Raw genomic sequence first — 72,089 nt, 5'->3', positions numbered from 1 at the left:
AAAAATTTATGTAAAACAACCTTCAGGTTTTGAAAATGAATCATTTTCAGATCATGTATTCAAATTAAATCATGCTTTATATGGTTTATAACAAGCACCTCGTGCTTGGTATGATCGTCTTAAAACTTTTTTGTTAAAAAACAGATTTTCAACTGAAAAAGCATATTCAACTCTTTTTTTCAAAATAGTGAGTGCTCATACCTTAATTGTTCAAATATATGTGGACGATATCATTTTTGGATCTACTAATGGTAGTCTTTGTCAAGATTTCTCTAAGTATGTGCAGAAAGAGTTTGAGATGAGCATGATGGGGGAACTCACCTTCACATAAAGCAAACTAAGGATGAAGTGTTCATTAATCAAACAAAGTATGCAAATGAGCTTTAAAAGAGGTTCAAAATGGACTTATCGTCATCAAAGAACACACCTATTAGTACATCTACTACACTGGACAAGGATGAAGATGGTAAGATTGTAGATACAAAATTGTAAAAAGGTATGATTGGATCACTTCTATATTTAACTGTTAGCCGTCCAGATATCATGTTTAGTGTAAGTTTGTGTGCTAGATTTCAATCTGATCCTAAAGAATAACATCTAAAAGTTGTTAAGAGAATTATGAGATACTTAAAAGGAATAGTTGATTTTGGATTATTTTATTCAAAATCAGAAATTTTGACTTAATATTTTACAGTGATGTTGATTTTGCTAATAGTAAATCTGACAGAAAGAGTACAAGTGAAACCTGTCATTTGTTAGGACATTTTGTAGTCTCTTGGTTCAACAAGAAACAAAACTGTGTTTCTCTGTCAACTACTGAAATAGAAAATATTGCAGCAAGTCTTGCCTGCACTCAAGTTATTTGGATGAAGCAAACTTTAAATGATTTTGGATTAAAATACGAAAATACTATTATATTGTGTGATAATACAAGTGCAATAAATCTTTCAAAAAATCCTATATTGCACTCTCGTACCAAGCATATCTAAATTAGACATCATTTTCTACGTGATCAAGTTCTTAATAATGTAATTAAACTTGAATTTGTGCCTAAAAACCATCAATTAGCAGATATTTTTACTAAACCTCTTAAAAATGAGGATTTTATACGGATTAGACGTGAATTAGGCATTTGTAAATTAAATGATTTATAAATCTTCATTAATATTTTTTTAACTTGATCTATCTTTTTGTCAAAATGAAATTTTTTTGTCAAATCATCTTTCATGATTTTATGTTCTTGTCTCATATGGACTCTCTCTCTTAATATTGAAATATACTTCTTTATATTACTGATTTGATTTGATGTGTTCTCTGTTCTGGTGGATGTCCAAACAACACAAGATCTTCTCATGCAGAATCAAACATCTCTGCAGTCAGTGTTTCAATCCTTAAAGAGTGGTCAAGATGATATTCTCCAACATATGCATTCGTCATCTCACTCAAAATGACTTTTTCTTATGATGATACTCTTATCTTCTTTTTGTTGATGACAAAGGGGGAGAAAAACTTAAACTTATGTACACGTGATATGTACACAATAAACTCTAAACTCATGTGTGTTTTGATATGTCAGATTTTCACTTTTTCATGAATTATTTCTTACTTATGCATATTGCTATTATCTTAATGATCTTGATGTGTATGACATATTGATAGGGAGAGTTTATATTGTCATCATCAAAAAGGGAAAGAATGTTGAGAAACAATATTTTGATGATGAATATGTGATATGAGATAATATGATATGCTTATCATTAACATGATGATATGTGAAATGTTATATTATGACTTGATATGATATGATTTGTTGTGTATCTAACGTATATTCGATGCAAGGTTCTTTCACTAAAGAATAGTGAAGACTATGCGATCACGTGCAATATTTGAAGCAATCATACTCGGATATCTGAAGGAAAGCATGATTGGTTCAATCTTCATAAAATCTCTTTTCAACATGGAGATGATCGGCCACCTCATGAATGTCATTTTTTCTTCTTAGAGTCATATGTAACAGGACCTTCAAAAAGCATGCATAATTCATATTTCTATATATATTTCAAAAATCACACGTTAACGTATGAGTAACATCATTTCAAAAAGACAATTTTTAATATAGCCGTTGAGTAGGTTTTTTGAATTATTTCAAAAAGGTTAAATCAAACCTTGTTGAACAATCATTGTACTTCCTACAAGCATTTATATAAAAGACAATTATTGATAAGATATAATGACTCATGATTTCAAAAGCATTTATGTAAAAGAAAACTATTGAAAAGATATAATAGCTCATGATATAAGAACATTAACTCAAAAAATGATGATTTGTAAAATAATCATTATTTTAAATACTCAAACATTAATTATACTTCAAAGCATTTATTCAAAAAATGATGATTTATAAAATAATCATTATTTTAAATGCTCAAGCATTTATTGTACTTCAAATTATTTAATTAAGAAATGATTATTTGTAGTAAAAGCATTATTTTTAGAATACACAAACATTTATTGTTTAAACAAAGCATTTATTCAAGAAATGACAACTTATGAAAAAGTGAAGTGGTACACAAATTATTATAGTCTAAAGTACAAAACTTTTTCATAAAAGAAAGGATGACTTGAAGAGACAAGGTGTCTCATATCAAAAAGTACACTCATTTGAAATAGTGTTTAAAAAAGACATGTCTTTTTGTAAACCTATATATACAAACAAAAAGGTGTCAAAAGAAAAGAGACAGTGAGCTTATTGACAAAAACACGAATTTGTAGTGAGAAAAATCAAAAAGAAAATTTTGTTCTCTTGAGGGATTATTCTTTCTACTTTTGAAAAGAGAACAATCTGAGAGAATCTTCAAAACTTGAGATATTCTAAAAGTGTCTGTTGCGTATTGTTTTGAAGGTTTTATAGGGAAAGTGTGTAATCTTTCAGTTTCTCAATATTGATCCTTCTCGGAATTAAGAAGAATACCTCTATAGGGTTGTCTGTTTGAGAGTGTTGTAGTATTGATCCTTCTCGGAATTAAGAAGAGGACCTCTACAGAGTTGTCTGTAAGAGGGTGTTGTAATATTTATCCTTGTTGGGTTTGACAAGGAGGAAATAGTAAAATACAAGTGGTAAGACTTGAGGATTGGATGTAGGTCAGGTGTTTGACCGAACCAGTATAAATCATGTGTTCTCTGTGGGTTAACTATAATTATTTTGTATTCTTGATCTGTAATCAAATCCACTATTCACCCCCCTCTAGTGGAATTTCTGTAGAGACGTGGACCGAGATGTTACAAGTTATGGAGGCCAAATTTGTACCCCTCAATTATGCTCAACAAGCTTATCGGCGATGTCTTTTGCTTCGGTAGGGTTTGAAGTTCATAGCCGAATACACTGTAGAGTTTCATTGCCTAAACCTTTGTAGGCGACTTCAGAAGATTGAGGATTAACAAGTTACTAAGTACATCACGGACTTCGTTCTGCTATTTATGATCAGATGATTTGCCTTGTAGTGTCAAATGGAGATTAAGCAACCCAACATGGCATGTCTATTGAGGAGAAACTCTAGTCAATGAATGATTTATGAGCATCATGCTCGTAGTCCAAGGATGCTTTCCCAATCCGAAAAGAGAGTTCAGACCAACATGATACTAAGGCCTCCAATCAGAAGGACTCCAAGCAGCCAGCGATGTGAGGATTTAGAGCCTACACACAACACCAGGTTGTGTGCTCAGGCCTTTAAGAGCAGACTAAGGTGTTTTCGTTGTGATGGAATTGGACACCTAGCAGCCCAATGCCCAACGGTTTACAAGCAGGTTCAGATGGCTGAACATGAAGAGAATGATGAACCATATTCAGATATTGTGGATGAGGGTCAAGACTCAAAGCAAGATGAAAAGACCATTATTTTTTATGGTGCAACCCTTTTACGCGGGCCCATGTTTGGAGATGTGGATGTCACTACCAATGATTCGCTGGAGATGAATCCTTTCCAACCAGGGGAGGATGAAGCAGTTGTGGATCCAAAGTTAAGTCCAACTCCAGTGAAAGACAGGAAGAAGAAAAAGCAGAAGAAAGGGTGATTGGATCTAATGGATCCAATAATAGGGAATCTAATGGGATTCGTAGTTGCATTTTAGATTTGGATTTTTTTTGTTTGTTTGGATATTCGGATTCCATCCAACATCCAACATCGTGTAAGGTCTTTGTTTTTTCTATAAATAATTGTTATGGGGTTCCTAGGAGAGTTCAGACTGGATGAATGAAATTATTATTATTATTTTGTTTATTCATTGCTTTTTTTTATTTCCCATTATTCTTGCTTTCCTAGCATAATTTTGGTAGGAGTAGAGCAACTTAGAGTTTGTTTTGCGAATCGAGGATTTGATTTGCATCAGGTTGCAATTGGGTTAGATCTTTACCTAATTGAAGATAGAATGAACAGATACATGTAAAGAAATTTGTTCTGTTTTGAAAAATGATCGAATCCAGAACCTCTAATTCTTGGTTTAATTGGATCTGAACTAAAACTAGATACAAAATAATTAAAGGTAGGTCCTACCCAACCCAAACCCACCCCACCCTTCTCATGCACGATTATACCTTTGTTTCACGCATCACTTTCATGTTAAAGGCATATTTCATATAAAAGTGGTGCTCTTTCTTTCATGTGTTGAAACAAACACCAAGTTGGAAAGTCTGTGTGAGACCCACACATTTTCAACCCAAGGTCAAACGAACTTCCTCCCTTGATCGTCTTCAACAGAGACAAGAGGAGCGTCAAGATCTGCGTGTGTGCGTCACCTGCCGGGCGAACTCCGGCAGGGGCAGCTCCGGCGAGCAGCAGAGCAGCGTCAGAGAGGGAGAAGCCACACACCGTAGGAGAGAGAGAGAGAGAGAGAGATGGGGGTTTTCAAGTGGGGGGAACGAAAAAAAAATTTGTGGGTTTTCGTGAATTTTAGGGAGGGAAAGAAAAGGCGGATCCTACCCGCGAAAATAATTTTTACTGACGCATAATGGACTGCGCCAGAGAAAGTGTTTTTCTGGCGAAACTATTTTTTTGTAATGTTTTCCGTGGCGCTACTTATTAAAGCGCCAGTAAAATTCCTATTTCTTGTGGTACTATTCCCAAACAGCGACATATCATGGAAACCGCAGTGCACCTCCAACTTAAGGCTCCCAAAGTTTTTAAAAAAACATTCTACCTGTGCAACAACCATTACAATCAACGTTTTTTTATAGCTGATATTTTTGAGTTACTAAAACATGTATTTACTTATTTCTCATTTTGATTTTTTTTATTTTCATGAACCTACAACGGCTGAGCTGAGTACAGCAAGCCATGTTCAGACTCGCTTGAGAACCATAGCAAGCTAAAATTTCTAGCTGTTTTTCAACACACCAAACTTATTTATTAAGGAAAGTTGCTTGCTAATGGCTTATTTATCAGCTCTACCCACATAAATATTAGTTCTTTACTAAGAATATTCTGTTGGAAAGCATAGTGGGTTGGGATATTAAAATAACCTATGGAAATCACAGAATAAGAATAAAGTGAGCTCGAATTGCAAATCTAGAGCCATGAGTCAAGTGGTCTCCAGATTTGTGTTTATTCTAAGATGCTATTTGGATGAAAACCTAGTCTTAGGTAAAAAAAACAAGTTTAGAAGATAAAACTAGGTCTGACATTTATTTGGATGACACACTTAGCTTTGAAGAACTTGGTTTTGCTGCAAAATTGGGCTTTGGAAACTCACACTACAGTGGGGTTTTCACATCATGGCTACCCCATCACTCAAACTCCACCCCTCATTGGCCAAACAACTTCCTATGGTCCTATCATTTTCCAGCTGGAGTATGATTAGAAAATTTTTTATTTTTTTATTTGCAAAAATAATTTTTTTCAGTCATTACCCGCCAATCAGTCTAAAAACTGATCGGACTGTTACCATTCCTGCCTGTGGTACCAGCCTAGCCAATTTTCTGCCAGCCACAACAATTTTAGACTGCTAGTTGGCAAGAAAATGAACGATTTCTTCTTTGGTCAGTAACTGGTTGGTCATATTTCTTTTTCTTTTCTTTTTTTTGCCTTGTGAAAAACATGGATTTTTCATGTTTGCCATCTAAACGCCCTAAAAACAAGGTTTGTGGTAAGCTCATTTTTCTCTGAAACTCGGTTTTAAAGCAAAACCTACGTTTTTGAAACCCAGGTTTGCCTTGTGTCGCTAAAACAAGGCCTAAGGCACAAACCAAATAGAAAGAATTAAGATTGCTTCTTAACTAAAACAGTATGCACTAGGCAGCTCTAGAATAAGAATAAAGCGAACTTAAATTGCAAATCTTGAATCACGAGTAAAAGTTCATGAGCCGGAAATTTGTGCTTATTCTAAGTTCAGGAGCAAAACAAATAAAAAAAATGATCGTACTGTCCTTGAAATTGTGCATTTTCCCAAAATACCTACCAATTTGACAAGACACGCCATTTTGCAGAACAATGTGTTTCTCAAAATACCTAAAAAAAATGGGAATTAAAATTTTGAATGTGCAGAATATTTTGTCAAATTGCTAGGTATTTTGAAAAAACGTGCTATTTTGCAAGGACAATAGGATCATTTTTCACAAAACAAATAGGGTGAATTAAGCTTGCCTCTTGGTTAAAAGAATATGCACCAAGCAACTCTGACCATTGTATCTAGAGTTTGGCAATTCATGACTCTAATTCTGATGAAAAATGCATCAAGAATATTTCACTTTACTGGGGAAAAGTGAGTAGAAAGAATGATAGGTCTACTACAAGCATCTAACTATCAGTGTCACGTCTTCATAAAATCATTAGTGGCTTTTGCAATAATGCTGAATGTCGGTCTATGTCATCCTACCAAATAAAAGAAAAAAGATTCACCACAGCATAATTCAAACTCATTCAACATAGTACCCCTAAATTTGTGAGATAGATATCAAATTATGTTGCATCTGAAGTTCTAAGGGATGGTTAATCATCTTAATTTCCTCCTCTACAAAAAAAAATTTATTTTAATTTCCTGAAATATCTCTATTTCTCAAGGAGAAAATGACAGTTGATTCACAGGTGAGTTTGAAAAAAAGTCATAAGAAAAATCTGCTAGGATCACCAATATCTCTCCCTTTTTTTATTTTTTATAGCTCTCCAAACATACCCTTGATAAAACTGTAGGCACCACAATGATTAAATTTAAGGCAGCATTGGTTGTATTCTGTTTGAACCTATTACTTCCACTTCTAAAATTCCACATGGCTATGAACATTTTTTTTTTTTTGAAAAGCAAGCTGTGGTTAGGCAGACTCCTACCAGTTATACAATGATACCATTGGGATTTGATCTTGGAACGTCCCAATACAAGGTGACGTGCACTAGCTGATCCTACCAGACAAGCGGATCAGCCCCCATCGGTAGCTATGAACATATGTCTGCTGCACATGATGGTTAGAATTTTGCAATTTCCCTGGGATCGAACTAGGGATGTGAATGGGTCGGACTCGATCAGGATCTACACATTACCAGTCTGACTTAATCGGATTCAAAGTCAGACAGGGATCAGTTAAAACTGGATCTGACTGTCTTAAAAACCGACATTTACAAGTACTCGGATTTGGATTTACTCGGCTTCATATTTTACTGACTCAAAATTAAGTCAGATTCGGGTGCAAAAGTCGGTACCAAGTTCGGATAAGATCCAACTTTGGCTACCCAATCCAACTAATTGGATTCAGATTTGGTTAGATATCTGGCCTCAATCCGAACCATTTACATCCCTAGGCCAAACCATCCATCTGAAAATAGAAAATCATGATCGTATAGTATTTTGTATGTTAATCCCATCTCAACATGTGTCGAGTACAGTGAATGGGGAACCATTTGACATTTGTAAGCGGGGCCATATAAAAAAGCAAGACTATAGTAATAAGACTATCAACGGGTCATCAGATCTAATCGAGTCCTGATCTGACTTTGAGGTGCTAATACTGGGTCTACTTCCAACCGTGTTTTGTTTAAGCAAGACAAGATCCAAGTCCATTTTCAAATAGCTAAAACTGGACCTTGGAACTAGGATCAAACCCAAGGCTGCAGGTTCAAAGATTTATAAACCAGACCTGGATCCATCTGCTACAATTGGATCATGCAGATCTAACAAACTAAGGTCTTAATCAAAATTATCCTACTTGAGCTTGCATATATATGCTCATCAAGCTTGTTTGGGTCGGCCGGGTGGCCGTGAACGTGTTGAGTTGAAGACCTCGCACGGGTGTGTCCATAGCTTTCAGAGACGGGCCAAGTAAGGCAGGGTGGTCGTAGGGCCCCACGTGGGGTTTTTCCCCACTTGGGTGAGGGTAGGGGTGGCAATCGGGTCGGGTTGGCGGGTCAGCATACCTCAACCCAAACCCGACCCGTTTATTAAACAGGTAACCCGACACGACCCGCCAACCCGCTTAATAAACTGGTTGGGTCGGGTAAACGGGTTGGCAGGTTAGTGGGTCAGGTTGGCGGGTTGGGGGGTTGGGTTGGCGGGTTGACCTGCCCGCCTAACCGATTTATTAAATGGGTCAGCCGGGTTGGCGGGTTGGCATACCCCTAACACGAACCCGGCCCGTTTAATAAACGGGTTAGGTGAGTCGACCCGTTTGTTAAACGGGTTCATTTTTGCCCAACCCGAACCCGCCTAAGAGGCGGGTTGGCAGGTCGTGTCAGGTTTTACCACCCCTAGCTGAGGGTTCCTCATCATCAAAAAAGAAAAAATAACTGAACATTGGCCGAGCTGTGAGCGACCCATCTTTTTTCCGAGCCCTATTGTTACTATGGCAAAAAAACAGGAATAAATGATGCCCGGATATAGAGCATAATGAGGCACCTAGTTCAATGGGTACTTATTGTTTTGTTTTGAAAACCAAGCTCGGGTTAGGCAGACCCCTGCCAGTTATACAAGGATACCATTGAGATTTGAACTTGCAACGTCCCAAAACAAGGTGACGTGCACTAGCTGCTCCTACCAGACAAACTGAGCCCCCCGTTGGTCAATGGATATATATTTGAATGCCCACAGCCATGAAAACAAAAACCCAAAAATGAGAATCTGTCATTGGCCATTCATTCTGTCACAATTGTGAGACAACTATTCTCGTTTACCCCATTTCTCTCATGCACGCAATCACAAAAAAAAGGGTTTTTTTTTACAAATCAGTCCTTGCCCTTTAGCCTATTTGTAAAATAACCGCTGCCTTATCTCATTTTGCAAATCGATCCCGGGCTTTTCATTAACCCTTGCAAATCAGTCATTGAGCTTGCTGATGGTAACCGGTAACTGTAAAGGACAGATAAATTGATGGTTCTGCCAAGACACCAATTTGTAAAATGTTAATAAGGTAGGGATTAATTTTCCTAAACTTAATACACTGACAACTATTTGATGAAGAGCAGGGTGGTCGTGGGAGCCCACCTGGCTTCACTGACGGTTCCTCATATATATATATATATATATATATATATATTTGATGAAGGCATTTTGGTAACTTGTCAAACTAACAGTCTAGAAAATGATTGTACTGTACGGTAAAAATGACATGTTTTCTTAAAACTTCATAATTTGCTAAATTTGTACGATGACCAAAACCACAAATACCCAACTTCATTTTTATCTTTTTACCCTTCATATATGTAAAACTCATGAAGTTTGTCGCTCCGCTCATCAGATATTGTAAACTCTCACTTAAAATGAGGTATGTATGTTTTTTCCTGACCTTATGAAGTGCACAAAATATTATGCTGTCTTTTCTATTAATTATAAAATCACAAATATCTTAGTAAAATTGCATATTCTATACCAAAGTCACTTTCTTCTCTCTTTAAACCTCACTTAAATGTAGATTCACACATTTTTTATGATCAAAATGCGCAAAAACAAGTTTTGTGAACCTCCTTTGGATCATAACTTTGCAAATACCTTAGTAAAATCACATATATCTAGTACCTATAAAATGTGATTTTCATGTTTGTAGTTTTTTGTAGTATAAAAAGTGATTATCTACACCTCAGGGCTATTTTCACGTTCTCTAGGATTTCTTTGTGGTCACCAACTTGCTTGATCTTTTGGTGACTATTTTTGGCCACTTTTTGCAACGATTCATCGGCGGCACTTCATCATTGTATTTCAACGAGTTGTGGCCCCAGTGAAGTCAATATGTGATTTTCATTCTAAACTTTTTTTTATAGAAATGAGCATCATTTAGGCCCATGTGTATTTGTATGTGGTTGTTTGTTTGACCTTTATTTTATTTAATTTTTGATGTTTCTGTGTTGGTGTAATGGGGCTAAGGTTAACTGTGTTGGTGTAATGCGTATTTGTTTTCTACGTAGGTAGTTAATGATATTTTATCTCGTGATGAAACTATACCAAGAAAGTTACAGCAAAAAGTTGTTCAAACACCCATCCCCAAGCAACAAAGCAATTGTGGTGCTCGAGATACTTGTAAAGGTTGGTAAGAAAAGTAAAAATGAGTCGAAAAAGTAAATTTTATGAAGATACTTTGATGGCAAGTGACGTAAGTGTTAAGTTTGCCTGTTTGCATGTTCGTTTATTTGTTCTTTTATTATGTTTGTATGTATACTCAAATGAATCTAATATTCATATACTACATATATAACATTTAGCAAAATTCATAGAAAGACTCAAAAAAGTTCACAATCGATACATAAAAAAAGAAGATAATTAGCCAATAAAATAATTACCCATTTTGTTGTTGAGGAATATCATCTATGGGACAAACTATCCAATCATTGCGAGCATTGAAGCCAAACTGTTATGTAAAAAATTATATCTGCAAACCAACTTTTTACAATTAATCGAGTACAAGAGAAAAATAATAATCTTATTGAATAAGTAATGCTATTGTACTAGATGTCTGATGTTCTTATCTACATTAGTAGTGGTGCTCATAGAGTTGTACAGCCTGAACTTCCTAACATTCATATATATTTATCAAATAACTCAGTGTTTGTTGCTTCAATTAATAGGAATTTGCATCTGCAACATAAATCTAGTTGAAGACATATGTACATAACATTTTCAATGTATTGTAAATGTAAATATACATTAGGCAATTGTGCAACAAATACCTTGTTATATTCTTTGAAAGGATACGACAATTTGCGAGTCTCCAAGAAGAACCCTATCACACACTGCTTTTGCTTTGACCATTTTGATGTAAACAGTTAATGATAAGCAGTTTGTTTCCATTAATCGATGTTAATGACTATCGCTTTATGTACTCACCGAGAAATAAAGGGTAAGACAAATGGTAGTTGACAGTTGTGTTCTATCTTAATATAATGTTTGTGGTATTGTTGTAGTCTTTCTATGAATCTATGTAGATGTTACACAATCAAAATATGTGATATATTTATGTTAGATTCATATGAGTCTACATACAAATGTAACAAAAAATAAATAAATGTGAAAACCTAACATGTACGTCATTGCCAAATATAGTTTCTATGTCAAAATCATGCTCATTACGCTATTCTTTTTTATGTTCATCTTTTTTGTTATCATTTGTTTTCATAATCAATTAAAAATAAATATAAACATATACATGTTAGCACCACTGGTTGTATACACATATAATTTGTTTCATTATACATCTTACCACAATTGAATCAATGATTTGGGTGGTGGGGGTTTCGTTCTCTTTCTACTGCTATATTTTCATTTACGTGTATACATCGCGAACTACTTAAGAGATACATAAAAGATATATGACATTGAAGCAGTTCATTAAAAAACTCTAAAAAAATATATAAAAGCAATTCATTCAACAACTCTTAACATATACACATTTTTTATCAAGAGGTACTCAAACATACTATTATTCATGCTTTTGCCTGTTGTGGTCAATCTTACTTTATACATTGCACTTGTATGATATAATAGCATTGTGTTTTATTTTTTCGTCTCTTCACCTTAAGTCACCCTAGTTTACGAACTACTTTTTATGGATAGACAGGAATAAGAGTTTGTGGAGCATTGTATGGAACATTATCCATCATTGAAATGAATGGATATATATGATATGCAACTCGATAAGATCGAAATATAAAGAACTTGTCATAGAAATCCTTTGGTAGTATTCCCTCATACAAAATGCATGTAATCGCATGTTCACATGGGATCCCACTGACTTGCAATTATTCACAAGAGCATAATTGTTTCTCAAGATCAACATTGTAACTGTGAGATCGATCGCAGGCTTCGCATCTACACTGGTTTCAATGAACTACTTGCATGTGTAGTTGTTGTGTCTTTCTCTTCAATTCCTCTAGTTTTTCTTTTACCTCAGACAACAAAACGTCTAACATTTGCTACCTGATTTTTTTTTTCTTAAAAAGTTTTATCAGCATGAGATAAAGTCTTTCAATAAGAAGCATTAGGGGCTTGTCACATATGGAGAGAATTCATGAATTGAATATCTTTTATATTACATGTTAGACACCTATATATTTTTGTTGAAAAGTGACTTCTAGCCGAATGGTTCATTTTAACACCTATGACAATGTAATTGCATGCAGTCAAATCTTGCTCACAGATTTTTTTTTTAAAAAAATATTGCACTATTGCACCCCACCAAAGTGCAATGAGTGGTGAATCAAATTTCTTAGCAAAGTTCTTAGTCAAATGTTTCATGTAATATCCAATATGATATAATGGCTATATGTGGAGAACGTCATACGTTAGCCCTATGTGCCTATTTGAGATAATTGTCAACTCTCTTCTCTCTTCAAATTCATTGATGTGTAAATTCTTTCTTCACAAACTTCAAAAACCACAATCATAAATCTTTTGACTCATTATCTACAATTGCAAGGGTTACCAAAAATATTTCACTACAAGGATTAATACTATGGGCCAACAATAATATACTCATGTATTTTTTTTTAGAAATGTCTTATTTATTATAATAACTGAAAGTCATCTTTTAAAAAACTCATTGTTGCATGGATGAAAGGAAAATAATAGGTACTTGAATCGATATCCCTTATTGGTCTTAATGTAGCCTAGTGTTCCTCGGTTTGCCTTCATCAAATGATCTAAATAAGCGAGAATCATGTTAAAGAATTGTTCAAATGAATCATATAGTTCTTTCTTCGTGTGTTTTCATCCACGATATGCTTGTTTGTAACTAATCTCCACACTTTCCTTGTGATTGATGTCAATCATGATTTTTTTTTTAGTCATCTTCGTGTTATTGTGCAAGCGTTTATGAATAAAACTTAAAATCTATTTTAAAGATACTTTTTCAATTAAAGGTTGCCCAATAATCCACCACATTTATGTTTTGTGTCATACTTCTTAACTGAAAAGAATATTGTTCCTCGCACCTTTGTGCAATGGATCTTTCAGAAGCAATCACTCATAGTTTGCAAGTCCTTTCTCGTGCATATGATGATGACTCTGTTACTGCAGCTCTTCATGAATTTTGTTTTATAATTATTCTTGATCACATGGTTTTTCAAAAACTTACGACATTGCTAAATATCATTAAACTTTTAGCCAACAACAATGTCTCAATCATTTGAGCATATTGTTAGCCACTGAAATGCTTCTTAATTATTAAGTCTTTTGTTACGCAACTCGTCCTATAACTGAGCTGACTTCGCTTCAATCATTCTTAATTACTCTTCATTATACGAGAATGCATTGAACAAGAATTTATTTAATGTCCCATTAGTATAAAAACATAAAACAGTTTTAATGCCCAATAAATGCTCATATAACTTATACAATATACTAAGAATTAGACTTCTTAATTGTCATTTATGCATCATTTTCATCCATCATTATCAGTCTCATGCTATCAGTGTCTTGGTCATCTCCTATCGTTTTAGAGTCATCCTCAGCCAATATGCTACAATCATCATTATCATCTGATCTTTCATTATCAATGTGATCACTGCTACCACTAATTGATTATTCGGATGCACAACTAAATCAAAATTCATCATATCTATCATTACATTTTCTTTCATGCATACAATATTTATGTATTTTTAGCTTTCAAGATTAACCATAAAAATAACACCTACATCATCACACATACATCTCAAGTATAAATTATAAAGTTCAATAAATTGTATATAGTTATGTCATTTGCTCTGAAAGGCTGGATGTCATCCAAATTATTGCAGTGAAGATCACTAGCATTGATTTGCCGACATTCATTCACATCCGCTATAGTGATCATTTTATCATATACAACATCAATTGTTCATGAAAGTAATTCATTGCCTTCATGTCCAACATCTATATCCCTAATTGATTGAGGCAACTGCATGTCCTCTGCGTGCATGTCAAAAAAATTAATATTGCCCACTGTTTGGGACAGTTGAATGTTCACCAAAGAAGTGAGCTCAATATATAGTGTACTTACTTCTTATTTAACTTTGTAAGTAACTAAATAAATATTACCATTAATTAACAGTGATTCTACATCATCATCATAAAAAACATATATTCATATTTGTTGATTATCTACGTTTGGAGAATGACTATACTAAAGGCTCAATAACTCTTCTACATATCTAGTTTTACAAGATATCAAAGCTACAAATTTTTTAAAGCTATTATTTTTTTATACCACTATAGATTTACAAGTAGGGTGATCAACAAGATGGTAGTGTATTTTAACCTTTTCTGAGATCATTATTAACTGCCTACACCAACTACACAACATATCATTCATCTAATGAAAATAGCATGTGAGAAAAAGATCATTTATATATCCTTCATTCAATTAATAAGAGATATGTGACAAACCACTCTGAAAACTAACTACTTATAATAATCATAACCTCTATTCCATGATTGTGCATAGTCAACCTCATCACACTAATTGCATGATTTTGCACAATCAACCCTAGCCGCATTACCCTGACACAAAACTACTGAATATTACATAAAAGACAAGCAAATAAATATAAATCATCTACAACACCAACATATATATATATATATATGAAAAAACATAAACATAGTAACCCCTAATCAATAAATTCGGTATCAAATATTAAATAAAACACAAAAAAACATACATAAAACGTCTACAATAACAATCAAACATATATAATGCAATGCTATTAAATGTTCATATCTACAAAAAAAAAGTTTAAAATAGAATAAAACATATGTATATATTTGTTTGGTTGTGGTAATCTCGTCGGAATGGAGCAAAAAGATTTCACGAGAGTCGCAACAAGGAGAAAGGAAAAAGGGTTCAAGTTCTTTTTAAAAAAAATCAAAAAATAAATAAAAATAACAAAAATAACTTTATATATGATTCATGTAGAAAATTTTACATGCTAAAAATTTGTGCATGTCAATGCATATTTACAGATCATATTAAATAGAATCTCATCTATGGAGATTCGCAAGTGCTCTCCATGAATGACATACATGTTTGCTAAAGTATCACTATATTTGTGATCTTCGGATAATAGTGTGAAGGTCAAGGATATTCTGGATGTTGTTGTATATTTACGGACCTCCTTCGGGATCAATTACTTAAAAGAGATATGCACCATATCTTTCAAATGTCGTACTATACATATGAATCTTGTAAAGTGTTTGCGAAGTTTAGTAGGTTTTAGTTAAAGAAGATTAACAAATTTGGTTGTGGTCTTTGTAAGGTCTGTAAATAGATCGTGCGAATGTACTTTTTAATGAGACGTTGACAGTGTACTACCATATTGCACAAACCTTAAGAGGTTGGCTCGTGTAAAGGGTAAACAGGTCCTATAAAAGTTGGACATTTGTTATTGTACACACCAGGCAGATTTCAAAAAAACGTATCACTTTTCAAGGATAGTACGGTCATCTACCGTACAATTTATTCACAACTCTTCCCCTCTCTCTCTCTCTCCAATCTCCTTTCCATTTTTTGCCCTGTTTAAAACTTTTAAAATACCACGTATTCCCTCTTCTCTGTTATTGCATGTTTCTCATTCCACAACCAAGATCAGAAGTTCAAGAAAAGGGTATGGAAGGAAATATCCGTACGTGAGCGGGTCTCTTTAAACCTCCATGATGCTTCTCAAATTGGGTGCTCAGATTTGGGTCAAAGTGGGATGCAAAAAAGATAAAACAGAATTGAATCTGACCTAATCGGATTCGGAGTCATGGAAAAAGATAAAACGGAATCTAAATCCAATTAGACTAAAACCCCATATTTACACTTAATAGGATTCAGGTTTTAATTGGATTAGGATTTAAATTTCTTCGCAAAATTAATACCAAATACAATTTTTAATCGAATCAAGATCTGGCTACCGAATCCAACTAATTGAATTCGGATTCGGGTCAAACATTGGGTTACATCAGACCAGTCGACATCCCTACATGAATTTTTTTGGCTGGGCAAGCTCCCACCCCAAGATGGTGACTTTGCGTTGAACCCAATATGGTGATTTGATCCCTAGAGACTAGATTGGTTGGACTTCCTAAACAAATGCAGAGAGAGAGAGAATAAAATATTTATATTTAGTAAAATTTTGATAAAGCAAAATTATTTGTATTCGGCTGTCAAAACATATTTATTGAGAATAAAATTGGTGTTTTTAAAATTTATTGATTATTATAACTTATTAAAAAGAGGTTGCAATAGGTATGAATTTGTATAACGAAACATAAAATATGAAATTTGAATTAAAAGTTTCTTTTGTATATGAATCTGAATTTAAAAAATAGAAAAGAAAAAATAGATAGTTTTTTTAAATAACCCCAAAAACAGTTAGTTAAATAAAGGCCAATTGGTACCGTATTTCAAGTCACACAAACAAAAATTCAATTCAAAACTTGAACACATCCCCGGATAAGTTTCTTCTCCCAATAGCTTTTCTCATGTTGTCGCTCTTGCAACAAAGCATGAGAAATCCAACTCTGAACAAAATGGGTGACAACTTTAATCATAGACCATCGCATTTTCACATTGGAATAGTTCACATTGGACATTCACATAGAAGAAGCCATGCCACACATCCACAAACTTTCAATTCCCTGTTTACCAGATTGGAATGGAGATACGGTGTGAAGCCAATTGCCATCAGGTTTTCAAACGCTAATTCATGGATCCAATAATTGCTGCTGCTAACGAACAGAACAATATATTAAAAGAGAACACCAATATTACCATGTATCTAAATTCAGAATTTCTCGCCAGTACACAGTTTTAAATAAAAGGAAAAATATTTTTCCATCCATAAAAAGAACCAGTTATAACTGAGTTTGCAAGATCCAATTACCAGACGTTCAATCCTCAGCACTGGCTGGAGAGCCACTGCGTCTTGCAGGAGAGCCACCGCGATCATCATCCAACGGGCTCCGGTCATCATCATGCATGGGTGAAGCGCTCCTGCCATTCCTCCCATTAGCCTCTGGGCTCCTGTACCTACCCCCAACTGGACTTTCTCTCTCTGGGATAACAGGGCTACTGCTGTTTCTTGGACTGCCACTGTAATCAGAACCACAGTGGCGACCTGTCTCCCTCCTCTCTCTTGGTGGTGGGCTCCTGTCACGTGGGCTGCTGCCACCTCGGCTCACACTCCTCCGCCTGTCAGGGGAAGGACTCTGCCTCCTCCCTTTGGCAGGAGGTGGACTTGCCTTTGGCTTGGGGCTCCTGCCAGGCCGAGGACTTCGTGATCTGTTCTCACGCACTGCTTTGCGTCCATCCCTCTGAGGGGACCGAGACCTGGACGGACTGCCACAATGAGACAGAAAAGTTTCAGCTTCTTTTTTGTGGAAAACAAGGGTATCACATGATAAACTGCAAAGCAATAAATCATCGCATAATAAATTTGTTCTACGTGATGAAGACAGATTTTAATTTTAAGGAAAGAAAAAAAGAAACTTTCAGTTATAATCGGAGAAGCGAGAATGTAAAGCCTCTCTGAACCCACATTTTTTGGCCCATTAGCACCATCCGAACCAAGGCTGCCACTAATATAGAAGGCAAGACCATTCGTTGTGATTGCTGAATATAGGTGTGATGCATTCCCATTCCTGTTGATGCATTCCCATTCCCAACAGGAATAATCCAAAAAATGTAATGAAATTCCTTCCATGATTACAGGAAATTAGGAAATTTCAATCGTATCCACACCTCTGTGCTTTGAGTAGATTGACTTTGTGAACATGGCACATTTTTATGGTAATGAGCACAAATAGATGACGTGCAAGGGAGTGATGAGAAATACACCCTTATTTTCTATTCCTAGCAACAAAAGAACAGAATTGATAAAAAATGGTTCATCAATGAAACTATTCAAAATTAAGACTGGAAAAGGCACAGAAGAATACCTGTAGCTATGGTTTCTGCTGTAGCTGCGACTACGGCTTCTACCACGGCGTGGAATTGGTGACCTAGAAGGGGAACGGGAATAGCTCCGGCCATGCCTACAATGTCATTCCCCATCAACCAGCTGAAGAACTTGTATAGCAAAGAACATAAAAAGCTGCAGATGTGAAATAGTTCTTAATACCTGAGTTTCTTTGGACTGTTCTGGCAATTCCTTTCTATGTGACCATTTTCACCACAGCGGTAACATTTGTTCTTCCAATCTCCAGCTTTGCAATCCCTAGCCCAGTGTCCATCAATGCCACAATTAAAGCAGCGACCAGACCCAGGAGGAGGGCCTTTACCTAAATACTCTCGAGAACCTCCTGGGCCACGAGGTCCCTACACAAAAAGCAATGGTTAATATTAGTAGACATTTACTCCAGAAAAGTTGGAAAAAGTAAATACTAGAAGGCAGTCCTCTTCGCTTTGGTATCAATTCCATTATCTACTGGTTGAGCTCCAAAGCAGTATCATGCTAAAACTCAAAGCCAATTACAAGAAATACAATTTTTACAGACGAACTTTCAGAGACATCAAAAGAGAACTTTTAAATTTAGTCATACAACATGACGTGTCTTCCTCGTGTACATCAAAGGTGTGTTTGATCGCGTGTTCAGCGCATCCGCAGAACGGTGATTCACCGTTCCACCCTCACCCCCACTGGTTACTGCAAGAACGGGACGGGGAAACACCACTTAAAAAAACTCGGGCAGAGGGGTCTCTCTCTCCCCTGTGCAACTGCCAGGCAGCGTGGCCAACAGCAAAAGGCCTGCTCTCTCTCTCTCTCTCTCTCTCTCTCTCTCTCATAGTTAATTTGACTAGGGCTTCTCTTGTATTTGATTAGGGTTGTTTTTCTTTGATTAGTGTTTGAATTAGGGCTTTTTATATTTAATAGTTTTATTTAGTTTTATTTAGTTTTTATTTTATAGTTTATTTTTTGTATAGTTTAGGGGTTTTTTGGTTTATTTATGATTTGTTTTCTTGTATTTTAGGATTTTATGATTTATTTTTTGAATTTGTATATAAAAAATATGAATTCTTATTTTTCTCAATTTACCCAAATTTTAAACTTTTTTTGTAATTGGATCTATTTTGAGATCCATATTTGGGGCTTATAAACTTTCATGATTAGATCCAATGTGACACCCATTAAAGCATTTATATATAAAAAAATATCAATTCTTATTTTTTTTCTCAAGTTACCTAAATTTTGAACATTTTTTGGTTTTTTTAGATCTAATCCAAGATCCATATCTGAAAATAAAATCTATAATAAACATGTTAAAACACTCTGGGTGGGTCAAGTAGTACAATCCAAAACAAAGTTATCAGACCCATTATCCATATGCATCCAAGCTGTCCGCACAGTGTAAAAATCATATGCTAGACACAAAGAACACAGCTTCTTCTTCACTAAACAAACACTGGACGTAGTGCAGTTGTTACGGAACAGACAGCATGTGTCATGTCTGTAATGTTCTGTTGTTGTGTTCAATCTTAAACAAGCAATCAAACACACACTAAGGGCATGTTTGTTTTTTATCACGGGTTATTCAGCTGTGAAAGTTTTGTCCATAAGAGTGATTTATATGATTCAAATTCTCAGGCATTAGCTTTCTCATGTTTGCTTTTAGGTTGTGAATTTGAGTTGTGTGAAAATCTATCATGTGAGAACATGTCAAGTCACTGCTTTATCACCTTCACAGCTAAGCATTTAATGCTTGTGAAAGTTTTACACAGGGTTGAACTTGTGTAACACAAGTTTTGAGGCTTCAACATTGACAGATGGAATCACATTCAGGGGTTGCATTTTTGCATTTTTGTATGTTTGCAATGCCCCTATGAAAGTTGTAAAATGTGATTTAGAATCACAAGAAACCTGTGAAAATTACAAAATCACAGGCATTACAAACACAAGGAAAGCTAATGACCATCAGTTAAAGGTCCTAGTTTGAGATACTTCAAAAGGCAATTGTGGGGGTATGAGATTTGGAAGGCCCTAACCAATTCATCCACCTCATTGTCCTAACCACTTAGAGAAAATCATCGTTGTAGCCTTGAAGGTATTTCTAGATTAATGTGAATCTGCAAATGTGTTTATTATTGTTTTTTTTCAAATAACATGCTATGAATTATGGATTGAACTAGTTTAACAAAAAAAACTTGACCTTTTTCCATTATAAAGTTCTAGTGCAACTAAAAACATATTTGAACATGAAAAATACTTGATCCACACGAGTAAGCTATAGAAAATATATATGCAATTCGGATCAAGTGAACACCTGTAACTGTTTTCTGAAACAGGTCAGGACAGTTGGAACTTGGAAGATTAAGTCTCTCTCTCTCTCTCTCTCTCTCTCTCTCTCTCTCTCTCTCTCTCTCTCTCTCTCCACCAAAAAAAACAATTTAGCATATATGGAGAGAGCAAGAGAGATGAAAACATGCTAAATTGGTCTTTTGGGGTATTGTTTTATTTTTTAAATTTTGACTCCACAGATGTGATCTACTTGCTTGACTTTATAGGGACTAGCTCTTGGAACGCTTGATTCCAACACATGGATAGGTTTTGAAAAGGTTTGAAAAATCAACAGTTCAGAATTCCTGTAAATTTTGAAGGTTCCAAGTATCTTTTTAATTTTCATCCAAAACACATGATCCAGGCGTCGATTACTGGTAAATTGACCATGCAAAACACATCTATGGGTCAAAATAGCAACAAAAAAAACTAAAAGCTCTGGAAAAACTATATATATATATATCACATGGATAGTTTTTTATAAGGTTTGAAAAATAAACAGTCTAGAATCCATGTAAATTTTGAAGGTTCCAATTATCTTTTTAATTTTCATCGAAACACATGATCCAGGTGTCAAAACTGGTAAATCGAAGATGCAAAACACATCTACGGCGTCAGAATAGCAAAAAAACACCTAAAATACCTGAAAAAACTATTTACAATGTTTCATTTAGCATGTTTTCTTTTATATATATATATATATATAGAGAGAGAGAGAGAGAGAGATATAGATATATATAAGTCACAGGGATTCTGCAAACCAGGTGCCGCAGCCGCATCGACACGAGTGCACGTGCAGGTCGGCACCTAGTGCGGTCAACCCAACCCTGGGTGTGGTCAACGCACCCAATGTCATTTTGGTCCAATTTTTGGTCTTAAAAAAAATTGCCCGATGAAATGGTCTGCGAAGAGAGGATTAGGGCAATTTTTTTTTCGCCCTAATCCTCTCCTCTCCCGCGCTCCTCTGCTCTCTTGCTTGCCTCCTCTCCTCACGACGTCTCTCAGGGGAGCCTGACGCCACCTCCTCCTCTCCTTCATTGCAGGCCGGTGGGGGCCGACGCCCCCTGCCGCCTGTATTTGACCTATCGGTAGGGGCTTTTTGCCCCTGTTCCTTGATTTTTCGGCAGTTCGACGAGGGCGACCCCCTGCCGCCTGCCTGCAACCTATCAACAAGAGCCTTTGCCCCTCCCTCATGTTATCCGACAGGGGGGTCGCCCTCTGATTTTAGGGGAGGAGTTGAGCCCCTCCCTGCTTCCTTGTTTTGGCAGGGGAGGGGGTGAGCTCCTCCCTGCTCCCTATTTTCCGAGGCCCCAACCCTTCCCCTCCTTCTCGTTTTCCCTAGACGGGCCGGGAGCTGGGCTCGACCTGACAGACCGAGCCTACCCCTCAACCCTCCTTTGTGAGCTGGGATTTGGGCTCGGTCTGACTGACCGAGTGCACTCATCGGCCTTCTTTTGCGAGCTATGGGCGAGCTCAGTCTGACAACCAAGCCCACCCTCCCTGCTCCCTCTGATTTCGGGGGAGGGGGTGAGCTCCTCCCTGCTCCCTGTTTTTTCTGGCCCTTCCCCCCCTCCTCGTTTTCCCTGGATGGGCCGGGAGCTGGGCTCAAACTAACAGACCGAGCCTACCCCTCAACCCTCCTTTGTGAGCCGCGAGCTGGGCTTGACCTAACTGACCGAGCGCACCCTCGACCTTCTTTTGTGAGCTAAGGTCGGGCTCAGTCTGACAACCGAACTCACCCTTGGCCTTTTGTTTGTCGATCTAGTTGGGTTTGGGTCCTCTTCGACTACGTACCTTTTGGTATTTATTTATACGTAGTACTATTATATTTTTTAAACTTATTGTATATGTTATTGACTTTGCACTCAATATTATAAATCTTGAATTTTGATTGTGTGCATAATTGATTTTAATATGATTTTTTTGTGTTTTTAAGATAAAAATGGCAGATAAAGGGAAAGGACTTGTGTCATCCTCATCCTCATCCCCACATGTGAGTTCTGTTGTTAGTTTTGTTGATAGTTGTAGTGGGATAGATGATGTAGGGTCATTATGGGTACATGTAGAAAAGCTTGCAAAAATAGGAGGAGGTGGTAGAAACAAGAGATTTCGATACAAGCTATGTGAAAGAGATTTTGTTGGGTCTTACACAAGATTCGAGGCTCATTTATTGAAAATACCAGGACATGGCATTTTAGGATGCAGAAAAGTTGATAAGGTAATGCGAAGACAATACAAGAAAATACAAGAATATGAGAAAAGAAAGACAATGAGTGATGTGTGTGCAATTAGTATACCATTTGAAAGCCACCAAGAAGATGCTGAAAAAAAAATCAATATAGGAGGTAGAGGAACGATACAAGCAACATTCAATACATATGGAAGGGAGGATATCGATAGAAAAGTAGGAAGGTATTTTTATTCTAGTTTACTCTCATTTAATGCGGCAAAAAATCTTTATCGAAAGGATTTAGTAACATCTTTGGCAAATTGTAATTTGAGTGGCTATGTGCCTCCAAGCTAAGAAAAACTACGAACCAGAAAAACTACGAACCACACTTCTTGCAGAAGAGAGGGCAAATGTGGAGAGGTTGCCGGAGATTAAAAAATATTCATGGGAGTAAAATGGAGTTTCTATTGTTTCTTATGGATGGACGGATATTCAAAGGCATCTACTGATCAATTTCATTGCTTGTTCGCTTAGTTGGTCAGTATTCTTAAAAGCAGTTGATGCATCTGGAGAATATAAAAATGTGGAGTATTTGAAGGGGTTATTTATAGAAGTCATAAAAGAATTGGGTGATAAGAAAGTAGTACAAATCATTACAGACAACGCTTCAGTTTGTAAAAGTGCAGCGTTGAGTTTGGAGACAGAGTACCCAAATATTTTTTTGAACTCTTTGTGTAAGACACAGCTTAAATCTGGCCCTAAAGAGCATCTGCAACCCTGAAGAAGAAGAAAAATCATAAGCATATGCTTTATGTTCATGGATTGAAGATTTTGAAAGAAATGTTAAAAGCATTAAAAATTTTGTTGTTAACCACCATCGTACTAATGTTATATTTAATTGGCATTCTAACCTAAAATTATTGAAGGTCACTGAAACACGTTTTGCGTCCATCGTTGTGATGGTGAAAAGGATTAAAAAGTAAATAATGAGTTGGTTAGCATGGGGACTGATAAAAATTGGGCATTATATCGTGCTGATGATGATGTCAAGACTCAAGAAATTAAGAAATTCATTGTTGATGAGTTTTGGGACAGAGTGGTATAATTCATTTAATTTACACAACCTATTTGGGAAATGTTGAGAGAAGTTGATAAGGATGAGCCCATGCTTCACAGAGTTTATGAAATGTGGAATAATATGATTGAAAAAATAAAAGTTATAGTTTTCAAGTATGAAGAAAAAAAAATCATGCATTGGATGATTCAGAATTTTTTAACCATATTCATTCAATTTTAATCAGAATATGGTGGCACATTCTCTTAATCCAAATTATTATGCAAAAAAAATGGCAAGCAGGTGGTATTGGTCGTGTCCCTCCAAATTGAGACCCATAGCTATCAAGACATAAAAATATATGTATGACGACTTTTTCCATAAACATATCTTCTAAATCAAGTCACACAAGAGTTAGGAAAATTTTCATCTTCGAGATTATATGAACCAGCATTAGTCGCGAGAGAGGAGGATAATATAGATCCTATCACATGTTGGTTAACATTTGGATCAGAAATACCTCTTCTCCAACTTCTTGCATTAAGATTATCATCGCAGCCTACTAGTTCATCTTGTTGTGAAAGAAATTAAAGCATATATTCTCAAATCCACAACATAAAGAGAAACAAACTCACCAACAAGTGTGCAAAGGATTTAGTATATGTTCATTCAAATTTTCGACTACTTTCACGAACCAATGATGAATACAGGTACTAATTTGCTTTCTTAGTTATTTGATTATTTCTTAGTTTTTCATTTAAATATACTTATATTGTGTTTAACATTTTCAAATTGGGTTTGTAACGCAGACAAGAAACATCCAAATTTTAGGATGTAAACCCAGAAGAGTGTGACTTCGAGGGAGAGCATGATTTCAACATGACAAACATGGATTTATCTGAGCTCAGTCTTCCTTCTAATGATGCATTTGATGATGAAGAAGAAAATTATTAAGATCCATTACTTCATCGTCATATACATTGTAGGATATACTTTTACTATGTAATTTAGTTCTTTTATGCTTTACTTATTTGATTGATATTTAGGTTGATTTAATTGCGGTGTTAGTTTTTGTGATATAGAATAAAATTGTAAAATTGTTAATTTGATATATTGCATGCATGATGAATGATATTATGACAATGTTAATTATTAAATTATGACAATGTTAACTATTAAAACTTCAAAATTATATATATATATATATATATATATAATTTTTTTACATTTTTGCCCTGTCGCACCCCCGCACCCAAGGTTTTTTAAAGTGTCGCACTCCCACCCCTGCCCCCACACCCATGTGACTTAAATATATATATATAGCACCCATGTGACTTAAATATATATATATATAATCACTAGAATATGAGAAGTGGAAATCTGAGCATTTACAACACTTTTTTTTTGCAAATCCAACCATGTGAATGGGGTTGGCATGGTGAATTTGCTAGGAATCAACCACTGGACCATGTATTTTCGATGAAAAAATGTGATTTTTTAATGCTTGAATATTTATGAAGATTATGAGCCATTGATTTTAAAGCCTTAAAAAGATCTAGCTTATGCATCAAATCTGCATGATTCAAGAGTGAATGGGGTTGGCATGGTGAATTTGCTAGGAATCAACCATTGGACCATGTATTTTCGATGAAAAAATGTGATTTTTTAATGCTTGAATATTTATGAAGATTATGAGCCATTGATTTTAAAGCCTTAAAAAGATCTAGCTTATGCATCAAATCTGCATGATTCAAGAGTGGGTTCTTATAAAACCAAGCATGTAGATCACATTTGTATGGTTAGATAAAACAAAAAAATCATGAAAATTGTGGTTCACACATTAGTTCTCATATTTACAGTTTTCATATTCTAGTGACTATATATATATGGTTTATCTTTGGTACAATCAATTGTACCTACAATCTAGTTTGAATCTCACCATGAGTGTTGTTTTGACACACTCTAGCATCATAGATGTCTTCAGCATGGTCAAGTTAGTGGGAATAGACTCTTGGATCATGTTTTCAAGACGAAAAAACATGTTTTTATGAGTCGGGAAAAATTGATGCCTTCATAGCCATTGATTTTTGGATTGCCAGAAAAAACTATATACAGGTCGGATACCTGCAATACAAAAACCAGATCCCTCTAAACAAAACATGTAGATCACATCCATGGTGTTATATGTCAGAAGAAAAACCAAAAAGGGGGAGTTCCACCCCATTTGCTAGGTTGATTGCACCAACAATAGACTGTAGCAAATCTTAACTCATATATATATATATATATAGGAAATGAAAACCTACAAAATGGTGCTAAATGATTATTGGAGAATTTGACTTCAATGCATGGATAGGTCAGAGTTTCCAGTCGAGGAAGCGGGAGCGGGAAGCGATACGGGAAGCGGGAGCGGGAAGCGAGGCACTTTAAAAAATTTAGGAAGCGGGGAAGCGTGGGACCACTTAGAAGAAAATTCCGAACCGTCTCGGAAACGACCTAGGAAGCGAACCGGAAGCGAGGGGAAGCGAAAAAAAATGAAAAAAAATGGGGAAGCGAGGGGGAAGCGTGGGGGAAGCGTGGGGGAAGCGTGGGGGAAGCGCGCTTCCCATTTATGGGAAGCGCGTTTCCCATAAAAGGGGGACGCGCTTCCCATAAAAGGGAAGCGCGCTTCCCAAAAAAGGGGACGCTTCCCCTCACGCTTCGGAAGCGCGACGTTTCGCGCTTCCCCTTTTGCCTAGGCGCTTCCGGTAACTCTGGGATAGGTTACAATTTTCATAAATTTTTGAGGCTCTAAATGCCATTTTTTCCATCCAAAATGCATGATGCAAGAATAGAAAATCAATCATGTTGAACACATCTATGGGATCAATTTCGAAAATACAAATACTGGAAATCCAATAGCATGTTTTATTTAGCACCGTGACCATTTTGTCCGTTATATATATATATATTATAGTCACTTGTATCATTCAAGGAGATTTCTAGAGGGTTTTTCTTGAAGATATTTTCAGAAAGTATTTTTTTCTCGACAAAATCTCGAAAGCTTTAAAATTGAAAAATATAAATAATAATAAGAAATATGGGGAAATAATGGGTTTTCTATTATTTTTCATGCAAAACATATAAAGAAGCAAGTTTTTAAAGTTTTTAAAATACAAAATAAATCAAATAACACAAAAATAGCATGATAATATTGCGATATTTTGAAAATAACATGATATTTTGCCAATATTATCTGCCTAGCTGAAAATGTAAAAAATATCGCAATATTTTCAATATTGCAAAAAAATTAAAAAGAATCTGCTAAGAAAGAAATAGAATGCAATACAAAAAAGAAATCAAATTTAAGCATTATGATTAATTAAACATAAATAAAAACTACTATAACATGCAAAAACAATACGTAAAGACTAACAAAACAAAATATTTAGTACTAAGAGCCATATTAAATAAAAAAAGATTCAATTTTACCTAAATTTATCAATTATGTCAAAAATGATAAAAAAATGGGTGTCATATGATATATCACCATATCCTACGACACGGCCCGATAATGATGAAGTATTGTATCAGTCTGCGCACCGGTACAGTGATATAGCATATCGTATCGTAAGAAACAAACAACACGATACTGATTACATGATACCAAGTTAAAATCCCACATGGTTTTATCCCTCAGCTTGCCTATTAAAAAAAGTAGTGACAATTATATGTCAAGTCATGTTCAGTTGGCAATAGCTGTAGATCTAACAGCAAACGTCAGCACAACATTATAAAGAGAAAGCAGACAGAAATTTGCCATAATTAGTTATAAGCAACAAAATAAAAGCATTCATAGGCTTAACCAGTGTTTTTAAAAACACACCTCAAGGCGCAAAAAGTGTGTCTCGCCTCAAGGCGAGGGCCTTTGTGCCTTGAGGCACAGGCATAAAACGTAAAACCATCGAGGCATACGCCTCATACGCTCTGAGGCATACGCCTCGAGGTGAGGCGTGCACGCCTCATGTTGCTGGTCAAATGAGGGTCAAAGCCCTCATTTGACCAAAATAAAAACGTTACCCCCAACCCTCAGGCCTAATTTATCTATCGCCCCTCTCTCTCGTCTCTGTCTCCCCCCCTCTCTCTCAAGCCCTCTCTCACAGTCTCTCCCTCTCTTGTCTCTCATAGTCTCTTCCTCTCTCTCTCTCTCAGTCTCTCCCTTCTCGACCTCCTCCTTTTTGTCGGAAGCAACCGTGACGCCGGCAGCCTTTGCCAGATCGAAGGTAACCCCGACCCCCTGCCTCCTTCTCTTCAATCTCTCCAACAGGCAAGGGCACGACCCCTGCCCTGCCTCCCTCTCGTCTCTCACACAAGGTATTATCTCTTTACTGTAGAGTGTACACTTTCTCAAAATGCCAACTTGTAGATTTCTTTACGAATTAAATTATATTTATTTTACATATTGCAGTAGTATAGAGGTATTTTAGCCATTTTTTTCTTATCATAGGTATTATTCTTTTTATTTTTATTGTAATTACATCCTTTCAAGAGAGTTTGTTTGTCTTTTGTAATATACTTACTGACCGTTGCATATGGTCATGGTCTTTTTTTATCTTATTCTGTTTTTAACTGTTGTAATGGATCTTATGAGTATGACCTGATCGTTCTATAAATTAATGAAACCATTTGGGGTTCGAACTTGCAATGTCCCAACACAACGCCGGCAGCCCTTGCCAGACCCCAGGTAACCCTGACTCCCTGCCTCCCTCTCTTCAATCTCTCCAGCAGGCAGGGGCACGACCCCTGCCGTGCGATTTATTTTGGCAGGCGTGTTTTAAGAAGGTTGTCAGTTTCTGTAAACGCCCATTGAGGTTGGGTTGTGTAATCACAATATCTACACATTTTTGCATTGTAACTATGTCTTTTATTTCGTAAAATTTGTTTATATTTGAATTGACCTTTTGTATTCACATTCATTGAGGTCGGAGTTGCAACTTCAATGCTTGCTACATCTGTAATCTGGTAGGGTTGACTTAGCTTTGCCCATGATATGTTATCATTCACATTGAATCTTTGCAATTACTTAGCTTTGCCCATGATCTGTTATCATTCACATTGAATACATTGTTAGTTTTTTCTATATTCTCCTTTTAGTGGCAAGTAATTCAAATTGGTTCCTAACTAAAAAAAAGTTAAACTAATAATTTTCTAGTTCCCACTGACTTCATGATTCTTATTGAATATGAATTTAATTTTTTGTGTTAATATATATTTTGTTATATGTATTTTTGCAGTTGAACAATGGAAAAAGATGTAGGATGGGATCATGGAGTTAAAGTTTCAAATCCCACTAAAGATCCCAAACTCGTAGGACATGTAATTTTCAATTACTGTCATAAACAGACTACAAGAGGCATCTATAGGTTAAAGCATCACTTAGTTGGCACAAAACATGGTGTAAGCATGTGCGAAGCAGTTCCACCTGATGTGAAAAGATTTTTTCAGAATCATCTGAAGGATCAAAAGTAAAAGAAACAAGAGGAAGAACAAAACAAGTTGGATATCGGGAAAAGTGTTTATTTTGGATCATCAATCGGCGATAATGTGAATGAAGAAACCAGATCATGTAGTGATGCAAAAACAAGCACAAGTGGTCATATGAACCTCTTTGTGAACAAAAAAGCACGACAAACCACAATAAACACTGCTTTCAAAAGGGATGAAAGAAAAAAATGCATGTCGTGTCATTGGTAGATTTTTTTATGCAAATGTCTTATCATTTAATCTTTGCAACAGTCTATATTTTGGTGCAGTGGTAGAAGTTATTGCAAATTATGTGTGAGGGTTCAAATTGCCTTCTTATCACAAGATCAGAATGTGGATTTTGAAGGATGAGGTAAATTGTATTTACGAAATTTTAAAAGAATTCAAAAAGGAATGGCCAAAGATTGGTTGCAGCATTATGGCAGATAGTTGGACAGATGGAAAAGAAAAAAACTTAATTAATTTTTTTGTGAACAATTCATTTGAAACAGTATTTTTGAAATCCATTGACATCAGCAACATGAAAAAAACGATGTAAATTTGTATAAGTTATTTGAAGAAGTTGTTAAAAAAGTTAGTGAAAGTAATGTGGTGCAATTCATTACAGATAATGCACTAAATTACGTGGCATCTGAGAATATGTTAACAGTAGGAAAAACATGTTTTTGGACATCATGTGCAGCACATTGTTGGGATCTTATGTTAGAAGATATTGGAAAGATATCAATTTTTAAAGATATAGTAGAAAAGGCAAAAAAATTTACAAGATACATTTATATGCATGGGTATTAAATTTAATGAGAAAGTTCGCAAAGAAGAAAGAACTTCTATGTCCAGCAGTTTTGGGCTGCCATATCATATGCAATTAAAGTTATATTTCTCGTGAAAGTGTTGTGATTAGTTGATGCAGATGAACCTCTTATGGGATTTTTGTATGAAGCAATGGATAGAGCAAAGGAAGAAATTGCTTCAAACCTTGACAACGTTAAAAGAAAATATAAACCTATTTGGGATATCATTGATAGACGATGGGACTTGCAACTTCATAAGCCTTTGCATGCAGCTGCCTATTATTTAAATACACATTTTCATTATGCCGACAACTTCAACCCGGATGGAGAAGTGATGAGTGGCTTTTATGATTGTGTTGAAAAATTGGTTTTTGATGCAAATATTCGGTTGAAAATTATAACATAAATCGATGCATTTAAAAAGGCAAAAGGGTTGTTTGATAGAGAGGCAGTTGTTACAACAAGAAAATTAAAATTAAAAAGTCATGCTAAGTTTGCAATTATGTTGTTATTTGTCAATACTTTTTTATGTTTTTGTTAATTATGACATTCTTAATGTTTTTATTAATTTTTTATTGTTTTATTTGAATGCAGCTGATTGGTGAAGTTCATTTGGGCACGAAAATCCTGAGTTGATGAATTTTTCAATTCGAATTTTAAGTTTGACGTGCAGTGCATCGGGCGCTGTGAGAGGAATTGAAGTACTTTTTCATTGATTTGTGACTTTGTATTTTATTTTTGAAAATATTTTTATAAGTTTAATTATCTTATAATTGATTATCAATGATTTGAAATTATAGGTACACACAAAACGAAAGAATAGACTTTAACAAGAGAAGATAATGTACAATATGAAATTAAGAGAGAGAAATTTGAGGAGGGCTACCAAAGATCATATATGTCTAGATCATATAGACTCAGACGATGAGTGGATTGTAGAGAAGGAAGATCCAATGTTGCCTAGTGATCCCAATTGGTTGGAGGATTCATGGTTGGATTTGAACTTCGACATAAATGTCATTGAGCATGTGCCTATTGAAAAAGTCACTTCACCTTATGATTCACAAAGTGGTTCTAGGCAAGCCAAGTCTTCAAGAGATCAAGGTAAAGCTATATTCCTTTTACCTTACTATGAATATAAATGTATTTTTTTAATTATATAACATAAGTATTTAATATATAATTTTTTATTAAAGAAAAAGAAGTTACCGAGGACATGGAGAAAGATGAAGAGACAGATAATGAAGATGAAGAAGAACCTATTTATATGGATTCCTCAGATGATGACATTGAAGACTTAGATATTTATGATGACGAGACGCAAGAAGAGCCTAGGCCCTAATTCATATCATAGAGCTATGGCCATTTATATGTTTTTTGGGTCTTTGAGTTGTAATTATGAATGTTAACACTTTCATTTTGAAGAGTTTTGGACAATTATATTAACATTTGGTTGTTAATGTTAACATGCATTTTCTAATTATGACATGATGTTGTTAGTGCTAATATGCATTTTGTTGTTAATGTTAATTTTTTATTGAATGAATGCTCATATTTTATTTGTTAGATATCAAGTTGTTGTATTAATGTTACTTTTACATGTTAATCTCATATCTTTTCCGTATTTATTTGAGATTTTTTATTTTTTGTTGGTTGTTGCTTCATCAATAAAGCATTTCTTATTTATTTATAATTTTAGATAATTTTTATAGTTTTTTTAAGTTTTAATAATAAAAAAATTTTGAGGCTTACGCGCGCCTCGCCTCATATTTTGGTGGAGTGCCTTGCTACGCCTCAACGCTTTTCACAACACTGAGCTTAACAATATGACAACCACAGGAATTTAGTCAAACAAATAAACTATGAACTAAATAAGTTTACGCATAAATCCTATTAATGGACAAACCATACATCAACAAGCATCTAGCGAAGACAAAATCTTCTTAAGCAAGAAGAAATATCAAAAACCTCATGCATCATAAAATTTCAAAAACAACCCAAACTATACGCAAATTTTGCCAGCAACACATGATCTATGTGCACTAGTAGGCGGCACAACAAAGATAGGCCTGATACAATTAACCGAAAAAATAATGTGAGTGTACAGCTGGGTTGTACTATTGTGTGCATATTTATATATATACTGCAAATGGAGAAAGTACAGAATATTTATAGATCAGAAAAGCATGACAAAATTGATTTTTTCAATCCGAAAACAATGACTACTTGGTATAATATTTCCTATATATCCTAATAGAAATGTATCATGCATGGCACCCAGAAGTCCAAGCGTCTACACAGCTGTGCTTGGCATTTTAAAGTTCATGCAGACACATTTCCTTTTCATTTGCAGAATCAGATGTGTTCATAGTCACAACACAGGGATTCTCGGAAATCATAAATGATTCGAGCTGTAAATCAATATTAATGAGAAGCCATCCGTTGATTTGAGTTAATCTTTGGTGGATAACTAACTAAAATTAAGCCCAATGACACAGCAATGTGAAAAACCAGAAACAGTCTCAAAACTAGGGGTGAGTGGGTAGCAGGCTGACAGAGCTAGGCATCAATCAGCCAGTTGAAGGGCCAGGCCTAGCCAAGTCAACAGGCTGGTCCACACCGGTCTGGGTGCCAAAACCATGGAATGTCATTTTTTGAAATGGAAAACAGATTGGGCTGGAATGGCCTGTTCTTACTTTTAACCAGGTTAACTGGCCATCAACAGGGAATAGGCTGCTTGGAGGATTAAAAGACCGGGCTAAGGCCCACAGGCAAAACAGGCCAATGCACTCCTAGTCAAAAGACAGCCAGGTAGAATACTCTCAAATCTGAATACACATAAACATGTCTACACTTCAGGAATAAAATGGAAACATACTTTGCAGAAAGAAGGAATCAGAAGTTTACCCCTCTTGCAAATTCTACAATGATTCTACTTCCATCAATTTCTCTTCCATTTAAGCTGTATCTAGCATCATCAGCATCTCGAGGATCACTAAATTCCTGGAAAATAGAAGGTGAACAAAAAATACACATACAGAGGCTCACATTTGGATTACCTTAATCAATGGGAAACTGGTATAAGGTTAGGAAGATACAGTCTGTGATGTGGATAACTCATTTTGCAGCATAAACAGAACTCATCCTATCAATATGATGAAAGAAACAAGAAAAATAACATGAGCAGCAGAAACACTTACAATGAAGGCGAAGTCATGCTTCAAATCCACATCTCGCACTCTGCGGAAACGTTTGCCAGAAATAGTAAGGCCATCATGACTTAAGTACCGGAGGGTATGATACTTCGCCCCTCAGAAGATGAACAAAACACCACTTTGTGACCGTTGCCACCATAAAAACACGCAATAACATCATTACAGAAAGAATGCGCCAAATCCTCCTATTAATTCTGCAAGAATAGCCACCAATTCCACCAAGGGCACCCTCTCACCATAGACCTCCAGGTTAGGCAAAAGCCCAGTAACCTTCAACAAGATCATTCAAGTTAAAAAACAAGACCACCTGAGGGTGCAACCTTCTCACATAGATAAGGATCATAAGGTAGCAGAGAGTAGAGAACCAAAACCCAAGCACAAAGGCTGGCTTGGTTTAAGGCCAAATGTCTTAAAAAGACATGATGAAGGTGCTAACCCCACCACCCACTAAGGTACATGATCAAGAAAATGACCACAGCTGGACAGAAATCAAGGATCCACATGTCTATAAGACACATTAGAGAAAAGAGAACAGAACACATAGTGGGCAAGACTGATAAAGTCAATCCAAAGACGAAAAGGCACATTGGTTCAATGTATGATGACCAAGGCCACACACAGAATGTGCGCAAATTATTTGCAGTGTTTCTTGCAGAAGACACTCAAGAATATGCCAAGACAGAGGCAAGACATAAACAAGATAAGAGGCTGAAACCCCAAAGATGGACACACAAGGTGTAAGATTATCAACAGACCTGTTGCAACAGGAGATGAACACCCCTCGATTTTGTAAGGCATAAAATTGAAAGGCACACAGAACAAAAAAACTTTAGAAAATATGACTAAACCAAATTTCCTCAAGAAGTAACCAAAACACCCTAAAGCAGGACCCAAACTGAAGGCATATGAAATGCTAGAAAAAACTTTAGAAAAGATGACTAAACCAAATTTCCTCAAGCAGTAACCAAAACACCCTAAAGCGAAACCCAAACTGAAGGCATAAGAAATGCTAGATGATCACAGATCACCCGATCATTGATAGCAGGACCTAGCTAAAGATATATGTGGAAGCAGAGGCTACCAATATAGATACTTGCACATGCTCAGCCGCAGTATTCTGACATACATTTTGTTGTGAAAATTAAGGACTTTTTTTTCAAACCATGTAAAACAAGCAAAGCTGCAAAACCAATCACATCTCAATATACACAATATTATATACCATTGAAAACTTAATTACCTGCCATATCTGCTAAAAGCATCTTCAAGATCACGTGAGCGTGTGCGGGAGGAAAGGCGACCAACATAAAGGCGTGTGTTACCATACCGGTCATCATTATAGCGAGGCATTGTCACACTGTACAAACATCAGAAAGCACTTTCAATGATGCCTTTAACTAATAAACAAAATAACTATGCAGCAAGTATCCCAGATATAGTAGACATGGTTTAAGCACAGTTTTTTACAGATCTTAGTCGCAATGATATGCTACAACATTTGGGGGAAAAAAAGCCAATCTATAAAGCCAACGCATTGTCCCCCATGAAAGTCACAGTCCTTTTGTAAAAGCACCAACAACATACTTCAAAGGGGAGAAAAAAGAAATAAAAAAAAATATTCAGACAAAAATTCAACCAGTGCACCTAAAAAAATGGAATACAGTTGAAATTTTCAACTCAAATGTGGTAAGGGCAACATATTCTACAAATCTATAATAGTGGGACCAAATAAGGGATCCAATCTTATAGATCTAACAATCTCAACCAGAAAATTTACACATCCCCAGGTTCATAAATAACCAGACAAAAAAATCAAACAGTTGTAACTGAAAAATATCAGGTTAGCATATGGACATCAAAATCTAGCCCAAAAAGTAGACAGTAAGACCTTCAAAAGTTGATTGAAAAAAGAGGTTTCCATATTCTCTGAAATTACTGACAAACCAGTATGCTTAGGTATGAACCAATGTCACCAATATCACCGGCATTCTGATAATATTGTGATAATATCGGGTCAGACGATATTGTGGGCAATATATTGCCTCGCCAAAACTTCAAATACCATTATAATGTTGTGATTATATCACAATATTTTTGAGAAACAAATTTATATTTTAACTTTTAAGCTTACATTTTCTATTTTTTTGTTTCTTTTATATTTCAAAACCTTTTAAATCAAGTTCCTTTATATTTTTCCGAGAAAAATCATGCAAGACTTATTATTTTGTTATCCATTTATTATTATGTATATGTTTCCAATTTTTAAACTCCCAAGATTTTCAAGAGAAAAACCAACTTTTGAAAATCTCACCAAGAAAAAACCTCAGCAAGAAACTACCTAGAACAATATAGGTGACTATGGTATAAGCCATGAAACATTAGTACTCAACACGTAGGGCATAACAATGTCAGCATATAAGAAACCTATGTCACATGGGTGCGTCAGAGGGGCTGACACATGCATGTCTAGTGCGTCAAAGGGGCTGACGCAGCTGGTCACACCAGGTGCAGGGTGGTCTGGGTCAGGTCTCAACCCAACCCAAAACCTTTTTCTTTAAGTTTCTTACGGGGGGTTTTTTTTGTGTTATTTCTTTCATTTCATTTATGGCATGTATCGGTGTCACCTATATTGGAGATATTTTGAAAATATCACTTTAATATCGATTATTTCAAGGTAACTGATAATATCGGGAATAGAACACGATATTTTCAAAACAATGCCAAAAGACAAAATATCGCAAAACTATCACAATAATATCATGATATTTTTGGAAAAAACTCTTTTTTATATTTTAAGTTTGCATTCTCTATTTTTTGTTTCTTTTACATTTTTAAAAACTTTTAAAACATACTACCTTATATTTTTGGAAGAAAAATAATGCAAAACTTATTAATTTCTTATCTTTTTGGTTATTATTTGTATTTTTTCAATTTTTCAAACTCCAGAGATTTTCCCAAGATACAAACTTTTGGAAATCTCTTCGAAAAAAACCCTCACCGAGAAATTGCCTTGAACAATATAGGTGATTATGGTATGTATTATTGCTAGGTTTTATACTTTCATTTGATTGAATTTCATACTTGCATTCCTAACCATTTTTATTGTTCATACACCGATGATTTACCTCTAAGTTTTATTTGAGTTTTTTAGCTTTTAGTTACCCTATATATATATATATATATATATATATATATATATATATATATATATATATATATATATATATATATATATATATCACCGATACTTTGAAAATATTGTGATATTATCAGCTATTTCAAGGTAGTCAACAATATTGGGAATATATCACAATATTTTCAAAATACCACCAGAAACAAAATAAGGTGATATTTTTTTAGAAAAAATCATTTTTTATTTTAAGTTTGTACTTTCTTTTTTTTTGTTTCTTATATATTTTAAAACCTTTACAACATGTTTTTTTATATTTTTGAAATAAAAATGATGCAAAACTTATTACTTTCTTAGCTTTTTTGTTGTTAGTTATATCTCAATTTTTTAAACACTAGAGATTTTCTCGAGATATTTCCAAAATTTATCAACTTTTGAAAATCTCTCTCAGAGAAATACCCTCGTCGAGAATTTACCTTTAACGATACAGGTGACTATGATATATATATATATATATATACATACATAACCATGTACACATTTTTTAAGTTTGTTGTGTCATAACTCCAAACCCGCAGCCCGGAACCATGTGACAGGAAGAAACGTGTAATGCAGCATAAATCTTAGAATTCTTGAACCAAATAAAAACACAGATACTGCCCATATGCTTGGTTCTGGTTGGAGAGTCGGCCCTTTCTGTTTGGTCCACAGCTATTTATAAGTTCTAATTTGGTGTGTCCACTACAAAAGCTATTAAAATCATATTTCTACCACAATAATAAATAATTTGACAAAATATTACTGAACAAAGAGGAGAGCAGTGCAGTGTGTGCCTGCACTGCTGTCCTCTTTCTAAATTTTCTGGCACTGATGTGATATATATATATATATATAAGTTGTTTATATTATATTATATAGCCATACCCTGTACCCACATTTTCTGAATTTGTCGCGTCTCCGAACCTGCACCCTGTACCCATGTGACATAGGAAGATATGTGTTGTGAAGCATAAATCTTAGAATTCCTGAACCAAATAAACACAGATACTGCCCATAGTTTCGGTACTGGTTGGAGAATCGGCCCTTTCTACTTGGTCCACAGCTATTCACAAGTACTAATTTGGTGTGTCCGCTACAAATGCTATTAAATTCATATTTCTACTACAAAAATAAATGATATTATTGAACAACAAAGGGGGAAACAGTGCAGTGCATGCCCGCACGAAACAAGCAAACAGCATACAGGTTAAAGATTAGAACTGAAAACCACCAGCCGGCCAAACCTAGCCACAAGTCCCAGTACTGCAACTACAGTTATGCTATACAAATAAACATTCATATGCGGCTATGTCACATGGGCACGGGTGCAGGTACGGAGGGTACGACACGGGAAGTTCGAAAAATGCAGGTACGGGGGCACAGCTAATATATATATATATATATATATATATGTGTGTGTGTGTGTGTGTGTGTGTGTGTGTGTGTGTGGCAAGGGGTGGAGGATGTTTGTTTTATTTAAAATATTTAAAAATGTTTCAATGGGCTGTTTCTGTTTTCTAGGGTAAAATGCTTTTTTTCAAAAAACAGGGGGGTAAAATGAATTGTTTAAAAAATAGGGGGTGGTCGAAATATTTTATTTTATTTTTAAGGGAAGGGCTCTCTCTCTCTCTCTCTCTCTCTCTATATATATATATATATATATATATATATATATATATATATATGAAGAAGAAAAAGAAACAAGAAGCTGCCAGCATGTTTAAGGTATGGTGCTCTCTCTCTCTTTTTTTGTTTTTTTTTCTTCTTCAACTTTCTCCTCCGCTATGAAGAAGAATAAACAAGAAGCTGCCAGCATGTTTAAGGTACGGTGCTCTCTCTCTCTCTCTCTCTCTCTCTCTCTCTCTCTCTCTCTCTCTCTCTCTCTCTCTCTCTCTCTCTCTCTCGCTCTCTCTCTTTGTTCTTCCTCTTCTTCATCTTTCTCCTCCGCTCTTTCTTCTTCATCTTTCTCCTCCGCTCTTTCTTCTTCTTCTTCCGAGGGGTTTGTCCCACTGCCTCTCTCTCTCTCTCTCTGTTGAATGGATGAAGAAGATGGAGGAGCAGAGGAAGAAGAAGAGTAGAAGGTCCTCTGTCTTCATTTTGCTTCCTCTTCTCTTCTTCTTCTTCTTCCTCTTTCTCCTCCCCTCTTTTCTCTAGGGTTTTACGAAACAAAAAAAGAGTTTTTGGGTTTTGGGCTGGGTCCAGGTTGGACCCGACCCAATCTGGGCCTAGAACATACCCTTGCCGTGCCCGGTACCCGTACCCGTGTCGGGCCGTGTCAACACGGGTACGTGGGCCACTTATCTACGTCTATGTGACATAGATGCGCAGATGAATGATTCAATTCTATTAAGCAGCACAAAGACACTCAAGTTGACAACCCAAAAAAAACGCCATCTTAATGTTATTTTCAAAAAAGATTAAAAAAAATGGAAAACCCAGTCTAACTCAAAAGTTGAATGACTACCTTCTGATAAAAAGCAACAGCATTCAACACAAGATACATAAATCACCTAACAGAAGCAAAACAGCATCAAATAAGTACAGGTTATTAAAATACACCATCTTCAGGCATACATGTTGACCACAAATGCAAAAGGTTGCAGATTACCAAAACCATCAAGAACAGCTATAAATAAAACATCTGAGTCACAAGCTCACAAGATATGCATGTGCATAGCCATATGTATAGAATTATAGGACAGGCATAGGTGCTAATCCTAAAAACATGCAAGTGTAACACAATTAAACTGTTCCAATTCCAACATTAGCCATACGTATATGTAGTTCCCACGATCATGCATGATAATTAAGAATAGCATAGTCACCATCAGAAGAAAAAATGTGGGAAAAGAAAACAAAAAGGACCACAAATCCTGATCACAGGGCTGTTACAAAAGCAGAAATGGACGACGACAGAAAAGCTTATATCTTGATACATAGAGAATATGAAAGATAAACAAACATCACAAAGAAAGAACATATAGGTGTTTGGATGAACGATGAAAAAGAATGGACAAAGTTGGGTATTGCTCTATAAAGAATAATACAGTATCGAACATATCCAAGTTACTGATACTAAGATTGCTCCAAGCACCCTGAACACAATGTCAATGACAGAAACGTGTTTGCATGAACTCTATGATATCCGATTTTGCAATGTTGCAAATAATGGACATGACAAGCCTGCAACCAAGCTGTTTGTGGAGATTGAGCATTTCCAACATTATGCTTGTCATCGATCACCAAAGGTAATCTTTATGGGCAGGAAGGGATGCTAGAATAGGCAAAGGAGCTCACCCAGTCTATGCCAGTGATGTTCATGCTTATGTCTTGATTATGAATGGTGTGGCTAAGACGCATTGTGATTGCTCAGCTAGCTTAAGAGATGGCCAGTAAGCTGGGGATTTGGTCATGATAGAGTTCATGTTGTAATAATACCAGTCAACAATAGCCGCCATGTTGATCATGAAAGCAAAAGGCAGCAAATCCTCAAAGCTAAGAAGTATGGCTATGAATAAAACGTCTTCAACCACACTCTTAAAAGCTAAGCACACGCCAAATTATATGAGAACATGTTAGATGCAAATCCTAAGCCCACAAGCTTTTTCTGTGATAGGAAAGCTAGGGATAGTTAGCAAGGAGAAGGAAAAACGCCATCCACATAGCTTCTATGATCACGCATGACGATTGAGTATATCATAACATCACCACCAATAACCAAAAAAAAAGTGGGAAATATAATAGACGGGACCATCATACAAAAGTACATTGACTGCAAAAAACAGATGGACGACCAGAGAAAAACCCTATACCCGGAGGTTTAAATAACATTCAAGGAAACATATATCACAAAGAAAGAGCATATGATGGCTACATATAACCAGCAGAAAAATAAACAAAACTCACATGCAACCAAAACTTCAGGACGAAGTTTGCATGAACACATTTATTATGAAACAAATGGAACAGATCGGGTATTGCGCTAAAGTATCACAAGTTATCCAAGTTTTCTGGATAAGAAGACGCATCCAAACACCACTAAGCCCGGTGGGTTTTTCAGACAACCAAATAAAAAGCGAGACGAAAAACAAACCAAGAAAAAATGATGGTATAATAAATCCCACCTACCACAACTCCACAAACCAACTACACTCAACGAGAGCCCAGGATATCCAAAACCCTAACCCATCAATAGCTCGAAACAAACCCCAATCCTAACATATCATGAATCCAACAACCAAAACCAAAACCAAATATAATCAATACGAAATCCATCAAGCAACCTCAGAGGACGCAAAAATAAAATAACGCCGAAGAACGAAATACCAACCATATCGGAAACCCAAAACGGGTGAAGAAACAAATGAAAAAGATCCACGATATTGTAGCCGAAACAAAGGGAAGAGACAATGAGAACAGGAAATTGGAGATGAAGAAGAAACTCCTACCGCAAACGACGAGAAAAAACGATGGATCTCTGGATCTCTCTCTCTCTCTCTCTCTCTCTCTCTAGGCTAGAGAGGAGGGAAGCTAGCGATATGATTTATCCCCAAAAACCTTGCCTTCCTCGAGGGTGTGGTTAAACTAAACCCAACCCAAGTCAAACCATGGTTTAGGTGCGGTTAAGCTAGTAAAAACAAGTTGGGGCTCTCAATGGGTTCGGTTTGTATCGGGTACCCAACCGATCCAGACCCAAATTTTCGGGTATCGGCTTAAAAATGTCGACCCTAATAATAATCAGGTCATCTCGAATTTGATCCCAGCAATATGCATGCTGGGTTTGGGTTATGCATTTTGCTGGTATTAGATGCAGCTCAGTTTTTTTGCCGAATATCCAACCCAACCCCAGTGTCATATGTACTTTTAGTAAAAGTAAGGCGAGTAAGCTATATATATATATATATATACCTAGGTTTGGGATTTTATTTTCTTTTGACCAACAAAACCCAAACTCCAATCTAACCACTTGTTATTTGGATGGCTTGGGAACATATTGTCTTAGAGCTTCAAGAAACAAAATACTATAGCTCATTCTATTACATAAGTGGAATACAATGTATCCCCATTAAAGCAGAGAAGGCCATCTCGGAGCCATTAAGAGGGGTGCCATTTTGGACGAAGATGGTGGGATGTCCCCCACCTCTCTAAAGAATTCTCCCTTATTTCATGAATGAGAAAATATGTAGAGTCCAATAATACTTCTTGAATTGCTTCTTAAATTTTTAGGACCTTAAGTTTGAGAATAATTCATTGATGATGAGACTCTAGTGTCTTAGTTTTGTTTTGTTTTTATTGCTAAGTAGGATACATTTTAAGCAACTAGAGGGTGTTTTGAGTTTATGTGATGGTTTAATTTATGCAGTAAGTGTAGACTCTACTCCAAACCAGACAACTCTATAAAGAGGTTTGGAAACCCCCCTTTGAATGAATATTAAAATTTGGTACATATTATGTCTCTTTCTAGTTGTCTCCCTCTCTCTCTAAACTTCTTTTTCTTTCTCTCTTCCCTCTCCCACTCTTCTCCCTTTGATCTCTCTCTTATTCATATGAAGGTAAGAGGCTCCCTAGGTTGTTTGTCAACCTCCCTAAAGAGCTTCTACTTGGACAGGTTCTAATGGTTCTAGACCAAAAACCCTAGCTAAATCGCTTATCGAGCCCAAACGATATCTACCTGATTATCTGTTTGGTCCGATTTCACCTTGACCACATCCATGAGAAACATTTATGATTGCTTCCTTCAACGTCTTCGACGTGTATTCCCACCAGAGTTTAGCAAGGAAAAAGCCATTTGAAGTTTGCCCTAAGATAAATGATCAGCGAAAAGACGTTGTTGTTTGGCCCAACGATAACGCTAAGCTGGTGCTAGTCGAGTGCAACCCACAACAACATGCTTTCATAATCCTCATTTGGGTATGACTTAGGTGATCAAGACTACTTTTACGACTTATGCAGGCTATATTAGTGAAATACACATGAAAAATCAAAAGAAAAATAAAATAAGCATAGGGAAAACCATAAAAAGAATAGAACAAGCGCAGAGGATTTTTATGCATATTCGAAATATGCCAACATAACACTAACCAATCAGCAAGCACAAAATGAAACACAAGATGAAACAAATGAGAGGGCTAAAAACAATAAATTAAGATATAGTTGTTGAATAAAATTGTTTTTGTTTTTTACATGTTTTTCTAGTACTTGAGATGAACGTTGTTTATTTAGTTATATCATATATTTTATATATTTGAATTATTTGTGTTGTTCTTATCGATGTTGGAGTTCTAGAGTTAAGTTTGAAGGAGCAACATCTAGTTCACCATTATAGAGTTATCTACTTTTTGTTTACGTCGGCATGTTCAATCTTAATCCTTGATAGTTGGATGGCGCTCTGAGAATAGTTGTAACTTAAGTGATTGTTTTTACAGCATTGTAGTTGCTTCATTTACATTTGGGAATGTATATTCTTTGTTAGTTTCAACTTGTTGCAACATATGGCTAATTGTATAAGTCAAATATAAGCTTCTTTACATGCTTGGTTCTATATGTTATAGTTGATGACATATAGTTGCAAGTACGGTTACACGCATAAATTTTTTGGTATTTATTAAAATTAATAAAAAAGAATTTTATGTCTCAATTGTGGATTTAATTGCATTTGAATATATACAATAATTTGAATGTGAATCTCATTAAATTTAATTTAATTTAAAGTTTGAATCTAATTTAGAATTAATTTGGATTTGTATCTAATTCAGTGTAGATATGGATTTGTCATTTGGATTTCGATCTAAATTTGATTTTAAAATAAATTGGATTTGGATTGGATATATGATCTAAACTTAATTGGATGGTATTTGAGAGAGGAGTCTCAATACTCCCTCACGATTTTGAGGGGATAGAATCCACGTGGGATTGGCAATCCCATGTAGAGAAGACTATCTAGAAGGATGGAAGAGGGCTATAAATAGCCCTATTCATGCCCCCTCCATTATCTACAAAATTCTCTATCCAGTACTTTCTCTCTCTCCCTATTCTCTTCTTTTCTTCTCTTTTCTTTTCTCTCTTCCATGACCCTTGAAGGTGTAGGGAGTTTGTGACTGATCTTTTATAGGTGGTGCTATAATGCCCCAAAATTTTCAATTGAAATACAAACATCCTAGGACCAACAAAAAGATAGAAATGGGTCCCTTGCCTCACCACCACATCGCGTCATCACACCACTATTCATTTATCACTTGTATCCCCATAAAATGGGATAAGACTCTTTTTGAGTTGGTAAGTATAAATCAATAACAGAAACATTGCACATGCTAGAATATTCATCACAGTTATAATGTCACGGTGCAATAATATCATCATAACATGATATAACAACATAAAGAGCAAGCATGAAACTTAACATTATTGTGAATAACATGTATCTCAACATCAATTTAGACAACAAATATGCATCTCAACACTAAAGCATAAATAATATTTCATGAGTCAATGCATATCTTCTTCTTTCTTAACCTCCTCAGGTAATCGGGTAAATTATCGTATCTGATAAGGTTATGACAGGTGTTTATTACACTACATGAATTTTTTCTTGAAGTACCTAACAAATCGAAGACCCAAAATGGGCAACTCGTGGCTGAGAGAATCCCGTAAAGGCTAAACGTTCAAAAAGATTGCAATACAGAACTATCTATACTAGTAGGAGTGTATCACCTAGGGCACATGGATAACCTTGGTCTCCCTAACTTTGAGTGATTGAAGACCAAAGGAACGCTCTTGCTCCCATAACAAATGTTCAAAATGACATTAAGTTAATCTACATGTGTTTGTCACTCGAGGTTGTACTGCCTACATTCTCCAAGGTAGAACAAAGTGTGATTGGATTATAGGGTTTTTCTTTTATTAATGCATGTAATATTTCATGTACCTCAATCCGTGAGGCAAACAAGCTAAGTAGCCCAAGTACCTTCTTAGTGAAATAGCTATAACATGATGTTATTATATACCCAACCCAACTATGTTACTCTTGCATACCTTGTGAGTTTTCAATAGACTCAAGCTCATACTCGAGCTATCAAATGAATGGCATGACTCACATACATAACAATATTATAATGCAATAATAGAAACATTAACACAAAGTGTGTCTATTGTCACTACAAAGGTTCTTTGAATCATAGACTCATATATAAGCAAATCATAGTGGAAGCATGGTTTATTGCATGCATTTACATCATATCATCACATGCATTTACTTTGTATTGACTATTTAGTCATGCATTTGCATCATTCATTAGCTCATTGCATGTATTTGCATCATATTTCATACATAATCATGCATTTGCATCATATATTATTAATTCATTGCATGCATTTGCATCGTATTATATCATTAATTAATTTATTGCATGCATTTGCATCATATTGCATAATAGTAATGCATTTACATCATGCATCATTTCATTGCACACATGTATATCTTAATAAAACAAAATGACTATAGTTTTTTAATCATTAACAACTTAATAAAATATAATGACTATATTTTCACAATCATTGATAACTTAATAAAAAGAATGACCATAATTTTAGAATCATTAACCGTTTAATAAGATAAATTGAACATAGTTTTAGAATCATTAATAATTTAATAAAATAGATTGACTATAGTTCACAATCATTAACAATTTAATAAATCAGATTGATTATACTTGCAAAATCATTAACAATTTAATAAATCAAATTGACTATAGTTTCAAAATCATTAACAATTTAATAAATACAGATTGACAATAGTTACAGAATCATTAACAGTTTAACAAATCAGAATGACTATAGTTTAATAATCATAATAGTTTAATAAATCAGATTGATTATAGTTTCAGAATCATTAACAATTTAATAAAAACAGATTGATTATAGTTACAGAATCATTAACAATTTAATAATTTATATTGACTATAGTTTTAAAATCATTAACAATTTAATAAAAATAGATTGACCATAGTTGCAAAATTGTTAATGATTTAATAAATCAGATTGACTATAGTTGCAAAATCATTAATAGTTTAGCAAATCAAAATTATTATAGTTTAAGAATCATAATTGTTTAATAAATCAGATTGTCTATAGTTTCAGAATCATTAACAGTTTAATAAAAACAGATTGATTATAGTTGCATAATCATTAACAATTTAATAAATCATATTGACTATAGTTTCAAAATCATTAACAATTTAATAAAGAAAGATTGACTATAGTTGCAGAATTATTAACAGTTTAATAATTCAGATTGATTATAGTTTTAGAATCATTAACAATTTAATAAAAATAGATTGACTATAGTTGAAGAATCATTAATGGTTTAGTAAAATAGATTGATTATAGTTTCAAAACCATTAATAGTTTAATAAATCAGATTGACTATAGTTTAAAAATTATTAACTAAAAACATGTATAAAAAATAATTATAAAAATTTGAAATACATGAGATCTAACTATGAACATGTATTAAAGATGGAAAACCACCATAAAGAAAAATTGAAATACATGAGATCTAACTATGAACATGTATTAAAAATAGAAAACTTAACATTAAAAATTAAGATACCTAAAATCTAACATTAAACATGAGTTAAAAATGCAAAACAACCATTAAAACTTAAGATACATAAGATCTAATCATGAACATGGGTTAAAAATGAAAAACAATCATTAAGAATTGAAATATATAAGATCTTACTATAAACATGAGTTAAAAATGAAACTCTACCATTAAAAATTGAAATATATGATATTTAACCATGAACATGTATTGAAAATGAAACTCTACTATTAAAAATCAAAATACATGAGATTTAACCATTAACATGCATTAAAAATAAAATTCTACCATTAAAAGTTAAAATACATGAGATTCAACCATGAACATGTATTAAAAATGAAATTGTACCATTAAAAATAAAAATATATGAGATTTAACCATTCAAAATTACAAATACTCTACAAAATCAATAAAGAAAACATATAAAAGTATGTACATGGGTTTTTCCCATGCATATTCATACACATACTTATATGTATTAACATATAAATACATGTATGTATGTGAATGAAAGTTAAAACATGAACAAAACTAGTTATTAGAAAATCACTTACATTTTTTAAGAACACAACCTCATAAAAGTACTAGCACAAGAGAAAATCTCCTTCTCAAAATCATGTATAGTGAAATCCCTTGATGGTACCACACACTAGAGAAGAGATTAAAAGCTTCACCAAAGGCACCAAGCAAAATCGTGGAAGGGGGAGAGAGAGCAAGGAGAGAGAGATTTTAGAAAATTAGAAGAGAATGACCCCTCTTCAACTTTTTGACCCATATTTATAGAGTTAGTGTTTGAGGTAGATGTGTGGCTAAGATTAAAAGTGTGAGATGGAGGGTTGAGATAAAGTTTTTCAGGAACTTTATCATTCTCTCAAACTATTAATCCAAAAATTATTAAATTTTAGAAAATGTTTCAAACACAGAGAAAGTCCTCAATTTTTTTTGCTTCGTTTGAGGTCTAGATTGGAAAATACGACCTTTGCAAGTCAGAATATAATTTTTGTCCTTACAAAAAATCTGTAATAATTACTTATAATTATTGATTTTATTTATCTTAATTTGCTCTAAGCTTATGGCTAATTTTTTTATCACTATTAATTTATATATTGATGAAGACACTGTAAAAATTTTAGGCATAGAATTATTCTCGTTTGTAAATTAAAAATCATGAAAGTTGGTTCCAGAAACCTAGAATTTTTGAACTATAGTTTGTCCAAGAATAGGAATAGGTTGTAATGCATGAATTTTAATTCTCAGATGACATGTGTTTAAACCTAATTTTTGTGAAAGATTTTGCCATACATGTCCATCTGACTACAATAAAATTTACAAAAATTTTCTCATTCTGTAAATTTGTTGGTTGATGCCTCTTTGGTAAGACCGAATTTGATAGGTCTATTTGGTTAACAGAAAACCAGTTTCGGTAAAATATTTATTTCTTTATGTTTTGGATTGAGTTTGAGGCAAGATTTATGGTTATAGTTAGTTAACACGTCTGAGCATCTACTATAAAAAATTTAGATTTTATTTCACTGTATTCTGACCATAACAGAATTTACATTAACTGATAAATTTTGTTTGTTTTGATCTGAGTTAGAACTCATATTTGAATGTGTGTCAAGGTTCAAAAAGTGAACCAACTGGACATGAATAATGTCCAGAACTAAACCCACTAGACACATAACTTGTTTAAGTACAAGGTGTGGTCCTAATGATCTTTATTAGTTAATTGTTTTGGTATTTGAACATATGAATATGCATATATGTGATCGTTGCAAAAAAAACTTCTTTTTCCTTTTCCTTCTTTTGAGGGAAAAAGAGAAAAAAAAAACTCTTTGCAAGGTCTCACTTGACCTTTTGAAAAAGATTATGAAATTTACTCGCCTCCATTTTGAAATTTTGTGGGAAAATGGAGAGACGGGATTTGCTCATCGTTACGAGGTTCAACCGTTCTTGGCGCCCTTACCAGAGGTAATTGAACCAAGGGTCGAATCAATGCCTTTTGCTTTGCCTAAATTTGTCTAAGGGATTATTCTAAAATCCTAAATGCAAATGAAATTATGCTTGTGCTGTGATGTATGCCTTTTTTTTAAATATCTCAAAAATTTGGGTTTTCCAAGTGATTCTAAAATGGAATTGGAAATATCTTTTTAGAAATGACTTTGAAGTTCAGAATTTGATTTTTGAATTGAAAGGTAAAAACTTGAAATGGACTTGGATTGAAAGCTTGAAATTAAAGATTTTGAAATTGGATTCAAAATTGAGAACTTTGAAATCTGAAATTGATTGAAAATCAAAGTTGAATTGATTTTGAATTGAGAATTTGAAATTAGAAATCGATTTTGAGACCTTGAAATCAGACCTGAAATTTGAACTTGAACTTAGAATTGAAGTTTTGGAATTTTGAAAGATTGAGTTTTGAAGAAAATGAACTTGTAAATTAAAACTAAATTGGAATTTAAAAGTTGAAATGAGAATTTAGTTGAGACTTGAACCTAAACTTCCGAATTTTGAAAATGAAATTTGGAATTAGAGTAAAGAATTTAAATTTTAAAAGTTTAAAATTTTAAATGGAACTTGAAATTGATTTTTGATTTGAAATTGAGACTTTGAAGTGATTATGAAATTTGATTTGATGTTTGAAATCAGAATTGAATTTAGAAATGGAGTTGGTAATTTAAAGTGAATTCCAAAATTTGATTCAGGATTGAATTGAGAATTGAAATAAAACTAAGAATTTGCAATTGAATTTGTAATGAAAATAGAATTCAAAATTTGGAATTTTGAAAAAAATAAAGAAACTCCGCCTGTGTATAACTGTTTAGTTATACACTGCCAGTCCCAGGCCCGAATAAAGGAGGAGGGTTGCGGTAGGCCAGTGACACCCAACATAAAAACTTAGTCACACCCTATGAATATGAACCAATATACAAGATTGCATAAACTATCGTGGTATAAAACTCATGAGTCATACTATGAAACTTTGGGAGAGGGTGATTGAGTATAGGTTGATGAAGGTTGTCATGATATCGGAGAATCAATTTGGTTTTATGTCTGGAAGATCAACTATGGAAGCTATACATCTTCTTAGACAACTTATTGAGAGATATAGAGAGATGAACAAAGATTTGCATATGGTTTTTATTGATTTGGAGAAGGCATGCGATAGAGTACCTAGAGAGGTTCTCTGGTGGACAATGATGAAGAAAGGTGTTTCTCTCAAGTACATTAGTATAATTAAAGATATGTACGAAGGAGTAGTAACCAATGTCCGCACGTGTGGAGGGGTGACAACCAATTTTCCTATAACGGTTGGGTTACATCAAGGATATGCATTAAGCCCTTTCTTATTTGTTGTAGTGATGGATGAGCTTACGAGATCAATTCAAGAAAATATGTCATGGTGTATGTTGTTTGCTGATGATATTGTTTTGATTGATGAGTCTAGAGCTGGGGTTAATGCTAAGTTAGAATTATGGAGACATACATTAGAAGCAAGAGGTTTTAAGTTGAGTAAGAGTAAGACAGAATATATGGAATGTCGGTTTAGTAAGCAACGAAGTAGTGATGGGAGTGTAGTGAAGCTTGGTGAGCAAGAAATACCGGTGGACGATTGTTTCAAATATTTAGGATTTATCATTCAAAAGTATGGAGAAATTGATGGAGATGTAAATCATAGGATAAAGGTTGGGTGGATGAAATGGAAAAGTGCAACTAGATTGTTGTGCGATCGTAGAATGCCATTGCGGTTGAAGAAAAAGTTTTATAGGATGACAATTAGGCCTGCTTTACTATATGGTACAGAATGTTGGGCTGCCAAGAGACATCATATTCAAAAAATGAGTGTAGCTGAGATGCGTATGCTTAGATGGATGTGTGGAAATACAATAAAAGATAAGATTCAGAACGAGGAGATACATAAGAAGATAGGTGTTGCATCCATTGAAAATAAGATGAGAAAGAATCATTTACGGTGGTTTGGACATATTCGACGAAGGCCTAATGATGCTCCAGTTAGAAGGATGGAGAAATGAGAAAATATATTAGTTAAAAGAGGTCGGAGTAGGCCTAAGATGACTTGGATGGAGATGATAGGAAAGGACATGAATGCTTTGAACCTCACCGAGGACATGGCATTGGATAAAAATGATTGGAGGAGAAGGATTCATGTGGAAGACCCAGAATGATTTTCTTTTTTGGTTCATATCGCCGACCCCAATTGTTTTGGGATGAAGGCGTAGTTGTGGTCGTTGTTGTTGAAAAAAATAAAGAATTTGAACTTAACATTTGAATTTAAAATGAAATTCAAAGTTAAAATGTGAAATTCAAAAAATGTGAAATTCAAAAAATGTGTAATTTAGAAATAATTTAAAATTTAGAATTTGAAATAAGATTTAAAACTAAGTGAAAAAAGGCAAATCTAAATTTGTGAAAAAAATGACTTTGAATTTAGAAGTGAAAACTGTGTTTTGAAAATTTATTTTAAAATCACCTAGAATTTTGAAAATAACCTAAAAGAATTTGAAAAAGATGGCAAATCATGATGCAACTCTACCTTAAATGATGAATGCATTAAAAGAATTTATTTAAAAGTTAGAAATTAAAAGCAAATTTTATTCTTTAATAGAATTGAAATAAGATTAAGTTTTAATATATTCATGACTATGGTCACAAATATATTTTAATTTAATCTTTATCTACAACCAATACTTCCCTCCTCTCTATGTTCCACCACCATCTATTCATCATTTTTTGAGTAATAATGTTCTCCCTCAGCAACCTCCAGCTGGTTTGATGTGCCCGCCAATCAAGTTGAGAAATCTACTATGAATTCAACCTACTGAAGTTGAATGTTGAAAGCAATTTATGAAATTGATCTACTGATGCAAAACCCTTTGCATTTGTTCGGTCTGATTGGATTTATGTTCACAGCATATCACCTGATTCTTTACAGCATATCTCTTGATTTCTCACAACATATCACTTTATTCTTTACAGCATACTCTTTGATTTCTCACAACATATCACTTGACTCTTTACAACATATTATTTGATTCTTCACAGCATGCCATTTGGTTTCTTACAACATATCATTTGATTCTTCACAGTATGCCATTTGGTTTCTTACAACATATCATTGGATTCTTCACAACATGCCATTTGGTTTCTTAGAACATATCATTTGATTCTTCATAGCATGTCATTTGATTTTTCATAGCATATCATTCAATTTTTCATATCATAGTAGGCATTGCACTTAGGCAAATGCATATGTATTTCTTCATTAGCATAAGCATTGCACTTAGGCAAATGCATATGCATTTCTTTATTAGCATAAGCATTGCACTTAAACAAATGCATATGCATTTCTTCATTAGCATAAGCATTGCACTGGTAAAATGTGTTTTTTTCTTCTGATCTTGGGTATTTTTTATAAGAGTAATGCCTTCATATACCTTATTTTTCATTCCCATTTCGAGCCATTCATCTCGCTCTGTCAATTCAATGAACGATTTTGATGGAGAAGTGGAGATGAGACTTCTTAATGGTTGAGAGAAATTGTTGAGGATGATATGGAGTGTGTGCTCCTTAGAAATGAGAGTCCTCATTTTGTTGCAAATACTTCTCCATTTGCGAATAAAATCTCTAACCTTCTTATTGTTTTCCTGCTTGAGGTTGCACATATGATTGAGCGTTGGTTGGGCTTCCGTGTTGAATAGGAATCGCTCGATGAACAAATTGACAACCTTATCAAAGTCTCGCAACTCAATTGGATTAATGTGCTCTGCGTACCATTTGACGGCTATGCCCTCCAAACTACGTGGAAAGCATAAGAAAAAAAGCACAGTTGTCCTTCTTGAATCTGACACATTCTGTGGAAAACATTGCGAGATGGCCCTTGGGATCGCCGAATCCATCAAATTTAATGATTTTTTTGGGAAGATTCTCCAAGCTATCGTCCCCATCTAATCCAATGTAGAAGTCTTCACTCGTATATACTCTTTTACCTTTATCCCGGGCTTGCAAGTCTTTGACCATTCTGGTCATTTCATTCAATTGTGTTTGGATTGGATCTTCTACTGGGGTCTCGTATCTGGGTTTGTTTACTGACTCTGGCTCTTCTGTCATCTTCTTAGACTATTGCAAAGGGTTTTGGATGAACACAGGTTGTTGTTTTTCTGAATCCTCTTCTGCTGATTCTGTATCTTTAGAAGCGTTGTCGTACTGGACCTTTTTCTTGCTGATCTTGACATGCTTTTTCATAGGTTTTCTCCTGATCTTGCTCTTGGAATATATTTTCTTTGGACCTGCCCCAGCCTATTCGGACATCATCTTTGTCATTATTTTCTGAAATAGTTTGTACATGGCTGAATCAACGTCATCTTCTACTTCTTGTCCCTGTCTCCTGGATGATCTGGGGGAATTCTGCCTTACTGTCACTGTGCTGCTGAACGATTTTCTTCTCAGTCCTTGTCCGAACCATTTAAAAATACCAAAAAAAATTTACAAAACAAGGGTTAGACTACTAAAGATGATTTAATAATGAAAGTTTTGAAGAATTAGAAATTTGGTTGATAATTTAGGAAGATTATCCAATTACCAGGAATTGGGTCATCACACGAGTAGTGACCATTGCGTTATTATTTTTATAACAACTGAAAATGTGCCTTGTTACCTAGGCGAGGTCATCAACCATGATGAAGATATATGAAGATTGGATTGTTATTTAGAAAGAATACTCCATTACAATGGGTGAGATTGTCACAAAGGTATGACCATCGCAACTGAAATGAACTTTTGCTTGATCAGAATTGTCAACTTTTGAAAATACATTGAGATAGTATCAAAATGCGAGAAAAGTAATTTCATTGATGATAAATCAAAGACAAAGAGAGGGTGGACAAACAGTTTGCCACCACTCTTGATATTCAGAAGATACATTGGGCCCATGAAACATACAAAGAGGAATGAAAGAATCCCAAGTATATTTGGCCGCATGGTATGCCCCGGACCACTAATCTGACTATAGATCAAATTCTGGCATAATACTCATTGGAAAGTGAGTGTTGACATGAATCTGCCATTGCGAAAACTGCCTAAGAAACCTTTTTGGCTGATAGTCGGCGCAAAAGAACAAACCAAGTAATTGGTAGCGCTTGCCACATGCATAGGTGTAGCGAGGAACTGATTTTTGTCGGTTGAAGTAGTCCCAAATGATCTCCTCTTGATGCAAACTTTCGATCAAGGCTCGATACTGAAGAGTGGACGGTGGCTCTTTGCTATTGAATATGAATGAATTGGCTTTTGATGGTACATATCGCAGGAACCATGACCGTAAGGCATAGATGCATCCTTCTACCAAGATAATCTCTCTAAGAGCAAAGCGAGTCAAACCTCGATAGAGGAAGGCTAGGACTGCCATGGAAATTGAGAGACGACGGGTCTGCCGACTTCCCCATCTTTGCAAGAGTTGGATAACTCGAATATCAACAAGGTTCTGACCATCTTAAAAGAAAGTTAATCCCACTGTGCATAGGATCATGGCATGTTGAATCCTATCCTTGGCTGCTCGAGATAAGGTATCAACTTCCTTGTACGCCCCATACTTGCGATAGAGCTTGAACAAATTGTTGAACTGACTTCCATTCATTTCAATGAGTGACCAAGATCTACTCCCGGTTGCTCTGTCTACGACATCTCGAACATCCACTCCTTTGATATTGATTAGGAACTGCTACTCGACGAGATTATCTGGCTGACCAGCTGACTCCGGTAATCCTATGATGTCGTTGAACTCATCCATTGACAGAGTCATCTCTCTTCATGGAAACCAAAATATGCAGGTACACAAATTCTATCATTCTGCCATATCTTGAATCAGATTTCCATTGATGGTTTGCTTGCCTACTGCTGACGCCAGTTCCAATCCACAGTCATCAAAGTGGTCTGAGAACATACGTGAAAAGGTGGCAAACCAAGAATAATACCACCGAGGGGAAAATGGAAGAGTATGAATGGCCCAATAATCTGGGAATCTCTGTCTTATCTCACATGACATATGATCTTTGGGGAAGATAGTATCAAGTGAATTGGATGCCATCGAATAATACTGGGGCAAAAAAAAAATGAAAAAGAACCAGATAACATGCAAGACTTTATGAAATAGAAGATAGAATTTGTAGAAATTGAGATCCAGAAAGGAGGAAGATATATACGCCTGGAATTTCGAAAATCAAGGGAATTTTAGAAAAGAATTTTCAGGGTTTTTAAGAAAATTGATCTGAAGAGAATGGAGAAAATAAGAAGAAAATATATACCTGGGTTTTGAAAGTAGAGAGAAAATTTTGAAAGAAATACCTAGGGTTTTTAGGAAAACTTAGTCTGAAAAATACAAGTATAAAGAATAAGTGAGCATCACAGAATCAAAGCTGCACAAACAAGGATGCACAAACAAGGATGCACAAACAACACTCCCTAAAAAGCTGACTCTAAGTGTAATATTTGAAAGAGCTTGTGGGATCTTAATCCTAACCCTAAGGTTTAGATTATCTGAATCCGATCAAGATACACTGATATACTCAAGCCAAAGCTCAAAGTACGTGGCATAAAATTTTTCTTTGGTTCTAGGGTAATGGTTTTTCAACATCCTTGAGCACCTGCCGATATACTTCGGACTATAGCCCTTAGTACGTGGCAGGAGGGTTATTAGTCCAAATAGGTGGCCCAGTTGTGAGGCTCTTTTCTGAACTATGGTTCTGTGAGAGAGCCCAACAACATGAAGACCTAGACAATATAGGTGAGGATATTTTGAAAATATGATTCAAGCATACAGAAAATCAGATTGCTCTAATGCAAAGTCCTAAAGAAATAGAATCTTAAAAATCATAAAGAAGCACATACTTGCATACATTGTTTGCATTCAATCCCTAGATTGAGGAGGATTATATTTCAGACCCAAGTCTAAGTGAACATGTATAAATCTTCTCAATTTGGTCCTACCAAACCATACTTAATCCTATATGCATTAATGTCAGCTGGGTTTAATTCTTGGTCTCTAAGGTTGCATGAGAATGAAGCTGACATTTGAAGAATAATAACTCAGTCAAATTTAAACAAGGCAAAGGCTTTAATTCGATCAAATAAAAGATAAGGTCTCATCACGGTTGTCACTTCTGTGATCATTGCAAAAAAAAATTCTTTTTTCTTTTCCTCGTTTTGAGAGAAAAAAGAAACTCTTTGCAAGGTCTCACTTGACTTTTTCAAAAAGATTATGAAATTTACTCACCTCCATTTTGAAATTTTGTGGGAAATGGAGAGACAAGATTCGCTCGTCAGTACAAAGTTTAACTATTCCTGGTGCCTTTATCAGGGGTAATTGAACCAAGGGTCGAATCAATGCCTTTTGCTTTGCCTAAATTTGTCTAAGGGATTATTCTAAAATCCTAAATGCATATGAAATCATGCTTGTACTGTGATGTATGCTTTTTTTGAAATTATCTTAGAAATTTGGGTTTTCCAAGTGATTCTGAAATGGATTTGAAAATATCTTTTTAGAAACAACTTTGAAGTTCAGAAATTGATTTTTGAATTAAAAGGTAAAAATTTGATATGGACTTGGATTGAAAGCTTGAAATTAAAGATTTTGAAAAATGATTCAAAATTGAGAACTTTGAAATCTGAAATTGATTGAAAATCGAAGTTGAATTGATTTTGAATTGGGAATTTGAACTTAGAAATCAATTTTGAGACCTTGAAATCGGAATTGAAATTTGAACTTGAACTTAGAATTGAAATTTTGGAATTCTAAAAGATTGAGTTTTTAAGAAAATGAACTTGTAAATTGAAACTGAATTGGAATTGAAAAGTTGAACTGAGAATTTAGTTGAGACTTGAACTTGAACTTCTGAATTTTGAAAATGAAATTTGGAATTAGAGTAAAGAGTTTGAATTTTGAAAGTTCAAAATTTGAAATGGAACTTGAAATCGATTTTTTATTTGAATATAAGACTTTAAAGTGATTCTAAAATTTGATTTGATGTTTGAAACGAGAATTGAATTTAGAAATGGAGTTGGGAATTTAAAGTGAATTCCAAAATTTGATTCCGGCTTGAATTGAGAATTGAAATAAAACTAAGAATTTGCAATTGAATTTGTAATGAAAATAGAATTCAAAATTTGGAAATTTAAAAAGAAATAAAGAATTTGAACTTAACATTTGAGTTTAAAATGAAATTCAAAGTTAAAATGTGAAATTCAAAAAAGTGTGAAATTTAGAAATAAGAATTTAGAATTTAGAATTTAAAATAAGATTTAAAATTGAGTGGAAAAAAAGGCAAATCTGAATTTGTGAAAAAAATGACTTTGAATTTAGATGTGAAAGCTGTGTTTTGAAAATTTATTTCAAAATCACCTAGAATTTTGAAAATAACCTGAAAGAATTTGAAAAAGATGGCAAATCATGATGCAACTCTACCTTAAATGATGAATGCATTAAAAGAATTTGTTTAAAAGTTAGAATTTAAAAACAAATTTCATTCTTTAATATAATTGAAATGAGATTAATTTTTAATATATTCATGACTATGGTCACAAATATATTTTAATTTAATCTTTATTTAAATTCTAAGAAAGAATAAAATATATTTTTTGGCTTTTTTAGAATTAAAGAAAGATTAACTTTCTATATATTCATGACTATGGTCACAAATATATCTCGATTTGATCTTTACTTTGAATTCTGATAAAAGAAAAAAGTATTTTTGAAAATATAATGATTTCTAGAAATGACCTAAAGTGGAGGTCCAGTTTTATTCTATAAAAGATAAAAATACTAAGTATTGTTCGCATTTTGACTATGGCCATAAATGTGAATAATTTACTTAGGGTTATTTGCCTCTTATTAGAATGGTGCACGTGCCATTCGTGTCATACTATAGGGCTTTTTGAAAAATAAAATAAAATAAAATGTAACAAGTAATTACAAGAGTTTAAAGTGCACCTAAATGCTCATACATTCTAATCTAAACAGAAAAGTAGAGATTTTCATTAATATAAAATTATTACAATCTTAAATTGAAATTGAATATTGAAATTCCCTAATCTAGAAAAGGAAATCAGTATCTCTCAGGCTTCTCTGCAAACACAAGATAGCATAAGGCAACAGGAATGCAAAATATAGAAAGAAATTAAAAATGCTATGTTAAAACTAACATACATATGGTTATGCCTATGTTGTAACGGAAGTGCATATGCATATGTGAAGATGCAATGCCTATGCCTGAATGAGATACATATGCATTTGCCTAAGTGCAATGCTTATACTAATGAAGAAATGCATATGCATTTGCCTAAGTGCAATGCCTAATATGCTGTGAAAAATTGAATGATATACTATGAAAAATCAAGTGACATGTTGTGAAGAATCAAATGATATGTTGTAAGAAACCAAATGGCATGTTGTAAAGAATCAAATGATATGTTGTAAAGAGTCAAGTGATATGCTGTGAGAAATCAAGGAGTATGCTGTAAAGAATCAAGTGATATGCTGTGAGAAATCAAGAGATATATTGTAAAGAATCAGCTGATATGCTGTGAACATAAATCCAACCGGACCAAACAAATGCAAAGGGTTTTGCATCAGTAGATCAATTTCATAAATCGCTTTCAACATTCATCTTCAGCGGGTTGAATTCATAGTAGATTTCTCAACTTGATTTTACACAACAAACTGATTTTAAAAAATTGATTTTGCAAACTGATTTTTACAGATTAAATCAAGTGCAGCAGGTGGCGGGTACATCAAACCAGCTGGAGGTTGCTGAGGGAGAGCATTATTACTCAAAAAATGATGAATAGATGGTGGTGGAACATAGCGAGGAGGGAAGTATTGGTTGTAGTGAAGATAGTTAGGAGGATAATGTGATATATGCATGCCAGCAAGCTGCCTAAATACAAGCACAAGCTGTTGGTTTACAACAATAGAGCTCTGCATAACTCCAACAATTTGAGTGCTAGTAGATGAGGGTCCAATACTTGATAAAATAAGAGAATTTCCCCTCTCTTGCAGTGATGAGCCTGAATGAGCAGATAATACAACAATATTTCCATTATATTTTGCAGCAGAACCTGCCACAACAAATTGGGTAAAATGAACATCACCATCAGTGCCATGTCGATAGAATGAAGTGTAATAGCCTGCTGATGGATCAAATGGTTGTTGGACAACAAAGCTTGGAAGGTGACATACACCACAATGGTAAAAGCTTCAGGAACAAAGTGGCGACAACTCTTATCCAGGCTATAGGCACAAGAAATTTTTTTCTTGACTGGCTACATTTACTAAAGGTTTAGGAAGGGTATGCTTATTGGGATGAAGAATATACAAGAATGATAAGGTGATGTTGAATCAACAATTACAGAAGGACATGGGAAAATGAGAAATCCCAGAAAATAAAATGCAATGCTCAGATTGAAAATAACATGTGATGCACAATGAAACAGTAAAATGAATTCATAAGATGATGAAACAAAATATAACTATAATGGAACATGCAGGTATGAGGAATGCAAAACTGAAATAAACTATGGGAATATCAATGCAAAGGAGAGTAATTCAGCGCAATAGTGACAGAAGCATAGGTGTAGCCAGTAGAATGCATAAATGGAGAGAGATATGTAATGCAAATGAATACCATTACAAGGATGCAAATGATCAAGAAATAGCAGAGCATACAATAAACAATAATGAATAAACAAAGCAAGATGATTAAGACTGACAAAATATGCAAATTCTAATGCAAATGAAGGGTTGATGAAGATGCTGAATGAATGAGACATGATGCAGGATGAACAGGTCGCAACAACCACTATAATGCTACAAACCGAACATGTTCAACCGGCGTTGATGTTGCGCGTAATATGCATAAGTCTGAAGCTTATGCGATAGGGGATGCAGATGGATGTCGCGCTAATTGAGCCAATGCAAATGTCGTGAGATGCAGGAATAGGGAATGGAATGCTTAGGTAATGTTGGGACAGTTGTAGGGGAATTACAGAGTAAAGTATGATGTTGATGAGGCGATACAGTGCTGCGGAGCATAAATCATGTAATGAGTGATGGTGGGTGCTGTGAGGCTAAAATGCAATGGATGAGGTGATGCTGTAATGAGGTGCGGTAATGCCGTTGATCGCATCTAGTATAATGAAATGAATAGGGAACCGCAACTATGTTGCAATGCTGCAGATAAATGTTGATTGAATGCTGTGAGTGGAATGGTGCCATGAGTGGACTGATGCCATGAATGAACTGTCGTGAGACTTGGTGAACAAATCAAATGAGAGCAGATCTCACGGTAGCTCAAAGGGGAGGGACTTCATGATAAATCAAATGCAAATTTGATTTCAAGTTGGATTAGAGCATTCTATGGTAAATCAAATATGAATCCTCATAGCAGATCAGTACAGATGAAGACTTCATAATGAAATTAAATCAGAAATATCAAGCACTGAAGCCGAATGCGGGATTTCACAGTAAATCAAATGTAAACCCAATTTTGGATTAGCCAAGTAGAGCATTTCACGACATATACAGAGATTTGCAAAATGCTGATGTTCAGCAGTTTCTGAATTGAATTCAATTCAAATGCAGACACTATGTTACATTGGATCGATGCAAACGAAATCTATTGATGAAGACGATGCTGAGATGCAGATGATACCATTATATAATAAAGAAATATAGATTCAAAACATGATAAAACTGCAAAATTGAGGATGAAACAAAATCTATGCACACAGATGAATGCATTGATGAGCAATGATCTGATGTGCTGAAATCACATATGAAATAAAAGAGTCCGGATATATGATGTTGAAAGGTTGAATCCACATGAGATGCACACATTCAAAATGTAATATAAAAAAGAAAGAAACGAATGAAAATCGATGAAACAAAAACGCAAATGCAAATCACTCTCAAATACCGACTAGAAACTACACACAGAGTCAAAGAAATGCAAAACAGAAAACAGTATGCCAACGTTGAATGCTAGAGAAAAAAAATGAAAATCAGAGAGAAAGAAATACCAATCCTACAACATGAACTGAAAAAGCAGAAGGGAGAAGAAGGAAAAGATGAAGAGGAAGAAATACTCACCGATCTGGATTTGATTCGGTTGAGAGGAGAAGTAGCCTTCCTCTGAGTGCTACTACTACTGGACCAATCTCCTTCAGTCGATAAAGAGGAGAAAAAATAGAGGGAAAATGAAGAGGAAGGGAAAAGGAAAGATGGAGAAGAGGGATCGGGAGAGCTCGCCTTGCAGTGCTCGATTGCAATGCTCGATGATCCTCCCCTCACCTCCGATGGTGGTTATAAAGGGGAGGACCATTACAAAAATTTCAAAAATGGTCCCTTAAGGTTTCAAAAATTTTCAAAAAGAAGGTTTTAATTACCAGGATTTTTCAAAAAGGGGGGTGAAGCTACTTTCTGAATTTTTTTTCGTTTATATTTTTGAAAGAAAAAACTAAAAATACAAGGGAGGGGATCCAGATGAAGTTTTTAAGAGGTTTTGTAAGATATTTTGCTTTGAAATTTAAGGATTTTTTGAAAGGAGGTTTTGTGAAATAACAGGTTTAAATTTAAAATTGAGTTTCAAAAAATAGATCTGGAACCAAGGTTTTGAGCAAATATCGAGTTTGGATCTCGAATTTAGGAAACATGAGAGGAATGGATCCAAATAAAGATTGGATCTAGATAAAATACCTGAGCCAATACAGAGAATTGATTTTGGATTTTTTAAAAATAGAAGATCCAGACTCAAAATTGGATTTGGATATTTGATCTAGATCCGAGATTGGGTCAAATATAAAAAATGAAATTGGATTTTGGATCTTTGACAAGGAAGTGAATCCGAGAATTAACCAGAAATTGACCCAATTGCTCTTCTGGCTTACTCAACAGGTGGGTGCTAGGGGCAAAAAGGAAAATTTTGAAATTTTAAAAAAATTGGGGTGTTCACAATATGCTGACATTTTTGTTTACAATGTTAAATAAATGCATGGTATATTTACATGCTTGAATGAGAATGATATATAACATATATTTATGATATGATGTTAGGGCATGCATCATGATGTTAATTACATATGCTATGATACATGAGTTGCACATTGCATATGTGAATGCTCTTGAATGAGCTTCCCGGTTCAAAGAACCAAATTAGTACTTGAGAGCACAAACATGATATGTTGCATAAATTTTATGTAGGATATATTGTAAGACATGGAGAGACTTACTTGCATATGGAATGGTAGTTCAAGGAACCACTATAGTGCCATGGGTGCACAAATGGATGTATGTGTGGCACATGATATCACTATGTTGTAAGGTATGAAAAAGCATGCACATGATTTCACTCCTGAGTGAACAAGGAGTTGTTGAGAACCCAATATGGGTGTTGTGAGTGCACAAAGTTATGTTAATGATACAGATGCGTACATAATAATGTACTGGATATGTCTTCACATGTAAGATACTCGGTTGATTTAAATGCACCAGAGCATATTGGATATGACTTTATAAGAAAGATGCTCGATTAGTTTAAATGCACCAGAGTATATTGAATGTGTTATGAATTTGACTCACAAAAAAAAATGTGACTACCAAGATGGGTAGTATGATGTAACGCCCCAAAAATTTGACATGCAAATTTTGGATTTTTTTTTAAGATAACATAGCAGATTAATGGTTAACTTATTCAATCACACAGTTGGGTGAGTTACAGGGTAAAAAGAGAATACTCTTGCAAAGTTTAATATTATCAATAAACAGAATGTCCAATATTATTACAAAATCATAAATAAAATATCAAAATGTTCATCAGAGTTATGGAAGATCATAATTAATGAATCTCATGGCTCTCCCATGATGACATCACAATACGCTCTGTGTGCCTTATTCGCTTTCTATGAAAAATAAGAGAAGTAGAAGCGTCGAACTACAACGAGTCAAAGTAACATTCTATAATTGTATATGTGTGATAATGCATGAAATGCATTATAAAATTAACATAATATGCATGTCATTATCTATATTTTTAGAGTTAAAACTCATGTTTATGTTGAGTCTAGTCATAGGAAGCTACATTTCAAATTTCGTCCAATTCTGAGTTAAATTGGTGAAGTTATGAGCATTTTCGTGAAATAGAGCAAATTTCGGCGAGATCCAAATCCAGACCCATATGAGCATAACGATTTTGGATCTTGGATTAGGGTTGGATCACACTGAGCTAACCCAAGACCCATTTAGGTTTTCAAAAAGGGGTGCCCAGCATTTTTTAAGAATTTTGGAGTGTTTTTGAAGAAACTCTTTCATAAGAGTCTTTTTGAAAATTCTTAAAAGTTTTAGACAAGAGGGGGGGGCGTCCCATTTTCAGGTTTGGTCCAGAATTTTGAGAACCCTCTACAGCACCATCCACCTTCATCTTCTTCCTTTCACCTCTGTTTCATCGCACTGAGAAGTTTTTCGTGTGTTGCGCCGCCGAGGAGTTTTCTGGGCGTCACCATCTTCTTCCTCTCCATTTCTTTTTGTAGTTTTTTTTTGTCAAGTTTATTTTAAACTCTGATTTTTGTGTGCAGCAGCAAGACAACCATTGACGGAGCTTACTCTTCGCACCGAGGAGCTTTTCGGGTGCTATTCGATTGAGGAGCTTTTAAGGCCTTCATGCAAGCTGGGGAATTTTTTGGGCTAGCGCTTTATTTTTGTCTACCATCCTTCAAACCCCCATCACCGTTCCGCCATCGTGCTTCTAGAGGTTGTAGACACTAACAAAGATTAGAATAGAATGTGGGAGGCCTCAACTCGTGGACCAAAGCATGGATCAACCGGTTGATAAGTCTCTTATAAGTTAAAGGTTAATTACATCAAGCGCGAGAAAGTTATATGTGATGAAAAAATGAAAATGCCCCTGTGATCTGGAGAAGGCTTGAGCAACATGATTTAGGATTTGCTTAGTTAATTTTTAATTTTATTTAGTATGTAACTTAATTGTAGTTATTTTAAATTAGTGTTGACATTGTTATATTAATAAATTGAAATTTTTAGATTTAATTAGAATATTATCCCGTTCCCTGAGGATTCGAACTGTACTCGCCACCAAAGTGGAAAGTCGGTTTTTATATTTTTAGTTGACGATTTTCTAAAGCTTTTATTGAAAAATATGTTTTAAAAATACTATTGCAAAAAGTACAACTAATGTGTATAGTGTCGTGTGTATTGGTAGCATGCAACTGTCTAAATAAATAAAATGTCTACATTTATATATACTACATGAACTGCACAATAGTAACAATTCACCAAGTTCTAAACTCAAACATTTACCATCTCGAACAACCAACAATATAAAAGTAATGAGGTAAAGAGTTTGATTTATCATATTAACTCACACTATGGTACACACAAGCTAAACGTCATAGCGGACTAAGACCACTCGAGGGTTCATTAAATTTTATTATGTAACCAGAGTGACTGGCCATACAGATACCCAATGGAGACAATTCACGACTAAGAGAGTATTCCCCAATGGCAGTAGCTAGAATTTAAATGCATCCTAAAAACTTCTGTAGAAGACTTGAACATACCACATAGGACACATTGTAGTCCCGACCCCCTAACTTTGAGGAGTGAGGACTGGGTGAGATGCCTCGGTCTCACAAAAACATGAATATTCCGCAGAGTTTATACCATCTACCAATCTATGTGGACCACAAGTCTGTTACCATACACCGTCTTTCAGGTGTACCTAGAACCCAAGGAATCCAGTAACATCTACCATCTTTCAGGTATACCCTGCAATCCCAAATTTAAGAGTGTTTCTTTCATAGATTGATATATTATTATGTTTACTATCATAGTACCTCATAGAGACACTGAACTTTCATCCTGCACTCGGGTGGTGACAAGTATAAGTGGGTCCGTCAAGGTGTGAGTAAGCACTCATACCAACATCCACCAATCACAGGCTCATATTCGCCTAACACTCTATTTTATTACATGCCAAATCACTTAACAATTCGCATGCGCATGCCATGTGTTGTGGGGATTTTTCCCCGGTCGGTTCCGTAGACTTCTTACAGCCTATCCTAGAGCCTAACCTACATGGGTGTAGCTTGTTCTGGGTAGCAATCATTATTGTCTTAAGTGTCTGCCATGCTTCATTTATTTATTATCATTTTATTTTGTACCAGTCACAACAAACTAGTGGAGTGGCGTATCTTGTTGATCACCCGCGATTGGCAAGGCATTTTGGCTCATACCCGGTTGGAGGTGCCACCCTATTGCAACAACTCTGGTTGTTACTCAACATGGTAGTCACTGTTGTGCTTTGCAAGGTTGTGACACCATGTTGTCATAATTTTTTTTTTTTTAGTTTGCTAAGTCAGCAAACCCAACTGGCTTGCTATGGTAGCAATGCCAAGTTGTTGTGAGCTTGCAACGGCTGGGGTCAAGATGACCCCAACCGATGTTGCACAGTACCCGTCGGCTACCCTCAACATCAGACTGGAGACTGGTTATAGGCAGACCCAGTTCAATGTACTTTGAATAGCGATACTAACTGAGTGTTGCACACCCAACCACATGTGTTAAGTATAATTAGTTTTTTTTATATAACTGCATATTGATCACGAAATGAACGATATTCTTGTGCATATAAAATTTTTGACATAACTGCATATCAATCAAGCAATGAATGATAATTCTGCTCATCTAATTTTTTTGACATAACTGCATATGATAAAGTAATGAACGATAATTTTGTGCATATATAAAAGTTTTTGTTACAGCTGCATATTGAAGCTAAACAATAAAAGATAAATTAAATTCTTTATGACAGTCTGCAAATAAAAAACAAAACGATAATACATAGACCATATTGATAACAGTCTGGAAATCGAAAACAAAACTATAATACACAAATTATTTTTATGACAAATCTGCAAATCAAAAGCAAAATGATAAACAAGTATTGGTAGCAGTCTAGAAATCAAAGCCAAACGATAATACATAAATTTAGATTTTGATGACAATCTGCAAATCAAAGCTAACAATAATACGCAAATAAATTTCTAATGATGGTCTGTAAATCAAAAACCAAATCAATAATACGCAAACAATTATTGTTGGCAGTCTCAAAATTGAAAATAAAATGCTAATACATAGACAAATATTGATGACTTATTACTGTAGATTTCCATTTTCTTGACTACTGATTTGGGAAATTCATAATCAAAACATGATAATCGCTATATGATCGGATGATGCAATTTAAGTTTGTGATCATGTTGATTTGAACATCTCACGTGAAACATGATAGATGCTCTCTGCTCTAATATTGTTGATGTTCAATTCCTGATCGTATAGGCCTAAGCAAGACATGGCAACCAAAGATCACAATTAAAAACTTGTGGTTTGAATAGCCATCACTCACTTAGTACCATACATGCTTCTAGTCTCGTAGATATGTGTTGTCGTGCATATCCAGACTATCAATGACTATGTGTACCACACGATTCTAAGCAGACACACAGGAATATAATGTTCATACCTCTTTCGATGAGTCAAATCACCAAATACTCTTGCATGGTTTGGTCAGATCTACGTTTGGATGCCTTCCTCCAGTCAATCCTTCATCTATCAACTTTAATATGGTTGGTAGCATGGTAAAGAAGAAGATAGAAGGGATGAAAAGGAAGAGAGAGAGGAGATGAGAGAGAGATGAGAGAGAGATAACCAACCAAGAAAATTATATATTGTCTTTTTGGCAACTCATGATTTTTCCCTTTTTATCTTTTGGTTCATGGCTAAAATTTTGAACTCTTGAAACCACCCTTCTTATAACTATAATTCAATAATATTGTTTTTGATAAAGCTATCAAAATGATAATTAATATTTTGCCCCTCTCATCATTCACGCCTATACGACTTTTTCCTTATATGATTTCTCAGTATCCATATCACTCTTGCCCTTCCTTTCAGCTATGCACACAAGCCAAATCATGAAAATTATGGATATGTGAGAAAAGATAGCTAACTTCCTAATTCAAACTTTTTAACCTTCTCATTTTTTTAACCTTATCTTAATCCTATCTTGAAACCCTTAGAGGGAAAAAACATGTACTAAGGTAGTTTCTTCATCTTTATAGAATCAATGTTTTGAATGTTAAAATTCTAATCGAGTTTCTCGTTTTAGAATTTATGTCCAGCTTATCTCTTGAATAAATAAAACATGTAACTCATCATTTGATTTCAGATTTTTTTTTGTAAAAGAAACCAAAGTATGAAAAAGTAAAAACCCATAAGAATGGGGAGGGATTTGAACTTGGGTCACTCCACAAAGAGGCAACAAACCTCTCCACTGCACTATGATTTATTTCATTACAATTAGAGTCTTGTTTAATTTACTTATACACGTGCATGCATTATGCATTTTTGTCAAAAAGAATATAATGTTTCTTCATTAAGCCATGCGTGTGGGTGTGATGCGATTTGAACTTGCATCAAACCCCCAAGAGGCAACAAACCTCTCATTTTGTTACAAGCTTTGTCTACTTTAATTTAAATATACCTTTATTCAGGTTTTTCTCAACGGGTCTCGAATTTTCAGATTTGAGTTCCCGAATATTACAAATTTATGGAATCATCTTGATTGGGTTATACGATATTTGGATCTAGTAGAATTTGAATTGAATTTCAATCGGGTTTTGGATCCATCTGGGATCTGAATCCACTTGCTATATCCAAATCCACATATTGGATTTGATATAACCCTATTCAGATCCAAGATTCATTTGGATTCAATACATTTAATATACTATGGTACTATCTTAACCACTTTGAGAAAAAAATCTGTTTTAATTCTTAAAAAAATTCAGGTTTTCCATATGATGCTCATGTCTGGAGGGCAATGGGGTAGGTTACCTTAGAGGGGTACTTGAGTTGTTGAGCCTTTGTGGTGCTATGTGGGCACTTGTGATGAAAATATATAAAACTTTATTTTAATAGCAATATCTAATAACCCATGCAAACTTTAGCTTACCTTGGAGAGAGTGGGTGGTATAAACTTCATTGGACCATTATGTTTTTTTATTTGAGACCAACAACATCTCACTTGGTCCTCAGTCTTCAGAGTTTGGGGGTCAAAACAACCAATATGTCCTAGGTGGTAGGTCTATGTCTTTTGTAGAGGTATTAGGAAGCATGCTTGGAATCTCGACCACTGGTGAGGTTTCTCTCGGTCACATACCAACCTCTATGGATTAGCCTCAGTAAGTCACTCAGGGAATTAAAATATGTGGCATAACAAACACTCGAGTGGTCTCCTTTGAAGTTATGATTGTACTGCGTATATCGTAAGAGAGTAATAAAGTGATATTTAAAGCCTTAAACTTGATCACATTTATGCATAAAAACTTGTGTGAAAATATGCTCTAATAATCCAGATGAATAATCATGATACTATTCTTGTTATATGTCATGTTGTGTAAAACCCACAATAAAAAAAAAATCCAAACCCGGGTCGGATCCAGACCTGTTAGGGTTAAAACACACAGAGCGAGGGTTTCATTTAAACCCTCTCTCTCTCTCTCTCTCTCTCTCTCTCTCTCTCTCTCTCTCTCTCTCTCTCTCTCTCTCTCCCCCCCCCCCCCTTTCATAGGCATGCTAAGGGAAGGGAGGGCTCCCATCGCCTGCACCTCCCTCCTCCAACTTCTCTCACTCTCTACATGTGATGACACTAATGATGCCAGCTCCCTCTTTTAGGTATTCTCCTCCTTCTTCTTCTACTTCTTCTCTCTCTCTCTCTCTCTCTCTCTCTCTTTGCATTTGTCAGAAGGCTGACAGGAGGTCGACGGCCCCCTGCCATGCCTTCCACCTTTCTTCTTCTTCGCCTGGTTGCCGAGGGCTAGCAGGAGGCTCACACATCCTTGTTGTATCCTCCCCCTCACTTTCTATGTTCACTAGAAGGCTCGTAAGAGGCCGACAACCCATTGTCGTGACTTTCCCCCTCTCCTACACACTTTAGGGTTATAGGAGAGCCGACAGAAGGCCAATGCCCCCTGCTATGCTCTCCCCTCTTTGCCTCCCTCTTTTTTGTTGTTTTTGCCAGGCAGGGGTCTTGGCCGCTACCATTTTTTCCATTCTGTCAGGCAAGGGCCTCGACCCTTGCTGTTAGCCATAATGTCAGGCAGGGGCCTTGGCCCCTGCCATTTGTTTAGTTCTATCAGGCATGGGCCTCGACCCCTGCTATTTGAGAGGTTTGTGAGGCAGGGGCCTCAGCCCCTGCCATTCAAGGTTTGTTAGGCAGGGGCCTTGTCCCCTACCATTTGAGGTTTGTCAAGTAGGGGCCTCAACCCCTACCATTTGTTGTTTTTGTTGGGCAGGGGCCTTGGCCCCTGCCATTCGTTGTTCTTATCAGGCAGGGTTCTTGACCCCTACCATTCACTATTCTTGGCAAGTAGGGGCCGCGGTTCCTGCCATATGGTATGTTTGGCCAGGCGGGAGCCTCGACCCCTGCCATTTACTACGTTTGTCAAACAGAGACCTTGGGCCTCTATCGTTCAATATTTTCCAACAGACAGGGGGCATGCTTCCTGCCACTCGACAGATTCCATCTGATAGAGACCTCAGCCCCTGTCGCTCATGCTCTTCGCTGACAGGGCATGCCCCACCACTGCCTCTTTCTGTTCTTTATTATGACTATAGCATACTAAGTGTTTACACTTTGCAGTTCGCATGACTGATCTTGCTCGTGCCCCGCGACCCAAGTCCTACATCACCTACACTCGTAAGCACTCACAACAACACAACCTTTTGAGGTAGGAAAAAGTTGCATGAGAACTTTTGCTGAATTAAATAAAGTATTTGGATTCTGAGATAGAATAATTGATATTTCATACATGCGTACATGTAGATAAATATGGCTTGTGACTGTTTATCTTTATTTTTCTGAAGTTTACATGTTCCTCTGTATTCTACATGCATAGGCTTGCTCTATAGTAAATTCTTGTTACTGCTTTCATGTACTTCCTTTCTATTAATGTCACATTATAGTTACTTAGTTTTGCAAGTACATGTTTTTTTCTTTTGGCACCCTCATACAAGCCTCGCAGGGCATACAAGTGTGAAATTGAGTACATGCATTGTGGTGTCAAGAAGAGGGCCTTCTTTGTGCAAGGCTCAACTTCTCGAGCACAAAAGCCAACTTTTGAAGATAGTGTTTCTCTCTGCGTTGCTAGATGCAACTATTTGCACCTCAAGTTAGTTACTCGGAAGGAGTGCTCGGATCTATGGTGATTCTGAGACTTGTGTTCTGGTTTTGTAGAAACTAAGCTTGCTAACTGAAATGACATATACTACATCCTACGAAACATAGTGTTGGGTTATTATTTAAGAAACCGAAGATCTACCATCATAGCCAGATCCTTTAGACGAGTATGTATGTACACTATGAAGAATAGTATGAGAGGTCGTTAAGCACCATCTAAATAAATAAAGATAATGATGTTCGCCTCTATAAGCCAAGTGCTCAAAGAGCAATACATGTCAAATTTGAACCAAATGAATTACAACATATTAAATGTTACCTTCTCATCGTAGTCCTATCTTTAGACATGTACAACCATACTTTAGGACAAGTATGTCACGCCAGTGTTATGATGTTGAGATGATGAAGTTGTGGCAATCTCGAAGTATGCATATAGCACAATGCTGAGATCACATAAATGGTGACAACTCGCGTTCACAGGCAAAATGCTCAAGTGGGTCTAGTAGACCAGAGCATGTAGAATAGAGCAACTGATAAAAAACCCTCACCGTGCCCATTCAATACTCACAGTTCATCAAGAAAGATGATGAATGGTACAAAAACTCTGATGGACAGGTTGTTAACAACCACCCCATGGACAAAAGACTCGGCTTCCCCAGTCATTGGAGTTAGAAAAAATAAAACTACCATAAATTATCCTAGGTGGTAGCTCCCAGGTACTTATGTAGAAGTTGGATGCATCCATGGGCCACGAATGCCTTTGGGGATTTACTCTCTTGGTCACTAATTGTCTCCTTAGGAGTGGACTCAGTCAACCATTCGGGTTAATGAAAAATACTTGACATAATAAACCTCTGGAGCACTCTCAGTTGTTTCTATGTTTCGCGTCTGTGCATACCACTTGCCAATTAATATTAGAACTTAAGAATATGTTGTTCACAATACAACAACAACAACAACTACGCCTTCATCCCAAAACAACTGGGGTCAGCGATATGAACCAAAAAAGAAATTCATTTTGGGTCTTCCACATGAATCCTTTTCCTCCAATCATTTCTATCCAATGCCATGTCCTCGGTGAGGTTCAAAGCATTCATATCCTTTCCTATCATCTCCATCCAAGTCTTCCTAGGCCTACCCCGACCTCTTTTAACTAATATATTTTCCCATTTCTCCATCCTTCTAACTGGAGCATCATTAGGCCTTCGCCGAATATGTCCAAACCACCGTAAACGATTCTCTCGCATCTTATTTTCAATGGGTGCAACACTTACCTTCTTACGTATCTCCTCGTTCCGAATCTTATCTTTTATTGTATTTCCACACATCCATCTAAGCATCCGCATCTCAGCTACACTCATTTTTTGAATATGATGTCTCTTGGCAGCCCAACATTCCGTACCATATAGTAAAGCGGGTCTAATAGTCGTCCTCTAAAACTTTCCCTTCAACCGCAATGGCATTCTACGATCGCACAACAATCTAGTTGCACTTTTCCATTTCATCCACCCAACCTTTATCATATGATTTACATCTCCATCAATTTCTCCATACTTTTGAATGATAAATCCTAAATATTTGAAACAATCGTCCACCGGTATTTCTTGCTCACCAAGCTTCACTACACTCCCATCACTACTTCGTTGCTTACTAAACCGACATTCCATATATTCTGTCTTACTCTTACTCAACTTAAAACCTCTTGCTTCTAATGTATGTCTCCATAATTCTAACTTAGCATTAACCCCAGCTCTAGACTCATCAATCAAAACAATATCATCAACAAACAACATACACCATGACATATTTTCTTGAATTGATCTCGTAAGCTCATCCAACACTACAACAAATAAGAAAGGGCTTAATGCATATCCTTAATGTAACCCAACCGTTATAGGAAAATTGGTTGTCACCCCTCCACACGTGCGGACATTGGTTACTACTCCTTCGTACATATCTTTAATTATACTAATGTACTTGAGAGAAACACCTTTCTTCATCATTGTCCACCAGAGAACCTCCCTAGGTACTCTATCATATGCCTTCTCTAAATCAATAAAAACCATATGCAAATCTTTGTTCCTCTCTCTATATCTTTCAATAAGTTGTCTAAGAAGATGTAGAGCTTCCATAGTTGATCTTCCAGGCATAAAACCAAATTGATTCTCCGATATCATGACAACCTTCCTCAACCAGGACTCAATCACCCTCTCCCAAAGTTTCATAGTATGACTCATGAGTTTTATACCACGATAGTTTGTGCAATCTTGTATATCACCCTTATTCTTATATAAAGGCACCAAAGTACTCTTCCTCCACTCATTAGGCATCTTATTTGTTCGCCAAATCAAGTTAAAAAGATTTGTCAACCATTCTAAACCTTTCTCTCCCAAGCATTTCCAAGCCTCGATAGGTATACCATATGGGCCAACTGCCCTTCTTGATTTCATTTTCTTCAAAGCCTCTGCAATTTCTTTCTTTTGAATCTTGCGCATGAAGTCACGATTAATCTCATGAAAAGGAATGAAGAAGTCTCCAAGATCTTGAGC

General features: G+C 35.3%; 1 protein-coding gene across 3 annotated transcripts; it reads right to left on the bottom strand.

The window, feature by feature from the left end:
- Positions 1-16,988: 16,988 nt before the first annotated feature.
- Positions 16,989-41,172, bottom strand: LOC149821210 (uncharacterized). Of its 3 annotated transcripts, none has more exons than XM_089982011.1 (8): positions 41,070-41,172; positions 34,693-34,809; positions 33,438-33,477; positions 33,145-33,240; positions 18,546-18,742; positions 18,364-18,459; positions 17,310-17,764; positions 16,989-17,154 (listed from the first exon to the last, which is right to left on the bottom strand). In XM_089982011.1, exons 2-7 carry the CDS (start codon positions 34,800-34,802, stop codon positions 17,317-17,319), a joined length of 987 nt encoding a protein of 328 aa, XP_089838137.1. In that variant the 5' UTR covers positions 34,803-34,809; positions 41,070-41,172; the 3' UTR covers positions 16,989-17,154; positions 17,310-17,316. The 3 variants fall into 3 exon arrangements, with proteins under 3 accessions (XP_089838137.1, XP_089838136.1, XP_089838135.1); XM_089982010.1 differs by having other exon boundaries at positions 16,989-17,151; XM_089982009.1 differs by lacking the exon at positions 16,989-17,154 and having other exon boundaries at positions 17,156-17,764.
- Between the last annotated feature and the right edge of the window lie 30,917 nt (positions 41,173-72,089).

Source organism: Nuphar pumila, chromosome 12 (genome assembly GCF_984573655.1).
Source record: "Nuphar pumila chromosome 12, dmNupPumi1.hap1.1, whole genome shotgun sequence".
Taxonomy (NCBI): Eukaryota; Viridiplantae; Streptophyta; class Magnoliopsida; order Nymphaeales; family Nymphaeaceae; genus Nuphar; species Nuphar pumila.
The sequence above is the reverse complement of the archived record's forward strand: the minus strand, read 5'-3'. Positions and strand labels throughout refer to the sequence as shown.

Bases quoted from the DNA above. Each gene is read 5' to 3' on its own strand.
- LOC149821210 (XM_089982011.1), bottom strand. From the start codon at position 34,802: ATGCCTCGCTATAATGATGACCGGTATGGTAACACACGCCTTTATGTT. The intron at 33,241-33,437 runs GTAAGTGTTTCT...TCTATTTTCCAG, and splicing joins AGCATGACTTCGCCTTCATT to GAATTTAGTGATCCTCGAGA. The intron at 18,460-18,545 runs GTATTAAGAACT...ATGACATTGTAG, and splicing joins AACAGTCCAAAGAAACTCAG to GCATGGCCGGAGCTATTCCC.